Below are 57500 nucleotides of genomic sequence, written 5' to 3'. Positions count from 1 at the left end.
GACCCATCCACCTCTAACTCACCGAACCTACACATCACTAAACACCTTGGGAAATTTAGCATGGCCAATCCACCGACCTTGCACATCTTTTGACTGTGGGAGGAAACTCGAGCACCCGGAGAAAACGCATGCAGGCACATGGAGAATGTGCAAACTCCACACAGAAAGTCATCAAAGGGTGGAATTGAGACAGCGGTGTTAACCAGAGCCACTGTGCTCTATATGATGCGAATTCAGCTGCAAGCATTTTTTTTCAAGAAAGGAAACTTACCATTGTCACAGGATGCGAGTGCTTTCAATTTTCTATCAGCTTTGAAAACTTTATCCATATCTGCCTTCACAAGGGCAAGGTGATGGCAATGGTGTGAGACTGGTTCGTATTCAGCAGCTTGCCATGCAAAAAAAAACGGCACTTTCAAGGCTTTTTTCCCTAGGGGCATAACAGAAAGACAGGAACATGAAAAAATCCTGAAATCTTTCTCCAATTTCAATCTCAGGGGGACCATCCATTCATCAAAATCCATAACCATTTGATTCACTTTAAATCAACTATAACACTAATTTCCAAAGCTTTGAAAACTCAATGTCCTGTTTTTCGAAGATGTCTGCATGTTCCATGTAAAATCATGTATTTTCCACTGCCAACCAGGCTAATCATTCGCACACTATGATCTCTGACTCACTCTCTCGCCCTCTTTGATTTCTGTAATACCCGCCATCCCTACCCTCAGCTACCTGTGCTCATATGCTCGAGGCTTCTCCAATTTTCTGACGTTCCTGCTAATGCTTTAAGATCCTTGCACTGAATGTCAGCAATTTTTTCCAGAAGCCTCAATGACTACTGCCCAGCGGCTCTTCCATCCATATTTATGACTATGAAGTGTTTTGAGAGGTTGGTCATGGGTCACATCAACTCCAGCCTCCCACATTCCCTTGATCCACTGCAATTCACCTGCTAATGCAGCAGAGCCATGGTAGGTGCCCTCTCCTTGGCTTTACACACATCTCTGGAATGTCCAGATAACAAGGGCATTTACGTCAAGCTCCTACTTATTGACCACATCTCCACCTTCAACACCCTAATTCCAAACAAAAACATCTCCAAGATTGAGAGTAGGATTAATTTCTTATATTTTTATGCCAATTATATGGCTGAATTAAGTAAGTCGATTTAATTTTCAAACAAGTCTAGGTTCCTTTTTATTTTATCAGAGTCCAAATGTAAATTTATTCACATTAAAATTATTTGTTTGTTGAAGCCATCCATCTAAGTTCTTATGACACTTACAAAACATGATGAAGCAAGGACACCCAACATGCTCTCTCTATGATAACACGGGGTCGAGCTGAATGAGCACAGCAGGCCGAGCAGCATCAGAGGAGTCAGAAAGCTGACGTTTTTGGTCTTGATCTTTCGTCAGAAAATGGACGCTAAAGAATCTGAGATAAAAGGTGTCGAGCTGGATGATGCTGCTTGGCTTGTTGTGTTCATCCAGCTCTACACTTTGTTATCTCAGATTCCCCAGCATCGGCAGTTCCCGCTATCTATGTGGGCCTCCTCCTATGTGGGCGCTCCAGTTTCCTCCCACAGTCCAAAGATGTGCAGGCTAGGTGGATTGGCCATGCTAAATTGCCCGTAGTTTTCAGGGGTGTGTGGGTTAGAGGGGGATGGGTCTGGCTGGGATGCTTCAACGGGCGGTGTGGACTTACTGGGCTGAAGGGCCTGTTTCCACGCTGTAGGTAATCTCATCTCTGAGCATGTGCCTCTGTCTCAGTTCTGTCACAATTGCATTGAGACTTACCCTTCGTATTGGCCCTCTAATAATGCGGCACTTCCTCAAGACTGACCATACAGAATTGAGTCGCTGCCTCAGCATTGATCGCTTGACAACGAGCCACTGGTTCTGAATAGAGCTGCAATACCTCAGTCCTGACCCTCCATTCATGGGGCATGCCTTGAATTCTGACACCTGCATAATGAGGCACTGCCTCTGACAGCAATGCACTCCCTCAGTTCTGACCCACTCAGCACTGAAGATCTAACAGTGCTTCAAAAAAATCAGTGTTGATCCTATGAGAATGAGGCAGGCAGTCAGTGCTGACTCTCTGATAGAGCTGCATAAAGCTCATTCCTGATGAGTTAAACATGTGCATACCCTCAATTCTGACACTGAGGCACTGCCTCAGAATGGACCATCTGACAATGATGCAATACCTCAGTTCTGACCCTCTGACAGTTCTGCAACACCTCAATCCGCACCCTTCAATCAGTAGGCACTCCCTCAATTATGAGCCCTTTGTGGGGTCGTTCTGTGGCAATACCTCATTGCTGCAGTGTCAGTGCTGAGAGCGGGCCTTTTCATTCACTCATCAGTACCTAAGGCACTGGCTAATTGTCAGCAGCTCAGTTCTGAGGCAACGTCTCTTTGATAGAGTGTCAGCACCAAGGCAGACCCTCACTGTCATGGTGTCAGAATTAAAAGATTGTCATTTAGAGGGTCTCAGAAGTGGTGTTTCAGATCAGTCAGAGGGTCTATACTGAGGCATTTCAGATCAGTCAGAGGGTGCCTCATTTTAATGCAGTAAGACTTGACAGAATGCCTCATTGTCAGAGGGTCAGAACCAAATCAGTGCCTCATTATCAGACACAGTCCAAAGAGAGGGCCTTGATGTCAGTAGATCTGTTATAAGGTGATACCTCATTGAAGGATCATTCTTGAGTGTGTGCCGCATTGTTCGTGGGTCAGTACGGAAGGAGTGCCTCAAAACTGAAGAGAGCCACGTAATTAGAGATTTGGTGCTGAGGTCAGTGCCTCATTGTTACACGGTTAGTTCTGAAGCAGGCTCACATTGCTAGAGGGTTAGTTCTGAGTGAGTATATTAGTTGCACACAGTAAATACTGAGTCAGTACCTCAATGCATTGGGTTCAGAGTTGATGGAGTACAACATGATCAGAAGTTCAGTCCTGAACGATTGCAGCTCTGTCAGAGGGTCAGAACTGAGGGGGCAGTGCTTTACTGTCAGTGGATCAGTTCTGACACAGTACCTCATTGCTGGAGGGTCAGATCTGAATGAGTACCACATTGTCAGAAGGCCAGTACTCAGTCAGTGCCTCAAACAGAGAGTACCCATGCCAATAAACAGTAAATTAAATCTTAAAACACAGAGGATCCTGCAAACAAACGCTAAAACAGAGAGCCTCCTGGAAATAAACTCAAAAACACAGAATGCTCTGCAAATAAACTCAAAAACGCAGATGGCACTGTAAATAAGACACAGAGCTCATTGTTTAAAAAAAACCCTGAAACAAAGATCCAACTGAAACAAAACCATGAAATGAAGATCCTCCTGTAAATAAATGCTAAAGCCCAGAGCTCACTGGAAATAAATCCTAAACTACACTGCTCACTGTAAATAAACCCTAAAGCAGAGAGCCTTCTGTAAATAAACCTTAGAATACAGCCTTTCTATGTAAACCTTAAATCACAGAGCTCTTTGTAAATAACCCGAAAACACAGGCCTCAATGTAAATAAACTCTAAAACAGAGACCCCCCCCCCCCCCCCCCGCCCCCCACCACCCCGCCAATGTCGAAGCACTGCAACACAGAGCCCCCGGTAAATAAGCCATAAAGCACAGATCTACCCTGTAAATTAAGTCAAAAACATACAGGACAGTGTAAAACACAGAGCCCCCTACAATTGTACACTCAAATACTCAGACCCCTTTAAAATGAACTCGAACACACATCCCCCAGGAAGTAGACAGGAAAAGACAGGGCTGAATAAAGCCGAAAACACAGCGCACCTCTTCATGCACCCGAATACTGAGCCGACCTGTAAACTATCTGTAAGGCAGGGCCCTTCACAAATAAACCCTAAAAGACAGAGCTCGCGATAAATAAAGAGCGCCCTGTAAATAAACTCTAAAACACTGAGTAAAAACCCAAAGAACTGCGGATGTTGCAAATCAGAAAACAAATACAAAGTTGCTGCAAAAGCTCAGCAGGTCTGGCAGCATTTGTCAGCGGAAAAACAGAGCTAACCGGTTCCGGTTCGGTGACCCTTCCACAGAACCTCCCTCAGTTCTGCTGGGCTTTTCCAGAAACTTTGTTTTTGTTCCTGATTTGCAGCATCCGCAGTTATTTCAGTTTTCAATTCACCAGGCAGTCAGTAACATCAAATGGTTGTGTATCACATATTTACCAGTCAGACTCAAACACGCCAAACTCGTTCGCTCACGTGGTCTGAGAGAACAAGGTGTTGAGCCGGATGAACACAGCAGGCCAAGCAGCAGGAAGGCTGACGGTTCGGGCCTAGACCCTTCTTCAGAAAAGTGGTCACTTGTTAATCTTGTAATCTTTGCCCCTGAATATCCTGTGGTCTGCCCTGTTTACTCATATCGGTTAGCACTCAACAAGGCTTCCGGAGGCTGGCTGGTGTGTCTTTAGTGATACAGGGCCAATCGCCTTCAAATATCCTTTTGTGTGGTTTTTGTGTGACATTATATCATAAGCCTCTTTACTGTTGCACTGAAGGTCCTCTTGACCGATACACCCACAGCGCTCCATGTGACCACTATCGCGCTCTCATTCATTCATAACTTTACTGGCCACTCACTAGGGTCCTCTGTTTACTGTTAGCGCATTTCATTCATTCATTCATAAAATTGCGATCTTGCCATACTTTTCACTAATAAAGGGAGACTATAAATTAAAATGTTCCTTCCACGCATTACTGCCTTTTCACAGTTTGAACTCGTGTTGCTGACAGTGTCCAAACCTGTGTCTACATCAGAGTCAATCCCTGACTATGTGTTAATTTTCTAATCTATTCAGAACAATATCTTCCCATCCATCGTGTCACCCGAAACTATGAATAATTATAATATTAATCAGCCCTCAACAAACGTCTCCCAGGACTTGAATAGCTGGCGGGACATCAAACAAGTTTCTGCTTTACCTGTTTCTCTGTTAGATACATATTGACTAGGGCCCGCGATCACTTTCAGAAAGTTCCGACTCTCTCTCAAAACAGCTCTTCCGTGAAATTGAGCGAGAAGAATGAGAAGGTCGGCAATAGTGAAATCTCAAGTCCCGGCCGCGGTAATCAGGCCACTGACCTTTCTGCTGTCATCAACTGATTGTCAGCCCAATCACATCACATCGGGTTGATAATCTTTCTGGTGTCGTCTAATTTTTAAAAAATAAAAAGGATCCACACCAGTCATTGCCCTATTTCAAATACCTCAGTCCTGTCCCTGTAATAGCTCTCAATCCTGACCCGATTGGCCGTCAGACAACACTGCACGTCTACGGTACTGACCCTCTGACGATGAGGTACTCTCACAATGAGATGTTATTGTATAACATCCCATTGATTTCGATACTTCTACAAATTAAAGTCTTTCATCTGCCTACGCACAGGGATGCAGGCACTGCCCTGAAGCTTCCTGCCCAGCTAGGAATTCAGTGTAAAACTTTTGTAACTCTTTGTCTTCCCACACATCGGTATGCAGACACTGTCTTAAGCTTCCTGACTGAATACAATTAGAATTAAACTGTGTCAAATAGGGTTCGGTGGGGAACATTTGTAAAGGTGTGAAACTTCTAAAGCATGCAATTTCTGTCGCTGACAAAGGGGCCAGGGCACTGAATTTGTGATTTCAAGTTGCCAGTGTGTCTGGCTGGCTGGAACAATCTGTCCGGATAACTACTTGAAATCGCCTCATGCCATCAGCAGCCACTTCAAGAGCAATCGATACTATATCCTGTGAAAATGGGAACTGCAGATGATGGAGAATCCAAGATAATAAAATGCGAGGCTGGACGAACACAGCAAGTCCAGCAGCATCCGGAGATGTGCTGTGTTCATCCAGCCTCACGTTTTATTATCTTCGGGACTATGTCCTGGTCTTTTATGTTCTTGATATAATAATTGTTTGGTATCCTGTCTTTGTCTGTTGTAGTAATTGTTTTATGTATCATGTCATTGTAAAATGTGTAATTATTTTATGTATCATGTATTTTGTAAAGTTTGAAGAGCGGGTCTGTCCGCTGCTCGGGGAGAACTACCTGCGAGACTCTGCGCTCTGTGCCGGGTTAAGTGCTGTGATTCTCCACAGCTTGTACTTGCTTGGTAATAAAAGGATTCGTGTTTTTCTAAACAGGTCAGTGTCTTGTTATTGCAACAAATCCGTGAGGGTCTCCGAAAACGAACATGACAACAGTACTGATTCTCTGACAGTGAGGTCCTCCATCAGTACTGACCCTCTGACAGTGAGGTTCTCCCTCAGTACTGACCCTCTGACAGTGAGGTTCTCCCTCAGTACTGACCCTCTGACAATGAGGTACTCCCTCAGTACTGATTCTCTGACAGTGAGGTACCCCCTCAGTACTGACCCTCTGACAGTGAGGTGCTCTCTCACTCCAGTACTCTCACAGTGCTGCAATAACCATCATCCAATGGTACTCGCTCAAATCTGACTCTTTGACAAAGAGGCCCTGCCTCAGAACTGACTTGCTGACTGAGGTACTAACTCAATCCGACTAATTCGCAGTGCTGCAGTGGGAGCTGTGTTTTTTCATGTTGATTTACAGTGGGCCTTCTGTTTTAGGCTTTATTAACTGGATGTCCTGTGTTTTGGGGTTTGTTTGCAGTCGCCTCTGCGAGTTTATTTGCAGGAGGCTTAGTTGAAGGGAGGATTTGCTGGGGGCACTGTGTTTCAGGATTTATTTACTTGGAGCTCTATGTTTTACACTTTATTTACAGGGACTCTGGCTTTTATGGTTTCTTTTACATTTTATTTCCTGAATGACCCTTCTTAGGATTTATTTAAAGGGGTGTCTGTGCTTGAGAGCATATTTACAGGGTTAACAAGGTGTAGAGCTGGATAAACACAGCAGGCCAAGCAGCAGCAAAGGAGCAGTAAGGCTGGCGTTTTGGGCGAGACCCTTCTTCAGAAATGGTAGGGGGAGGGGGATCTGAAATAAATAGGGAGAGGGGGGAGGCAGACAGAAAATGGATAGAGGAGAAGATTGTTGGAGAGGAGACAGACAAGCCAAAGAGGCAGGGATGGAGCCAGTAAAGGTGAATGCAGGTGGGAGTTAGGGAGGAGATAGGTCAGTCCAGGGAGGATGGACAGGCCAAGGGGGCAGGATGAGGTTAGTAGGTAGGAGATGGGGCTGGGTTTTGAGGTGGGAGGAATGACAGGTTAGGGACCCTGTACCCCACTGGTGTCAATGTGACTTGACAAACTTCAAAATCTCCCCTCCCCTGACCGCATTCCAAAACCAGCCCAGCTGGTCCCTGCCTCCCTAACCTGTCCTTCCTCCTACCTATCCCGTCCTCCCACTTAATTTCTCCTCTATCTGCCTTCTATCGGCCTCTCCTCTCTCCCTATTTATTTCACAACCCCCTTCCCCTCCCCCATTTCTGAAGAAGGCTCTCGGCCCGAAACGTCAGCTTTCCTGCTCCTCTGGTGCTGCTTTTCCTGCTGCGTTCATCCAGCTCTTCACCTTGTGACCACAGTCACAATGATCTTTAATTGTAAACTAATCTGTCATATAATTTGATCTGTTAAGGTTACAATGGTTCCCGTGCCTCCTATGGAATACACAAATGCTCTCCCTCAGCTCTGTCTCTGGGAATGCAAAGCTGCTTTCTTCCACGCTACCCTCAGAGATAACACCAGCTTGAAACCTAAGCCTAGCCTCAGCCCTAATGTTCACACTTGCATAAACATGAAGCCCAGCCTCAGCCCTAAATCTTATTTACTGGGGGCTGTGCGTTTATGGTTATGTACTTTATGTACTTGAGCTCTGTGCTTTAGGTTTTATCTAATGCGGGTTCCGTGTTTAATAAGAACCTAAAGAACTGTGGATGCTGTAAATCAGGAACAAAAACAAAGTTGCTGGAAAAGCTCAGCAGGTCTGGCAGCATCTGTGGAGGAGAAAAACGAGTTAACTTTTCAGGTCCAGCAACCCTTCCTCAGAATGGAAGGGTACCCAGGCTCGAAAAGTTAACTCATTTTACTCCTCCACAGATGCTGCCAGACCTGCTGAGCTTTTCCAGCAACTTTGTTTCTGTGTTTAATAGTTTATTTACAGAAGGTTCTGTGTTCTAGGTTTTATTTACAGGAGGTTCTGTGTTTTCGGGCTTTTTACAAGGCACTCTGTGTTTTAGGAAAATTTACGAGCGGCTCTTTGTTCTGAGTTTCTTTTTTACAGTGATCTCCGTGTCTTCGGGAATATTTACAGTGAGCTCTGATTGAGAGCTTGTTTACAGAGGGCACTGTGTTTTAGGGTTTATTTACAGCTAGCTTTGTGTTAGGGTTTATTTACAGGGAGCTCTCTGATTGAGGGTTTGTCGGTAGTGAGATCTGTGTTTAGGGTTTATTTACAGAGAGATCTGTGTTTTTAGAGTTTATTCAAAGGGTTTTCTGTATTTCATGGTTTATTTACAGGGTTTTCTGTGTCTTTGGGTTTGTTTACAGTAATCTGTGTTTTAGGGTTTATTTACAGTGAACTCAGCGTTACAGGGCTTATCTTCAGGGCCCTCTCTATTTTGGGCTGATTTACAGGGTACTCTGTGTTTTAGGGCATATTTACCGGAAACTCTGTGTTTTAGGGTGTACATAGATATTCGAGGGTCAGTATGGAGGGAGTGCCAGGCATCAGCCCTCACCCGAACCTCAGCCCAAACCCTAACCTTCACCATCGGCCTAACCCTAACCAGAACAGGAAAGAGCCTAAGGGGCCAAATTGTGGGTACGCACCCTTCAATGGAAGGAGAGGGGCACCTTCTTCCCCCTCTCCCCCAACTCGACCTACACCCCCACCCCCACACCCTATCCCATCCCCCATCCCAAAACCCTATTCACACTCCCCCTCTACTTTTTATTCTAAAGAGGAATCCAAAATTAGCGGTGTGTATCCATAATCCCTATTTCTGGGGGCGCGGGGTGCTAGATAACCCCCAGATTAGGGTTGCGCCAAAATAAATGCAGCCTCTGGCACTCTCTCGCCGTGCCCCCCAACCCCGCAACCTGACCTTTATGATAAGGGGGTGGGTGCCTTCCGCCTTTAAAGGGTTGGTTTGTAGGGAGGGCGGGGATGGGGAACCGATGCTGCCTTTCGGGGACCGAGCCGGCAGATCGCAGCAAAGATGAGCACCACCACGGGCGGGCCGCCAGGGGGCGGCAGTCAGAAGAAACATCGCATGGGCCCAAGCTGTGCCTGCCTTTTTGTAGGTTGCATGGAACAGTCCCTCTTCCGTAGCGACACTGGCCCGAAACCCACCTCTTCCTCCATAACATTAACGACTGTATCGGCGCCGCCTCGTGCTCCCACCAGGAGCTTGAACAGTTCATCCACTTCACCAACACCTTCCACTCCAACCAGAAGTTAGAAGTATTTCTAATACCTGTTCACCTGGACTATTTCTAATACCTGTCTCACCTTCCTGGACCTCTCTGTTTCCAACTCCGGCAACCACCTAGAAACTGATATCTGTTTCACCGACTCCCACAGCTACCTAGAATACATCTCCTCCCACCCACCTTCCTGCAAAAATAACACCCCCTGTTCTCAATTCCTTCACCTCCACCACACCTGCTCCCAGGATGAGGGCATTCCACTCCAATACATCTCAGGTTTCCTAATATTTCAAGGACCGCAAATCCTCCCCCCGACCCCCACAGTGGTCGAGAACGCCCTTGACCGCGTCTCCCACATTTCCCGTAATTCGTGCCCCCTCTCCGCAATAACAACCAAAACACAATCCCCCTCATCCTCACGTACCACGCCACCAACCTCTGGATCTAACGTATCATCCTCCAACCATCATCTGCAACCCGACTCCACCAAAGGCATTTCTCCCTCCCCACCCTTATCTGCTTTCTGGAGGGACCACTGTCTCTGTGACTGCCTTGTCTGCTCCGCACTCCCCTCCAGCCCCAATACACCTGGCACATTGTTCCCTGCAACTGCAAGAAGTGCTACACCTGCCCCTACACCACTCCCCTCACTCCCCATCCCAGGCCCTAAGAACACTTTCCACCTCAAGCAGATGTTCACCTGCACATCTGCCAATGTGGTATACTGCATCCACTGCTCGCATTGTGGCATCCTCTACATTGGGGAAACCAAGTGAAGGCTTGGGGACCGCTTTGCAGAATACCTACACTTGGTTCGTACTCAACAACTGCGCCTCCCAGTTGCGAACTGTTTCAACTCCCCCTCCCATTCCTCAGACGACATGTCCATCTTGAGCCTCCTGCAGTGCCACAACGATGTCACCCGAAGGTTGCAGGAACAGCATCTCATATTCCGCTTGGGAACCCTGCGGCCCAATGGTGTCAATGTGGGCTTCATAAGCTTCAAAATCTCTCCTCCCGCTACCGCATCCCAAAACCAGCCCAGCTCACCCTTGCCTCCCTACCCTTGTCCTTCCTCCTACCTCAAGCCCCAACCTCCGTCTCCTACCTACTAACCTCATCCCGCTCCCTTGACCTGTCCATCCTCCCTGGACTGACCCAGCTCCATCCTACATCCCCATCTACACTCACCTTTACTGGCTCCATCCCCACCTCTTTGACCTGTCTGTCTCCTCTCCACCTACCTTCTCCTCTATGCATCTTCTATCCGTCTCCCCCTCTCTCCCTCGTTATCTCAGAACCTCCTTCCCCTTCCCAATTTCTGAAGAAGCATCTAGGCCTGAAACATCAATCTTCCTGCTCCTCTGATGCTTGACCTGCTGTGTTCATCCACCTCTACACGTTGTTATCTCAGATTCTCCAGCATCTGCTGTTCCTACTATCTCTGCTAATGCAGAAAACTTGTTTGATATCCTGCAAGCTGTTCAAGTCCTGGGAGACGGTTGCTGAGGGCTGATTAATATTATGCTTCTTCAAACGATGACACGATGGTATTGTTCTGAATAGGTTAGAAAATTAACATGTACTCAGGGATAGACACTGATGTAGACCCACGTTTTGCAGCTGTCAGCAAAATAAAGCCGTGAGGATTAAAACTGTGAAAGGGCTGTAAATGGGGTGGAAGGAGCATTTTAATTCAGTCTCCCTTTCATAGTGAAAGAGTAGGGGTAAATGGGTGTTTATCTGGCTGGCGGTCAGTGGCTAGTAGTGTGTCTCAGGGATCAGTGTTGGGACTGCAATTGTTTACAATTGATACAGATGATTTATAGTCGGGGATGAAGTGTGGTGTGTCAACATTGGCAGATGACACTAAGATGAGCAGTAGAGCAAAGTGTGCAGAAGAACTGAAGGCCTGCAGATGGTCATACAGTCTAAGTGAGTGGGCAATGGTCTGGCAGATGGAGTTCAATGTCAATAAATGTGAGGTCATCCATTTTGATAGGAATAACAACAAAGTAGGCTATGGTTCAAATGGTAAAAAAATTGCAGCATGTTACTGTGCAAAGTGACTTGGGTGTCGTTGTGCAGGAATCGCTCAAAGTAATATTGTAGCAGGTAATTATAAAGGCAAATAGAATTTTGTCTGTCATTGCGAGAAGGATGGAGTTTAAAAACAGGGAGGCTATGCTGCAGCTGTATAGGGTCCTGATGAAGCCTCACCTGGACTACTGTGTGCAGTTTTGGTCTCCTGACTTGAGAAGGGATATACTCTCACTGGAGGGGGCACAGAGGAGACTGACTTGGTTGATTCTAGACTTGAGAGGGTTGGAATATGAGGAGAGACTGAGTTGGTTGGGATGATACTCATTGGAATTCAGAAGACTGAGGGGAGACCTTATAGAAACATACAAGATTATGAAGGGAATAGATAAGGTGGAGACAGGGAGGTTGTTTCCACTGGCAGGTGAAACGAGGAGGAGGCGGGTATAGCTCAAAATAAAAGGAAGCAGATGTCAGACTGAGGACAGGAGGAACTTCTTCACCCAAACGGTTGTGAATCTGTGGAATACCCTGCCCAGTGAAGCAGTTGAAACTACCTCGCTGAATGTGTTGAAGGCAAGACCAGATCACGTTATGAACATGAAAGGAATTTAGGTTTATGGTGAGCGAGTGGGTGAGTGGAGCTGAGTCTCAAAAAGATCAGCCAGGATCTTATTGAACAGCGGGGCAGTCTCGAGGGGCCGGATGGCCTACTCCTGCTTAGTTCTGATGTTTTTCTATTATAATGTTATAGAGCCTCACAGAAAAAGGATATTTTAAAGCAATTGACCCTGCATGACCGAAGACGCGCCAGCCAGAGGTTCTGAGGAAGGATCACCTGACCCAAAACGTTAACTCTTTCTTTTCCCTCACAGATGCTGTCAGACTTGCTGAGCTTTTCCAGCAACTTTGGATATTTTCCCTGATTTGCAGCATCCGCAGTTCTTCCGGTTTTTACTGTGTGTTTTGGTATTTATTTACAAGGGGCTCTTTACTTACAGCCAGCTCTGTCTTTTAGGGTTTATTTGTAAGGGGCCCTGTTTTACGGATAATATACAGGTCGGCTCGATGTTGGGGTGTATTGACAGGTGCTCTGTGCCTTCGGCTTTGTTGAGAAGGAGCCCGGTGTTTCACCTTTTACTTCCTGGGGGATATGTGTTCGTGTTCGTCTAAAGGGGTCTCTGTATTTGAGCGTATAATTACAGGGGGTGAAGTTGATATTGTAGAAGTTTATTTAAACAGGACTCTGTGTTTTGGGGTTATTTACAGTGAAGCCCGCTTTTTACGGATTATAGAAAGGTGTTTGAGGGCCTCTGTGCAGGCGGCTCCGTGTGTGAGGGCGAGGAGTGCGGCTGAAGCTTGGTTTAGTTTGGACCTAAGGTTCTGGTGAGTGCCGGATTGGGCGAGCGTGAGGTCTGAGCTTTTCCAGCAATTTTGTTTTTGTTCCTGATTTTACTGTATCCACAGTTCCTTTTAGTTTTTACTTTTTTTTGTGTTTATCTACAGGGGGCTCTGAATGTCAGGGTTTATACACTGGGGTTCCTGTGTTTTAGGCTTTATTTCACGGGTGCTGTTTGTTTTAGGAGGCTCTATTGTTTAGTGTTCATTTACAGGGGCATCTGTGTTTGGGGTTTATTCACAGTGAGCTTCGTGTTTTAGGGGTAATTTAGTGGGTTCTGTGTGTTCGGACTTAGATACGGGGGCTCTGTTTCGGGTTTAGTTAAAGGGGCCTTTTTTTTAGGAGTTATTTACAGGGCGCTCTATGTTTTAGGGTTGGACATCAGCGACCATCTCACAATGATCACTCCCACAGATCTGACCCGCCGACAGTCCTACAATCTGTTAGTCTTGAGCATCTCATCATGTAGCACTCCCATCAATTCTGACCCTCTGATAAAGAGGCACTTTCTCAGACCAACACAGTGACAATGCCACAATTCCTCACTACTGACAAAGTACTAACTTCTCACAGAGGTAATTCCTCAGTATTGAGCCTCCAATAGAAATGCAATACTTCCGTACTGACCTTCTGAATGGGTTGCTCACCATTAGTTCTGAACCCGTTCCAATGATGCTCCTCCTCTGTGTTCAGTCTCTCATAATAATGCACTCTGGCTGTTCTGATCCTCTGACAATGCTGCAATTATGTATGAATTATTATCTTGTATTATCAGTACAGGACTCCCTCAATGCTTCCTCCATTACACTGAGGTCTATCGTTTCCATAGGCTCCAACAAACCTGCTCATATTTAACGGGCCAGGCATTGCTTCACTTGTACAGATTTTGTCAAGTCCTGCTGATGTTTCTGGGAGGACTTTTTCTGACACCTCAGAATTGACCCCTGACAATGTTGCACTCCCCCCTCACTTATGACCGCACCTGAGCTGCAATACCTCGGGGCTCACCTCCTAATTATGTAGCACCCATGAATTCTAAGTCCCTAAAATGAGATACTGCCTCAGTATTGACCCTCTGTTACTAATGCACTCAGTCAGAACAACCCTCCAGCAATGTGACCCTGCCTCAGAACTGACACTGAGAATGAGGCACTCCTTCAGCACTGCATCTCTAATCATACATTACATTGAGACATTCCTTGTGTACTGACCCTTTGAACAATCAGGCATTCCCTCAGTCCTGACAGTCTGACGATTGTGCACTCCCTCAGTACTGGACCTCTGATAATGAGGCACTCTCGTAGTACTGACCTCTCATAGACCTGTAACACCTCAGCCCTTATGCTCTGACAGTGTTTCAATACCTCAGTACTGACCCTCTGACAACGGGTCAGTGCCTCAGAACTGCCCCCCTGACAATAAGGGAAACCGTCATACTGACCCACTGCTTCTGAGGCCCTCCCTCCACACTGACCTCCCAGTGCAAAACTATTTCAGTACTGGCCCTTGAAATGTGAACAACTTCCTTCATTCTGTCCCCCTTAAATGGCAGCACTCCCTCACCACTGGCCCTTTGACAATAACGCACTCCCACATTTTTGACCCTGTGACAATGAGGCACTCCCTCACCCCTGATGCTCAGACAGCGCTTCAATATCTCAGTACTGATACTGTCACTGCCTCAGCACGGACCACTTGACAACGAGACACTGGTTAAGAACTGACCTGCTCACAGAGCTGCAAGACCTCAGTACTGACCCTCTCATCAAGGGACACTATCTGAATTCTGACACCTGCATAATGAGGCACTGCCTCAGCGTTCACCCTCTGACAAACTCCTGACGACCCCCTGTAAAGACTGACAGTCTCCCTGGACGTCCTATAAATCCTGACAGTCTCTCCTGGACTCACAATGAACACTGACACACTCCCCAGGGACTCTTTGTAAATACCCACACACACACACACACACACACACAGGGGCACCCTGTAAATATTGACACACACACAGGGACACCCTGTAAATATTGACACACGACCTGGCAATTCCCTGTCAAGACCAACAGAGTCCCCGGGGACACACTGTGAATATTGACACATCTGTGTGACCCCCTGGAAATACTGACAAAGCCCCTGAAATCACCTGTAAAACTGACACACTCCGTGGGACCCCCTGTAAATATTGACACAGTCCCAGCAAATCCTGAAAATACTGACAGTCCCTGGGACCCTCTGCAAAGACTGACGCATTTCCCGGGGCCCCCTTTAAATACTGAAAAATTCCCGCGACCTACAGGGGTTCAGGGACTGCGTCAGTATTGACAGGGGCTCTTGGTGAGAGTGTCAGTATTTACAGGGTGTTCCGGGGAATTTGTAATTATTTACAGGTGCTCCCGGGAGTGTGTCAGTAGTTACAGGCGGTCCCATGGAGGGTCAGTATTTACAGGGCGTCTCAGGGATTGTGTCAGGATTGACAGGGAGACTTGGGGAGAGCGTCAGTAGTTACAGGGGTGCCCGTGGACTTTGTTTTTTCAGCGGGTGTTAGGGAGAGCTACAGTATTTCAAGGTGGTCCCAGGGAGTGTGCCAGTGTTTACAGGGATTCCAGGGGAGTGTGTCAGTATGCACCGAGCCCCTATAAATTCTGACACGCTCCGCAGGACTCCCTGTAAATACTGACATAGTACCTGAGAATCCCTGAAAATGCCACCACACTCCCAGGGACCCTCTGTAAACGCTGACACATTTCCCAGGGCCCGCTTTATACACTGAAAAATTCCCTCGGCCTCCTCTGTATACTGACACACATCCCCGGACCCTTGTACGTATAGACACACTCGACACAACTAACCACAAATACTGGGATATCCCGTAAATACCGACACAGACCTCACGACACACTGTAACTACTGTCACATTCCCTGGAATCCGCTGTAAATACTGAGAAACTCCCTGGGGCTGCATGTAAATACGGACACATTTCCCAGGGACCCCTCTAAACACGAACACATTCCCTGGGACTTCACCTAAACACTGACACATTCCACGGAACCCCCGTAAACACTGATAAACTCCCAGGACCCACTGGAAATAATTACACATTCCCCATTCCCCCTGTAAATACCGATACACACGCCGGAACTCCCGTAAACACTGACACATTCCACCCCCGGATACCGATACTCTCCCTGGGACACCCTGCAAATACTGATGCAATCACCGGGACCGCTGTAAATTCTGTCACACTCCTCGGGAAGCCCTCTAAATACTGACATATTCCCTCGACACCCTTTAAATACTGGCAAAGTCCCAGAGAACCCCTGAAAATACTGCCACACTCCCCAGGACCCTTTGTAAATACTGATATATTCCCCGGGACCAGCTGCAAATATTGACACATTCCCTGTCCCCGCTATAAGTACTGAGAAACTCCCTGGGACTCCCTGTATACAATGACACATTTCCCAGGGTCCCCTCGAAACACTGACACATTCCCCAGGAGCTCCTCCAAATACTGACACACAGCCCCCCACCCCTGTACAGACAAACTCCCTGCGACCCACTGTAAATCTTGACATACTCCCTGAGACCCCCTGGAAATACCGACACACCACCCCTCCCGGGAACCCCTGGAAATACCAAAACACTGTAGGGATTCTCTGATTCTATTCTATGATGCCCTTGTCCTGTGAATGAATAAATAAAGAAACCTGGTGAAGCCGCCAAACAGCATAGCCAGCAAGTGATAGACACAGCAAAGTGATCCCACCATCACTGGATCAAATCTGAGCTCTGCAGTCCTGCCACATCTCGTCATTTACTGTGGTGCACAATTAAACAACTGATTGGACGTGAAGACTCCACACATATCCCCATCCTCAATGATGGAAGAGCCCAGCACATCAGTGCAAAAGATAAGGCTGAAGTATTCATAGCAATCTTCAGCCAGAAGGACCAAGTGGATGATTCATCTCGGGCTCCGCCAGCATCACAGATACCGGTCTTCAGTAAATTCAATTCACCCCACGTGATGTCAGGAAACACTTGCAGACACTGGATACTGCAAAGGTCACAGGCCCTGACAATATTCTGGCAATAATACTGAAGACTTGAGCTCCAGAACGTGCCGCTCCCCGTGCCAAGCTGTTGCAGTGCAGTTTCAACACTGGTATCTACCCGACACAGTGGAAAATTGCCCACGTATGTGCTGGATTGCAAACATAGGACAAATCCAACCTGGCCATATACTGCCCCATCAGGCTGTACTCAATCATCAGGAAAGTGATAGAAGGTGTCAGTAACATTGTTATCAAGCAGCACCTGCTCAGCGACGGCCAGTTTGGGTTGTCAGGGCAGCTCAGCTCCTGACCTCATTACAGCCTTGGTTCAAACATGGACAACACAGCTGCATTCCAGAGGGGAAGTGAGAGCTCCAGCCCTTTACAACAAGACTACATTTGACCAAGTGTGGCATCAAGAAGCCCGAGCAAAACTGGACTCAATGGGTATAAGGGGACAAATTCTCCACTTGCTGGAGTCATACCTGGCACGCAGGAAAATGAATGATCTTATTGGAGGTCAGATATCTTAGCTCCAGGGGATCCCTGCAGGAGTTTCTCGGGGCAGTGTCCGAGATATAACCATCTTCAGCTGCTTCATCAATGAACTTGCATTCTTCATAAGGCCAGAAGTTGGGATGTTCCTGATGATTGCACAATGTTCAGCATCATTCATGATTCCTCAGATCCTAAAGCAGTCCTTGTCCAAATGCAACTGGATCTGGGCAATACCCAGGCTTGGTCAGACAAGTGGAAGTTACATTCACACCACAGAAATACCAGGCAATGACCGTCACCAACAAGAGACAACCCCGCCCCCCTCCCGACAAACAATTTGTTACATTCACTGCATCCCACACTGTCACCGTCGTGGGGGTGAGCTTTGAACAAAAACTGAACCAGACTCACCACATAAACACAGTGACTACAAGAGCAGGTCAGAGGTGAGGAATGCTGCGGCGACTAACCCACCTCCTGATTCCCCAGAACGTGTCCACTGTCTACAAGGCATAAGTCAGGACTGTGATGGAACGCTCCCCATTTACCAGGATGGCTGCAGCTGTAACAACATGCAAGAAGCTTGACTCCATCCAGGACAAAGCAGCCCAGTTGACTGACACGATATCGACAATCATCCACTCCCTCCACCACCAATGATGAGCGGCCTCAGCAGCACTGTGTACGATCTACAAGATGCATGGCAGAAATTCGCCAAAGCTCCTCATGCAGTACCTTCCAAACCCATGACAGCTTCCATCTCGAACGACAAGGGCATCAAGTACATGGGAACACCTCCTTCAATCCCACTCCAAGCCACTCGTGATTCTGATTTAGAAATATATCCGGAATCCTTCACTGCGACTGTTCAAAAGATGGGAATTCCCTCCCTCATGGCACTGTGGGGGCAACCCACAGCAGGCGAACTGCAGCGGTTCGAGAAGGCAGCTCACCACCAACATCTCCAGGGCAATTAGGGATGGGCAATAAATGCTGGACCAGTCAGTGACACACACATCCAACAAATAATTGAAGAAACAAACTATTATTAATTAGTGATTTTTCACAGTCTCACAGCCAGCCATGCCTCATATACACACATCTTAGTGACAATGTGGTGACCGTAACCAGACCCACAGTGAGCCTGGGCTCATCCACACTCCTCCCAGTCACATTTCTGATTTGAAAAATACACCTTTTTCACAAGAAATCTCTTTGTATATGTACAATGTCACAACTGCAGTTGCGTTCTGTCCAGCTGCATATCAAATAAACAAATAAAGCATTGGACTTTGGCTCCACCCAATGAACCAAAGACCTCTCTGAGACATACAACAAAAATATTTACATACATGTGAGACACGGGGAGGGTCCGATAACTGAGTGGACCCTCATTTACCTTCAGCAGGAAAACCTCAGACAGTGGTCCTTCCCGACTGTGCCTCGGCAGCAGCAGCCCCATCGTCCCAGTTATGCCCCAAGCTTTTAGTGCATCCCAGTTATGCCTCGTGGACACACCACCTGGCTACTGACAGGGAGCCTGGCAGCATCTACACGCTTCCGCGTCATGATGCGGTGACTGTAAATGGTCTCACAGTGGCCCTGGCCTCATTCGCACAACTCACAGGAAGTCCTACCTGACTGTAAACGGTCTGACAATTGCCCTCACCTCATTGACACACCTCCAGTAATTATACAGGGACACAAAACAGTCTCACACCGAGCATGGCCTTATTTACACTCCTCCCAGAAACTAAACAGTGATTGTAAACAGTATCACAGTGGGCCTGGCCTCATCTCCATGCTTCCGACTTACTATACGGTGACTGTGAACAGTCTCACAGCAAGTCTGTCCTCATCCGTGCACCTCCCAATAACTTTTTGCTGAAGGTAAACATTGAGCCTGGCCTCATCCACACACTCCCTGTAACTATACGGTAACTGTAAAAGGTCTCACACTGAGCCGAGAGAGAGTAGGAACTGCTCATGCTGGAGTCTGCGATAACTAGGTGTGGGCTGGATGAACACAGCACGACAGGCAGCATCAGAGCAGCAGGAAAGCTGATGTTTCGGGTTTCACCCACAGCCACTTCCAGGGCAGTGTACTGTGGCACAGGCCAACAAGGTGCACATAAACAATCTGACAGGTCGTGCCCTTCTCACCACCCGCCAATCTATGTTTTGTGGTTTGTTGGAAAGTTCTGATGATGACACATTGTACCAAATGACTTTGTCAGTCTGCTCTGGGAACTACACGACAGGATCCAGCCTCTCCTTTTCCCACAGGGTCTCGAGCACGCTGCGTGCTGACCACTACCTGATGGACTGGCGGTCAGAGGTTTGTTTCTTTGCAAATTTCACAACAAAGGACATATGTTATAGAACGGTCCAAATACTTGGAGCTTTCCGTGGCAGAGAGGCCAGTCCCTTCGTTCGCAACACTGGGATCAGGTCGCACCTCAGTACCTAGTGACACTTGGTCTTTGCGTACTGAGAGTCTACACACAGCTTAATGCACAACAAGGTGGACATCAGGATGAGGGTGACATTGGGTACGTTCTTCCCCGACTTAGTCAGAGCTTAGTACATGGAGTTGTTGCAGACACGGTCTATCTTCGGCTTCCAGTAGGAATGGAAGATGGCTCGGATGAGGGAAACAGTGCAGTGTGGGTGATGGGCCAGAACTGTGCCATGAACAACAACAGAGAGAGTGCCTCACACCTGATGACCAGGATTTTACCCACAATGTGCACCTCCCAAGGCTTTCTGCACGCCCCAGGCTCTCTGAACTGTGTGCCCAGCACTTTTGGGTAATCTGCCCTGACGGTGAAGGGAATGAAGGATCATTCAGGCCAGATCCCAAATAACATGGCCTCAATCTTGTCTCGATTTACCGTGGCTCCCGAGGCCAGTTTGAAAGGGTCACAGATGCTCATGAACCTGCGCACTGACACTGGGGCTGAGCAGAGATTGGTGACATCGTTATCGTACAGGGACGCTTTGACCTGTAGGCCCGCTCTACCTGGAATAATCACACTTCTCAGGCTCACATCCTTACTGATGGACTCAGCAAAGGGCTCGATAGAGTGGGCAGCCCTGCCAGACCCTGGATCTGATGGGTAAGCTCTGTGATTCCCATACGCAGATTGAGACTGCGCTGATGATGTCGGTGTAGATCTGTCAGGCCCAATTGCAGATTCTCTCCCCAAAGCCCATTTTATAAAGCACATCCCACATGTTGGTATGCAATATCCTGCCAAAGGCCTTCTCTTGGTCCAGGCTGATGAGACAGGTATCCACCCCTCTGTTCTGCCTGCCGGTGATCGTATCCCTAGGAGCACGAGGCTCTCAGAAATCGTCCTGTCCGCTGCAGCACAGGTTTGGTCAGGGTCAGTCACCAATCGCAGAGCAGACCTGACCCAGTTACAAATGACTGAGACAGGATTTTGTAGGCTACATTCGCCAATTATATTGGTCGCTGCTTTCTAACTTCCTCCCTCAATCCCTTCCACTTGCAGGTCAGGGTGATGATACCATTCCTCATGGATTTGTGCATAGCACCTGACAGAAGCATGCTGTCGTACAGCTCCAGCAGGCCCTGGCCAATCAACTCCCAAAGAGCTGAATACAACTCGGCTGGAAAGGCATCACTTCCCAGAGTTTTATTCTTTTCTAAGGACTCGAAGGCCTTCTCCAGCTCATCCAGAGATAATGGTCGGTCCAGGCTCTCCTGCTTGGTGTTGTCTTGGAACCCCAGGATCGAGGACAGGAATGTCTGGGTGTCATTGCGCTGGCTGTGGTCAGAGTGTCATACGGACTGGCTTAAAAGGATTTGCTGAGCTTCAGGATGTCAGATTGAGACAAACTTATCGAGCTATGTTCATCCTTCAGGCTGCTGAGCACAGAGCTCTCCTTTAGCATCTTCAAGAAGACGGAATGTGAACACATCTCATTCGGTCACATGCAGCTTTAAAGGGCACTGATTTGGCCTCCATTGGAATACTGTATCTAATTCCAGTCTCCCTGCTGTGGGAAGGATGTTGTGAAACCGGAAAGGGTTCAGAAAAGATTTACAAGGATGGTGACTGGGTTGGAGGGTTAAAGCTCAAGGACAAGGCTGAACAGACTGGGTCTATTTTCCCTGGAGCATCAAAGGCTGAGGGATGACCTGATAGAGATTAGTAACAGCCTGAGAGGCATGGATAGGGTTTATAGACATTGTCTGTTCCCTGGGGTGGGAGAGTCCATAACTGGAGGGCAGAGGTTTAAAGTAACAGGGGAAAGATCTAAAAGGGATTTAAGGTACATTATTTTCATGCAGAGGGTGGTGTATGTATGAAATGAGCTGCTAGAGAGAGGATTGGAAGCTGGTCCAATTTCAACATTTAAAAGCCATCTGGATGGGAAAATGAATAGGAAGAGTTTAGAGGGATATGGGCCAAATGCTGGCAAATGGGACTACATTTATTTAGGATATCGAGTCAGCATGAACAAGTTGGACCAAACGGTCTGTTTCAGTGCTGTCTGTCTCTGACTGTTATTCTCTCTTGCTCCACAGTGCAGACCCTGAACCGCAAGATTATCTTGGAGGCCTCCAAGGCAGAGAGTGGGGCTTCCTGCCTCCACACCTCCTGGGGCTCCTTCGTGACATTGACCAGATTGTCTGTAGTAAGAGTAGGTTTTGCACGGGTTTCTGGAGTTTGAACAGTTTTGCCCAACTCTCTCTCACCTTCTGAACACTTTTCAGGACAAAGAACTTCTTGGTGTTCGCTTTGACTGCCTCCCACCAAGTGCAAAAAGGGTCTTCATCGTTCTCCAACCCGTGTGCTCTCTTTTGAGCTACTAAATGTTTTTCTGGGGTCAGCTTCCATGTTCCCTTGCCAGCCCGCTGGTCATCCTGTAGGTGACAGTCAGCCAGCAGGAGGCAGTAGTCAGAGAAGAACACCGGCTTGACTTCAATGGATGTGATCGAGGACGTGTGGGCGCAAACAGGAAATCTATCCAATGGGTGTATAGACCCGTCTGGCTATGACCAGGCGTTTCTACTCTATGCTCAGTCTGCAGGGGTGCTGAAGATGTTATGCAGCTTGGCAACTTTAACCGTTTCCATCAGAAATCTGGACATCGAGTCCAGTTCACTGTCATACCCTCCATATTGTTCATTCGTGCCGATGATGCAGCTGAAGTCTCTGGCCAGAATGACTGGCCTGGACATCACCAGCAGCAGTGGAAGCAGGACGGCCAACCCCTCACTCTTTCCCAGTGGGGTCTCCATGTTAATTACTCCGGGAAGCGTTTCTATATGAGCCTGGCCTGATCTGCACAGCTCCCACAAACTATATGGTAACTGTAAACAGTCTTAAAGTGAGCCCGATTGATTCACCCTCCTATCAGTAACTTGCCAATGATTACTGCCTGTTTCACAGTCAGTCTCGTCTGATCTTCTCTTCCTCTGAGTGAATCCTTTCTGTCCTCTTCCCTTCAGCCCGTGCCTTTGAGACTACAGCCAGATTCCCCTTTCATTGCATTTCATTCTCCTCACTGTCTCGGTGCTGCCACATACATCACCTGTCTCTGCATTTCCTTCTGTGATAGTGCTTGTGAAACCCATCCCCCTTCCTGCCCCACCTTCCAGCTGCAATGTTGGAAGATCACCACATTGGGCATTGCCATTAGTGCTCCAGCTCATTCATATTTCTTCACCAAACAGAAACACAACTCATCAACAAGAGTAAGTGGCAGGCAAATGAGATACATCAGACATCTAAAAGCAGTTTGTTGTTCAAAAGTGGAACTAACTTTAATTTGTATGCGTACAATAGAATCAGGAAGAATAATACATATATAGCATTAAACTCATTTCACTGAACACATTTGTGCAAATAAATAATATCTCTGCAGTTCAACCAATTCCAACAGCATAACAATAGAGACAGAACATTTGGAAATGATACAGAAATTTCAGATACTAATGATTTAAAGAGGAGTACAGATGAAGATCGGGGAAACTGAACATGGTGTATACACAAAAATCCATTTCGCAATTGGAATGCCTCATTCAGGCAATTACATCTCTCTCCCTCAGTCTCAAATGGTCTTCTTCCCATTCGATTTTCTTTTACTCTCTGGGCCACCCCCAATTAGCAGTTCCCTTCCCTCCCCAGTTTAGCCTCATGCCTTCCTTTACACTGGTATGGAATGGTATCTTTCTGGTACGTTTGATTTTCGATGAACACACGGCGCTGGTTTGTGACCAGGTCGGCCAGTTGAACCTCACAGAATATGAGTTGCCCGATTGTTCCATATTAACAGCCCAAATCAGGGAGCCCTGGCTGACAGATAAGAAGTGTGAGCATCAGAGATGCTGACACCCTGGCAACTGTCTCTGAATGAGGCAGTGCTAAAGTTGAAGACAGTTCATTTGTAAATAAAAGTTGAATTGGAGATCGACACTGGCCTCCGTGTATTTAAAATACATCTCCAGCACTAGGTTTGAATATTATTGTTATCCTTTTGTTATCAAACATCTCTGTGTGCAGTGATCAGCAGGGTTATAACATGGAGATGTGGGAACAGGTTTGTTTAGATTCCCGACAGTGTGGATACAGGCCCTTTGGCCCAACAAGTGCACACCAAACCTTGGAGCATCCCACCCAGACCCACGCCCCTGAACACTACGGGCAATTTAGCATGGCCAATCCACCTAGCGTGCACATCTTTGGACTGTGGGAGGAGACCGGAGCACCTGGTGGAAACCCATGCAGACACAGGGACAAGGTGCAAATTCCACACAGATAGTTGCCTGAGGCTGGAATTGAACCTGGGTCCCCAGTGCTGTGAGGCTGCAGTGCTAACCGCTGATCCACCGTGCCGCCCCATATCGTGTTGCTTTTGCACAAACTTTGATGAAGAGAAAAATGCCACTGATAATGGGAACTGCAGAAGCTGGAGAATCCAAGATAACAAAGTGTGGAGCTGGATGAACACAGCAGGCCAAGCAGCATCTCAGGAGCACAAAAGCTGACATTTTGGGCCTAGACCCTTCATCAGAGAGGGGGATGGGAGAGGGAACTGGAATAAATAGGGAGGGGGGGGGATGCGGACCGAAGATGGAGAGAAAACAAGATAGGTAGGGAGGAGAGTACAGGTGAGGAGGTAGGGAGGGCATAGGTCAGTCCAGGGAAGACAGGCAGGTCAAGGAGGCAGGATGAGGCGTGGCTTGAGGTGGGAGGAAGGGATGGGTGAGAGGAACAACATGTTAGGGAGGCGGAGACAGGCTGGGCTGGTTTTGGGATGCAGTCGGGGGAAGGGAACAGCTGGGCTGGTTGTGTGATGCAGTAGGGGGAGGGGAAGAACTGGGCTGGTTTTGGGATGCAGTTGGGGAAGGGGAGATTTTGAAGCTGGTGAAGTCCACATGGATACCATTGGGTTGCAGGGTCCCCAAGTGGATTATGAGTTGCTGTTCTTGCAACCTTCGGGTGGCATTATTGTGGCACTGCAGGAGGCCCATGATGGACATGTCGTCTAAGGAATGGGAGTGGGAGTTAAAATGGTTCGCGACTGGGAAGTGCTTTTGTTTGTTGCGAACCGAGTGGAGGTGTTCTGCAAAGCGGTCCCCAAGCCTCTGCTTGGTTTCCTCAATGTAGACCGGGTCAGGAGTGAGGGGGCAGGTCACTGTGAGGGGGTCAGGACTGCAGGGGCAAGTCACTGTGAGCGGGTAAGGACGGAGAGGGCAAGTCCTTGTGATTGGGACAGGACTGAAGGGGCGAGTCGCTGTGAGCGGGTCAGGTCTGCAGAGAGAAGTCGCTGTGAGCAGGTCAGGACTGCAGGGGCAAGTCGCTGTGAGCGGGTCAGGATGGAGGGGGCAATTCGCTGTGAGCATTTCACTCAGTCACTGCATCCCATTTCACTCAGTCACTGCATCCCATTTCACTCAGTCACTGCATCCATGCTGCATGGCCCATGCTATGTATAAATGTGGCATAAAATCCTTACTTGTATGTTCATTTCTTCTTGAAATAACATGTGGCATCAGTAGCATCCTTAATCACTTGCATTTAATCAGAAAGCCTGGTACAAACACCAGATAACATGACAGTCCGAACAGAACGCTTTTTCCAATGCTTTCAACATATAGTCATGTGTGTCTCAGTGAATAAAAATCCTCCTCATTTTACCGCAATTAAATCTCATAATAAAGGGAGTATGTCTGAAAGTCGTCTCATCCGAAGGAAAACAGATTTGCTCCAGGAAAGCTGCTAAAATATATCAAGAAAAATATATATGAAATGATTCTAGAAATTTCTGCAACACAAAGATCAAAGGAAACAATAGTTTGATGAACACACTGTTAAGTGTTGCACTTACAAATCACATTTTGGAAAACGAACCACACTGATTTTCTACTTTATAAAAAAAAATTGTTCCAAGTCTTCATTATGCAGCAGAGAACTGAAAAGGTGTAGACTTTTAACCTGCATAGAAAGTATGTGCGGAAGTTAAAACAAACAAAAAAAGCCACTTCTGTCCTTAAAAGACAATATTATATTACAAAAAGGCAGGGAAGTTGGAGAATGCAGCCTCATGCTTCCTGCAGAGATCAAGTTTTGTCTGTGTCGTAAAAAACAAAAGAACTGTGGGCACTGTAAATCAGCAACAAAAGCAGAAGTTGCTGGAAAAGCTCAGCAGGTCTGGCAGCATCAGTGAAGAGTGAGATCTGAGGAAGGGTCACAGGACGCGAAACATTAACTCTGACATTGTCTACGTCATAGTGAGTTATGTCTATTGCTTCAGCAAAATCCAACCAACTCTGAATGAAAATCAATGCTTAAGAAATATCCAAAACATCCGCTGTCCCCGTTGTGGCTTGCTCTACATTGGGGAAACGATGCAGAGGCTTGGGGACCGCTTTTCAGAACACCTACGCTCAGTTTGCAATCAACAACCGCACCTCCCAGTCACTAACCATTTCAACTCCCCCTCCCATTCCGGAGAGGACATGTCCAACCTGGGCCTCCTGCAGTGCCATAATGACGCCACCCCAAGGTTGCAGGAACAGCAAATCATATTCTGCTTGGGAACCCTGCAGCCCAATGCTATCAGTGTGGATTTCACAAGCTTCCAAATCTCCTTTCCTGCCACTGCATCCCAAAACCAGCCCAGCTCGTCTCCGCCTCCCTAACCTATTCTTCCTCTCACCCATCGCCCCTCCCACCTCATACCGCACCCCTATTTCCCCTCATCCCGCTCCCTTGACCTGTCCGGCCTCCCCAGACTGACCTATCCCCTCCCTGCCTCCCTACCCATACTCTCCTCTCCACCTATCTTCTCCTCCATCCATCTTCCATCCGCCTCCCCCTCTCTCCCTATTTATTTCAGAACCCGCACCCCCTCCCCATTTTCTGAAGAAGGTTCTCGGCCCGAAACGTCAGCTTTTGTGCTCCTCAGATGCTGCTTGGCCTGCTGTCTTCATCCAGCTCCACACGTTGTTATCTCGCATTCTCCAGCATCTGCAGTTCCCATTATCTCTCCAAAACAAAGACTGCTGTCTTTCAAAACCCAATCTCAGATTTTGAAGATAGTCCTGACCCTGAAAAAAATACCAAATATGTATAAAGAGGAAAATTGGAGGTGAAACCATTCAAAAAATTTTCATTGGCACAACAAATGTTCCAACTGTAAAAGCAGGTTAAGCACCTGTATATAAGGAAACTGTACTCAAACTTTAAACAGACACTTACAGCCAACAAATGTGAGAAATATCCATTTCTTGCTGGATTACCAATTTTGCTGTTGGGAAAATAGGCCTAGGCTTAGCAATGTACATTCAAACAAGAGAGCACCCTCTCAGAACTCAACACTCACAGTTGTAGAGTTCTGTTTTCACAGGTTGGAGTATCATAGCATCAAGCACAATACACCAAATCTTCTTTGGTGCCTTTTCCTTCCATAAAACTGCTTTTAGTAGATGTGCACAGAATTCATTTTATACACATTGAACAGTTGCTAAGTTCAAGACGCCAGTTCCAGCACTTGGACTTGCATCTGCTTCATCATCAAAACAGAACAAAATAAAGACCCACTCCTTGCAAGTCACGTTTTCCATTTTTAGTGACAAGGTGAAGTGCGAGAACTGCTCACTTGATGTTAAAATCTCTTAAGTATGTACCTATATATTTCAATTCTGTGAAATATGTGGAATGAGTTCGAGAGAAGGATTAATTTTGTTGCGCTGGGAGAGAGCTGGGACAGTTAAAATAGGTTGAATGGCCTCCTCCCATGCTAAAAATGTCCATAACTGTTCTTGGCCCTGCTAAATTCAAGTGGCCATCCTTTCATTGTGACTGTGAGACGCAGCATGTTACGATAGATGGCATAATGAAGAAATCCTTTGTTATTAATGAACTTTTCAGCACTCGGCATTCTTCCGAAGTCAAATGTTCGATATGTACCTGTTGCACTGACTTGGTACCAAACAGTTATAATGTGGAGGTGCTGGTGTTGGACTAGGATAGACAAAGTCAGAAGTCACATGACATCAGGTTATAATCTGACACGTTTATTTGAAATCACACAAGCTTTGGGAGTGCAGTCCCTTCATCAGGTGCGGTCAGGGAGGAAAACACACAGTCACACAATTCATAAGCAGACAGATCAAAACATCATACAACTGGTGTGAGTGGAGTGTCAGATAATAAGTCTTCATCCAGGATGTTTGTTGGTTTGCAGATATTTTGTTGAAGAAACACACAACTTGTAGTTACAGTCAGTGTGGTATCTTATAAATTCTTGCTTTTGAAATAAAGGTTAAAACTCTAAGACAGATTCTGAACACAAGCCTCGAAACTACAAGTCAGAGTCTGACCTGAGATGTCACCTTTTGTACATTCCTGTTGCGTTGCCTGATTATCATGACAACACAGCACTGACATTGACTTTATAAACGCATAATGAGAGGCATAGATAGACTTGATAGCCAGAGACTATTTCCCAGGGTAGAAATGGCTAGCACGAGGGGTCATAGTTGTAAGCTGGTTGGTGGAAAGTATAGAGGGAATGTCAGAGGCAGGTTCTTTCCGCAGAGAGTTGTGAGAGCATGGAATGCGTTGCCAGCAGCAGGTGTGGAAGCAAGGTCATTGGGGTCATTTAAGAGACTGCTGGACATGTATATGGTCACAGAAATTTGAGGGTGCATACATGAGGATCAATGGTCGGCACAACATTGTGGGCTGAAGGGCCTGTTCTGTGCTGTACTGTTCTATGTTCTATGTTCTATGTTTACTTGCCTCGAACACTCTTGGTCAAGATAACAAAGTGTGCAGCTGGATGAACACAGCAGGCCAAGCAGCATCTGAGGAGCACAAAAGCTGACACATTGGGCCTAGGCCTTTCATCAGAAAAGGGGGAGGGGGAGAGAGTTCTGAAATAAATAGTGAGAAGGGGGGAGGCGGATCAAAGATGCATAGAGGAGAAGATAGGTGGAGAGGAGACAGACAAGTTAAAGAGGTGGGGATGGAGCCAGCAGAGCTGAGGGAGGGGAGAGGCCAGTCCGGGGAGGACGAACAGGTCTCCGGGGCGGGAAGAGGTTAGGAGGTAGGAAATGGGGGTGGGGTTTGAGGTGGCAGGATGGGATAGGTGGGCTGGTTTTGGGATGCGGGAGGGCGAGGGGTGATTTTGAAGCTTGTGAAGTCCACATTGATACCATGGAGTGCAGGGTTCCCAAGCGCAATATGAGGTGCTGCTCCTGCAACCTTCAGGTGGCATCGTTGTGGCACTGCAGGAGGCCCAGGATGGACATGTTACCTGAGGATTGGTAGGGAGAGTCGAAACAGTTCGCGACTGGGAGGTGCAGTTCTTTAGTGCAAACTGAGAACAGGTGAAGCGGTCCCCAAACCTCTGTTTGGTTTCCCCGATGTAGAGGGGGCCACAATGGCAACAGTGGATACAGTCTACCACATTAGCAGATGTGCAGGTAAACATCTGTTTGATGAGGAAATTCTTCCTGGGGCCTGGGATGGGGGTGAGGGGGGAGGTATCGGGACCAGTGAATTTTAAACGTTGTGATGACAACATTTATGGATATGCAGGGAAAAGTGCTGGGTGTAGGGAGTGCTAGAGGGGAGCGTGGAGCGGATAAGGGGGTCACCTAAGGGTGGTGGGAAAAATGTCTTTGGTGGTGGGGTCGGATTGCAGCTGGCAGAAGGGTCGGAGGACGACGCATTGAATCCGGATGTCGGTGGGGTGGTACGTGAGGGCGAGGACGACACTGTTTTGGTAGTTATTATGGGGTGCGGGTGTGAGGGATGAGTTGTGGGAAACGCGGGTGACACGGTCGAGGGCGTTTTTGACCACTGAGGAGGGGCAAGTTCCGGTCCATGAACAACCCTCAACAGTTTCTCTTTCAATTCCTCCCACTTCCTACAGACAAAGGGGGTGGCCAGGGTAGCCAAATGGGCCCAAGCTATGCCTGCCTCTTTGTAGGTTACATGGAACGCTCCCTCTTCTGTACCTACACTGGCCCTCAACCCCACCTCTTCCTCCGTTACATTGATGACTGTATCGGCACCGCCTCGTGTTCCCACAAGGGGCTCTAACAGTTCATCCGCTTCACCAACACCTTCCTCCCGAACTCGAAGTTAACCTGGACAATCTCTGATACCTCTCTCTCCTACCTGGACCACTCTATTTCCAACCACTGAGAAACAAATATCCATTTCAACTCCACCAATTCCCACAGCTGCCAAGATTACACCTCCTCCCACCATATTCCTGCAACAATTCATCCCCTATTCCCCATTCCTTTGCCTCTGCATCTGCACTCCCAGGATGAGGTATTCTATTCCCGTATATCTCAGATGTCCTCATTTTTCAAGGACCACAACTTGCCCCGCTCTGTGGTTGATAACGCCCTCGACCGTGTCTCCAGCATTTCCTGCAACAAATCCCTCTCACCCCACCCCGCAACAACAACCAAAACAAAGTCTCCCTCGTCCTAACGTACCACCCCACCAACCTCCGGATACAACGCAGCATCCTTCGAAACTTTCAGATTCTCTGGGAGGCTACCGAGGAGGTGGCGGAGCCTTTGGCCTTGATCTTTGAATCCTCATTGTCTACAGGTTTAGTACCAGAAGGCTGGAGGGTTGCAAATGTTGTGCCCTTGTTCAAAGAGGGCAGTAGAGATGACCCAGGTAATTATAAACCCAGTGAGCCTTCCGTCTGTTGCAGGAAAAGTTTTGGAAAGGATTATAAGAGATAGGATTTATAATCATCGAGCAAGCACCAATTTGATGAAAGTCAACATGGATTTGTCAAGGGCAGGTCGTATCTCACAAGCCTCTGACTAATTTTGGAAGGTGACCAAGCACGTGGATGAGGGTCGGGCAGTTGACGTGGTGGACATGGACTTCAGTAAAGCCTTCGATAAGGTTCCACATGGTAGGCTATTGGAGAAAACATGGAGACATGGGATTGAGGGAGATTTAGCAGGTTGGATTAGAAACTGGCTTTGGCGAAGGAGGCAACCAGTGGTGGTTGATAGAAAATATTCAGCCTGGAGTCTGGTTACTACTGATTTGTCTCAAGGATCTGTTTTGGGACCACTGCTGTTTGTCATTTTTATAAATGACTTGGACGGAGGCATTGGTAGATCGGTTAGTAAGTTTGCAGATGACACTCAAGTCGGTGTAGTGGTGGACAATGTGGAAGAATGTTGCAGGTGACAGGGAGACTTGGATAAACTGCAGAATTGGGCGGAAAGGTGGCAGATGGAGTTCAATGCGGATAAATGTGAGGTGATTCACTTTGGGATGAATAATAGGAAGGCAGAATATTGGGTCAATGGAAAGATTCTTGGTAGTGTTGCTGTGCTGAGGGTGTCCAAATATGTCGATCCCTGAAAATTGCCATCCAGGTTGATAGTGCTGTGAAGAAGGCTTGCGGTGTTTTAGGTTTTATTGGCAGTGGGATTGAGATCCAGAGCAACTGTCCAAAAAGCTGGTGCGGTCTCATTTGGAATATTGCGTACAGTTCTGGTCGCCCCATCACAGGAAGGACGTGGAAGCATTGGAAAAGGTGCAGAGGAGATGTTGCCTGGTCCGGAGCGAAGGTCTTCTGAAGAAAGGTTGAGGGACTTGGGTCTGTACTCATTGGAGAGAAGGTGGTTCAGAGGGGATTTAATAGAGACATACAAGATGATCAGTGGATGAGACAGGGTGGACAGTGTGGGTCTTTTTCCGAGGATGATGACGTCAGCTTGTATGAGGGGGCACAGCGAAACAGTGAGGGATGATAGATTTGAGATAGATATCAGAGGCCGGTTCTTTACTCAGAGAGTGGTAAGGATGTGGAACCCTCTGCCTGCCAATGCAGTTAGCTCAGCCACATTAGGGGCATTTCAACAGTCCTTGGATAAGCATATGGATGATCATGGGATCGTGTAGGGGGATGGGCTTAGATTAGTTCACTGGTCATTCCACATCATCGCAATGAGCAAAAAAGCACACCGTTGTCTCTACTTCCCAGGAGGCTAAGGCAATTCCGTGTGCCCACAAGGGCAACTTTCATTGATGTACCACAGAAAGCATCCTATCTGGATGCATATCACAGCACGGTTCCTCTCGGAAAACAATCCCTAATTATTATGGCTCCTGCCTTTCTTCTTCCAGGCAGAATTGGTTCTGCTTTGTCATAACTAATTTGGGAGAAAATCCACGCTCAGTCTAAGTTAATTCTTCCAACAATTCAGATACCATGGAATACTGAGCAATGAGTTGGTGTGTGAGAAAAAGAGAGAGAGAGAGAGAGACAAAGCCAGAGAGGTTGGGGGGGGTGGGGGAGGGAGACAGAGACAGAGAGAGAGAGCGTGAGAGACAGAGAGAGAGAGCGCGCGAGAGAGAGAGCGCGCGAGAGAGAGAGCGCGCGAGAGAGAGAGCGCGCGAGAGAGAGAGCGCGCGAGAGAGAGAGCGCGCGAGAGAGAGAGCGCGCGAGAGAGAGAGCGCGAGAGAGAGAGCGCGCGAGAGAGAGAGCGCGCGACAGAGAGAGAGCGCGCGACAGAGAGAGAGCGCGCGACAGAGAGAGAGCGCGCGACAGAGAGAGAGCGCGCGACAGAGAGAGAGCGCGAGAGAGAGAGAGAGACAGCGAGAGAGAGAGAGAGAGAGAGAGAGAGAGAGAGAGAGAGAGAGAGACAGCGAGAGAGAGAGAGAGAGCTGGGCGATGAGGGAGAGAGGGAGAGACAGACAGACAGAATAGGTGACAGAATGTGAGTGTGTGAGCGCCTGCATCAGACAGTGAGAGAGATGTTGCTGAGGTGGAGATAGTTGAGAGTGTCGATCACCAACAATCTCTCCTGGTCCACCCAGATCATCGCAATGGGCAAAAAAGCACACCAAATGTCTCTATTTCCCCAGCAGGCTAAGGTAATTTGGAGTGTCCGCAAGGTCAACTTTCATTCATGTACCAGAGAAAGCATCCTATCTGGATGCATGTCACAGCATGGTTTGGCAACAGCTCTTCCTCAGACCACAAGAAACTACAGAGTCATGAACACAGCATAGTCCATCATGCAGACCAGCCTTCCATTCGTTGATTCCACCTCTACTTCCCGCTGCCTCGGGAAAGAAACTGACATAATCAAAGGCCCTTCTCACCCCACAATTACACTCTCTTCTCCCTTTTTCGGAAGGGAAGATGTAAAAAAAGTTTGTATACATGCGTGAAAAGATTCAAGAACAGCTTCTTCACCGCTGTTCTTGGACATCTGAATAGGACACTGAAAAGCTTAAATCTAATTTTGATCTTGCTCTCTGTGCATCTTCTCTGTAGCTGTCACTATGTTCCGTTTCACTAATGCGCCTTGTATGATATGACCTGTCTATACTGCATGCAGAAGAAAACTTTTCACTGTACCTGGGCACATGTGACAATTATGACTCAAATCAAGATAATAAAATGTGAGGCTGGATGAACACAGCAGGCCAAGCAGCATCACAGGAGCACAAAAGCTGACGTTTCGGGCCAAGACCCTTCATCAGAGATGCTGCTTGGCCTGCTGTGTTCATCCAGCCTCACATTTTCTTATCTTGGATTCTCCAGCATCTGCAGCTCCCATTATCTCTGACTCAAATCAAATTGACTGTGTGCAAGAGAGAGGTGAGCATATGATTGTGCTCAAGAGTGCAAAGACAGTGCATGAAAGTGTGTGTGCGCGCATGACAGAATGTGTGTGCCAGTGACTGTGCTTGAGAGTGTGTGAAAGGGAGTTCGCACAAGAAGGGAGTGTTACAGCATGCATGAGGGAGTGAGTGTGTCTGGAAGTGTGAGTGAGCTTGACAGCAAGTGAATTTGCAAACCTAAGTGTGTGAGGGAGAGATTTGTGGTAGTGTGTGTGTACTTGAGACTAAGAGCATTGGCAAAAGATCCTGCGACAGTGCATGCAAGTGTGCCACAGAATGTGTGCAAGACCGTGTACGACTGTGTGACGGTATGGAGTTTGAATGAGTGAGAATGTGACAGAGTGTGTTCGTGAGAGACTGTGTTCCTGACTTTTTTTTTGTGTGTGTGTAGTGTGTTTGTGCATGAGGGACAGAATATGCATGTGCAACATAGTGTGACTGTGAACCTCTGTTGGTGCCTGTGAGTGAAGTGATGGGGGAGAACAGGGAGAGGAGAGATAAAGACTGAGAGAGAGACAGAGAGAGAGAGACAGAGAGAGAGAGACACAGAGAGAGAGAGAGACAGAGAGAGAGAGAGAGAGAGACACAGAGAGAGAGAGACACAGAGACAGAGAGACACAGAGACAGAGAGACACAGAGAGAGAGAGACAGAGAGAGAGAGACAGACAGAGAGAGACAGAGAGAGAGAGACAGACAGAGAGAGACAGACAGAGAGAGACAGACAGAGAGAGAGACAGAGAGAGCGCATGAGAGAGAGATGAGATGAGGAATTAGAAATGATGAGTGGTCAATACCTGGAGGAAAAAAAGAACAGTGTGTGAGTGTTAAGAGAAGCCGCTGGATGTAATATGGAGGCTATTGTTTTATTGATTGTACTAAATGAAAAGCAAGTGTCACCTCTCAGTGTTAGGGGACAGGAGATGTGCATTAGAGCAGGAGATATAGTCAGCCTTGTCAGAGACAGCAGACAAGTTGCAAATGCATAGAAACTGACATTAAAGCTTTCTTGTCAATGTGTAAAGAGGTGAGACAAATATGACGAGTCAATATTGTACCTTTGCACTCAGTAAAATCATAGAATCATGAATCAAAGAACCCTTACAGTGTGGAAACAGGTCCGTCAGCCCAACACGTCCACGCTGCCCCTCACAGCATCCCACCCAGACCCATCCACCTATAACTCACCTAACCTACACATCACTGAACACCTTGGGAAATTTTGCATGGCCAATCCACCGACCTTGCACATCTTTTGACTGTGGGAGCAAACTCGAGCACCCGGACAAAACCCATGCAGGGACATGGAGAATGTGCAAACTCCACACAGAAAGTCACCAAAGGGTGGAATTGAGACAGTGGTGTTAACCAGAGCCACTGTGCTCTATATTATGCGAATTCAGCTGCAAGCATTTTTTTTTCAAGAAGGGAAACTTACCATCGTCACAGGATTAGAGTGGTTTCAATCTTCTGTCAGCTTTGAGAACCTTATCCATATCTGCCTTCACAAGGGCAAGGTGTTGGTAATGGTGTGAGACCGGTTAGTATGCAGCAGCTCGCCATGCAAAAAATTAACGGCACTTGCATTGCTTTTTTCCTAGGGGCATAACAGAAAGACAAGAACATAAAAAAATCCTGAAATCTTTCTCCAATTTCAATCTCAAAGGGACCATCCGTTCCTCAAAAGTCATAACCAAACTGAACATGGGCCTCCTGCAGTGCCACAAATGATGCCACCCCAAAGTTGCAGGAACAGCAACTCATATTCCGCTTGGGAACCCTGCAGCACAATGGACATGGCTGACAGCTCTGTCAACCACGAATGCAAGGAATGCTCAGTTGAGGAAGAATGCAGACATTTCGGAATCCCTCCAGCAGAAGATGATATCATTAGAACAAATGGATCTGTCTGGACAGTCCTGTTTGTAGATTTTGGGAAGTAAGACTCTATTGTTTGTCATCAAGGATATGGTTGAGTGATCATATTCAGACTGAAGAGACCAAGAATGTGAGGCTGGAGAATGGGTGCAGAACCATGCCTCTCGGAATTCCTGTGCGTAGAGGCGTGATTCTCCACCCATAATGCAACCAACAAACAGATACAATTGGACCCCCACACACAAACCCATACAGATCAAAACCGGAAATGACAGTACTCATGCTAACAGACCGGACAGTGTCAATTCCAGACAGAGTAGAATAACATCGTTTCATTGGAGGCTGTACTGATGATGTCACCGATCATGGTGACGAAACGTCTGAATGAGAAGAAGCCAGCTCGGCGAGCAAGTCCACAACCTCAATCAGAGAACTGGCTGTTTTGAACTACCTTGTTCAAGAGTTTCAGTTTTGATTTTGAATGTTAAATCTCGCTCCCACATCGGGATGGAGGATTACTGTTAACAGCTGCATTCTAACTAATTCATATCGAATCATTATTGTTTTGACCAGTCTTCGGGTCAGGCTCCCTCGGTGACTGAGTCTCCCAAATTGTTAAGTTCCCTCGTGAAAGACTCCCCTTCTTTACACACCCAACTAGATCCACCTCAGTTGGTACGAATTAAGCTGATTAAAAAGGATCTTTGTCTTGTGGATACCTTCCTATGTTTCAGAAGGAGTCAAGATAACTCAGGGTGACACGGTGACTCAGTAGTTAGTAACGCTACCTCACAGCACCAGGGACCCCAGTTCCATTCCAGCCTCGGATGACTGTCTGTGTGGAGTTTGCACATTCTCCCCTTGTCTGTGTGGGTTTCTGCTGGGTGCTCTGGTTTCCTCCCACAGTCCAGAGATGTGCAGGTTAGGTGGATTGGCAATGCTGAATTACCCACAGTGCCCACGGATGTGTAGGTTAGGTACATTAGCCATGGGAAATGCAGGCTGACAGGGATAGAGTAGGGGAATGGGGATGGGTCTAGGTGGAATGCTCTTTGGAGGGTTGCTGTGGGCTTGTTGAACTGAGTGGCCTGTTTCCACACTGGGGATTCTATAAAACTGGCTTCTCCTGAACTCGTGAGAGAGTGAGTTTATCAATTGCTAAATGCAAGAAGTCATAAGGCACCACAAATATGCACAAGTTAGAAACAAGAAATTAGCTCAAAAACCATAAAAGTTAAGAGGGATACGGATACTTCAGCCTTTGGATTGTTTGTGAAGAATAGAAAGTGGGATGTTGTGGCCACTAAGTTGGGCGATCCCCGTAATGTTGATATGAATTCAGCAGTTAATTTTGAGATTCTTGTTGAAATTCTTTTGACCCTGTTTCCCTTTTGACATTGCCCTGGTTTGCAGAGCTCAGAGCAAGAGATTTTCTTTTCTTCTTACCTGCAGCACAGGGCGATGAAACGGCTGTCCCAGAGCCGTGACCTCCACAACTCCTGAGACCACACGAGCACATTCGCCCAGGAATACACACGGACTGAGACGAAAGAACTATCGGGATAACAATACTCAGCGTGGTACTGGAAAAGACAGCATGTACAAACAGAAAACAGCTGTAAATAGTGACAAGAGGTGAAATCAAGTGATAAAGCTAAATTCATGGCTCTTTGCTTGCGTGCTCATTGTATTCAGAACAAAATCAACAAATTAATAGCACATTTCTAGGTTGACGGGCATGATTTTCTAGCTATTCCAAAGACATGGTTACAAGGAGATCAACACTGGAGCTAAGTGCGCAGGGCTATACGACATTCCAAAAAGACAGGCAGGAGGGAAAGTGACTGTTCGCAAAGAAGTTAGTATGAGAGCAAGAAACGATCTTGGATCGGAAGATGTAGAATCCAATTTTATTTATTTGTTCATGGGAGGAGGACATCCCCAGCTACGCAGTGTTTATTGTCCATCCCTAATTGCCCAGGGGACAGTTCAAAGTCAATCATATTGCTGTGGGTCTGCAGTCACATGTGGGCCAGATCATGTAAGGGTGGCAGTTTCCTTCCCTAAAGCACATCAGTGAACCAGGTGAGTTTTTCTGACATTTGGCAATGAATTCATGGTCATCATTATATTCTTAATTCATGATTTTCTTTTATATTGAATTCAAATTCCACCATCTGCTGTGCTGGGATTTGAACACAGGTCCCCAGAATGTTATCTCAGTCTCTTAATTAACAGTCCAGCAATAATACCACTAGGCCATTTCCTCCCCCATCGTGGAACAAGAAAGCCTGTAGCTGATTCCCACTTGGGAAAAACAGTGAACCAGGAGCTTCTTAAATGGGCGATCGCATCTCCTTACATTTTAAGACAGCCATGGATAATCAGGACCTTGTGGGAAGGGACGAAATTGGGGGAGGGAAAATTACATCAGTGTTAGGTAGGAGCTGAGCAGTATTAATTGGGAGGAGCTTTTATTGAACAAGTCAACATTTGATAGGTGGGAGTTATTCAAAGACCTACTCTTCAGTTCAGAACTGGCCTATTCCAGGGAAGGAGGAATGACAAGGATGGCAATCTAAGGACGTACGGACATAAGAAATAAAACAGGAGTAGGCCATCTGTCTCTTCCAGCTCGTTCCGCTGATCTTTTTTGTGGACTCAGCTCCACTTACCCTCCCATTCACCATAACCCTCAATTCCTTTCCTGTTCAAAGATCTATCTGTTTTGCCTTTCAAAACATTCAACAAGAGAACCTCAACTGTTTCAGTGGGCAGAGAATTCCACAGATTCACAACCCTTTGGATGAAGAAGCTCATCCTCAACTCAGTTTTAAATCTGTTCACACTTATTTTGAGGCTGTGCCCCCGAGTTGGAATTTCGCCCATCAGTGGAAACAATTTCCGATCCATTTGTTGCATAATTTTAAAAGTTTCTATTAGATCACCCCTCATTCTTCTAAATTCCAGTGACTGCAATCCTAGTCTACCGCATCTCTCCCCACACAGCAACATTTTTAATTCTGGAATCAACCTCGTGAACCTCCTTTGCACCCCCTCCAGTGCCAGTTCATCCTTTCTCAAGTGAGGAGACTAAAACTGTACAAACTACTCCACACCAAGCCTCACCAGCACCCAAAACAACTGTAGCATACCCTCCCGATTTTTAAACTGCATCACTCTCGCAATGAAGGACACTATTCCATTTGCTGTCTCAATTACCAGCCGCATCTGCAAACTACCTGATTCAGACACAAGGCTGCCCAGCTCCCTCTCGGAGCAGCATGCTACAATTTTTCACCATTTCAGCAAGACTCCATTTTTCCATAATTGCTACCAAAATGGATACCCTCACATCTACCATCATTGGACTCCATCTGCTAGGCCCTTGTCCATTCACTTAAACTTTCTGCATCCTTCCGCAGATTTTCATCGTCCTCTTCAGACTTTACTCTCTCACTCATTTTAGTGTCATCTGCGAACATAGAAAAATACAGTGCAGAACAGGTCCTTCGGCCCTCCATGTTGCACCAACCTGCGAACTAATCTAAGCCCGTTCCCTCACACTATCCCATCATCATCTATATGCTTATCCAAGGACTGTTCAAATGCCCTGAATGTGGCTGAGTTAACTGCATTGGCAGGCAGGGCATTCCACGCCCTTACCACTCTCTGGGTAAAGAACCTGCCTCTGACATCTGTCTTCAATCCATCACCCCTCAATTTGTAGCTGAGCCCCCTCGTACAAGCCAACATCATCATCCTAGGAAAAAGACTCTCACCGTCCACCCTGACTCATCTTTCTCTGATCGTCTTGTATGTTTCTATTTAAGGCCCTCTTAGCCTTCTTCTCTCTAATGAGGACAGACTCGAGTCGCTCAGCCTTCTCTCATAAGACCTTCACTCCAGACCAGGCAACATCCTGGTAAATCTCCTCTGCTCCTTTTCCAATGCTTCCGAATTCGTCCCGCAATGGAGCGACCAGAACAGGTCGCACGAGCGTTTTGTGCAGTTGCAGCATGACATCACGGCTCTGGAACTCAATCCCTCTACCAATAAAGTCTAACACACCGTATGCCTTCTTCACAGCACTATCAACATGGGTGGCAACTTTCAGAGATCTATGCACATGGACGCCAAGGTCCCTCTGCACATCCGCACTACCAAGAATCTTTCCATTGGCCCAGTATTGTACCTTCCTATTATTCCTCCCAAAGCGAATCACCTCACATTGAACTCCATTTGCCACCTTTCCGCCCAATTTTGCACTTGATCCAAGTCTCCCTGCAACATGCGACATTCTTCCACATTGTCCACCACTCCACCGACTTTAGTGTCATTTGCAAACTTACTAACCCATCCACCTATGGCTGCGTCCAAGTCATTTATAAAAATGACAAACAGCAGTGGGCCAAAAACAGATCCTTGAGGCACACCACGAGAAACCGGACTCCAGGCTGAATATTTTCCATCAAACACCACTGGTTGCCTTTTTACCGAAAGCCAGTTTCTAATCCAAACTGCTAAATCTCCCTCAATCACATGGCTCCGTATTTTCTCCAATAGCCTACCATGTGGAACCTTATCAAAGGCTTTACTGAAGTCCACGTACACTACGTCAACTGGCCTTCTCTCATCCACATGCTTGGTCACCTCCTCAAAATCTCCATGAGGTTTGTGAGACACGACCTGCCCTTGACAAATCCATGTTGACTATCTCCAATCAAATTGTTGCTTCCGAGATGATTATAAACCCGATCTCTTATAACCCTTTCCAAAACTTGTCCTGCAACAGACGTAAGGCTCACTGGCTGTAATTGCCTGGCTCATCTCTACTGCCCTTCTTGAACAAGGGCACAACATTTGCAATCCTCCAGTCCTCTGGTGTTAAACCTGCAGACAAATGAGGACTCAAAGATCAAAGCCAAGGGCTCCGCCACCTCCTCCCGAGCTTTCCAGAGAATTCTCGGAAAAATCCTCTCAGGCCCAGGGGATTTATCTAGCTTCACACCTTCGAGAATTGATAACATCTCCTCCTTACTAACCTGAATCCTTTCAAGTCTAATAGCACGTATCTCAGTCGTCTCCTCGACGATATTCTCCTCTTCCTCAGTGAAAACAGATGAGAAATATTCATTTCGCACCTCTCCGATCTCTACCCGGTCCACACACAACTTCCCACTTCTGTCTTTGATTGGCCCTATTCCTACCCCAGTCATCCTTATATTCCTCACATACCTTGAGAAAACTTTACGCTTCTCCTCTATTCTACCTGCGAATGACTGCTCAGGACCCCTCCGTGCTCTTCTTAACTCTCTCTTTAAATCCTTTCTTGCTCATCTGTAATTCTCCATCGCATCAACTGATCCATCTCATCTCAACATCACATAAACCTCGCTCTTCTGCTTTACACGAGATACAATTTCTTTAGTAAACCACGGTTCCCCTACCTTATCACTGACCCCTGCCTGACAGGGACGTACCTATCAAGGACACGCAATATCTGTTACTTAAACCAGCTCCCCATTTCGATTGTCCCCATCCCCTGCATTTTGCTACCCCATTCTTTGCCTCCTAAGTCTTGCCCAATTATAATTGCCTTCCCCCATCTGTAAGTCTTGCCCTGTGGCATGTTCCTCTCCCACTCCATCGCTAAACTAAACGTAACCGAATTATGGTCACTCTCTCCAAAGTGCTCATCTACCACTAAATCAAACACCTGGCCTGGTTCACTGTCAAGTACCAGATCCAGTGTGGCCTCCCCTCTTGTCGGCCCTTCGACGTACCGTGTCGGGAAACGCTCCTGCGTGCATTGGACGAAAACTCATCCATCCGACGTACGAGACTTACAGCATTTCCAGTCAATGCTTAGGAAGTTAAAGTCTCCCATAATGACCACCCTGTTCCTTTCACTCCTGCCCAGAATCGTTTTGCCAATCCTCTCCTTCAGATCCCTAGAACTTTGCAGAGGCCTATTAAAAAACTCCCAGCAGCATGGCCTCTCCTCTCCTGTTTCTGACATCAGCCCATACCACCTCAGTAGACCAGTCCTCCTCAAAAGTTTTTTCAGCCTCCGTTATACTGTCCTCGACAAACAAAGCCACACCTCCCCCTTTTTTCCCACCTTACCTGATCTGACTCAAAGATCTGAACCCTGGAACCTGCAACATCCATTCCTGACCCTGCTCTATCCATGTCTCCGTAATGGCCACAACATCGAAGCCCCAGGTACCTATCCATGCTGCAAGCTCACCTCGCTTATTCCGGATACTCCTGGCAGTCAAGTAGACACACTTCAATTCAGCTTGCTGTTTGCCAGCACACTCCTGTGACACTGAGATCCTGTCCATGTCCTCTCTATTCTCTTTCTCCTGTGTACTGAAACTACACCACAGTTTTCCATCCCCTTGCTTAGCTAGTTTAAATCCACCCGAACAGCACTAGCAAATTTCCCGCCCAGGATATTAGTGCCCCTCTGGTTCAAGTGGAGACCGTCCTGTTTGTGCAGGTCCCACCTTCCCCAGAATGAGCCCCAATTGTCCATGTACCTGAAGCCCTCCCACCTGCAGCATCCCTGCAGCCACGTGTTCAGCTGAAATCTCTCCCTGTTCTTTGCCTCGCTATCACTTGGCACGGGTAACAAACCAGAGATAACCACTCCGTTTGTTTGAGCTCTCAGCTTCCAGCGGAGCTCCCTGAAATCTTGCCTGACATCCCTATCCCTCTTTCTACCTATGTCGTTGGTACCTATGTGGACCATGGCTTGGGGCTGGTCACCCTCTCCCTTCAGGACCCCAAAGACACTATCCGAGATAACACGGACCCTAGCACCTGGAGGCAACGCACCAATCGTGAGTCTCTTCGGTTCCAAACAAGCCTTCTATCTGTCCCTCTAACTATTCAGTCCCCAATGACTAACACTCTCCTCCTATACGCCCTTCCCTTCGTTGCAAGAGCGACAGACTCTGTGCCAGAGACCTGCACCCCAGTCAGTATTGAGGTAATGCCTCAGCGTAAGGAGGTCAGAATTGACCGAGTGGCAGATATTTAGAGGGTCAGTACTGAGGCAGTGCACAACCGTCAGAGGGTCAGTACTTCAGGAGAACCCCATTATCAGAAGGTCAACACGAATGGAGAGTCACATCGTCAATGGTTCAATCCTGAGGAACACTTCATTATCAGAGGGTCAGTCCTGAGGCAGTGCTTCATTGTCAGAGGGTCAGTATTAAGGTTTAGAATTGAGGGAGTGCTATCTGATTATGTCACTCTGACAATGAGGCACTGCCTCAGGAATGAGCCTCTGACAATGAGGCACTTGCTCACTTCTGAATCTCTGACAAGGAAGCATTCCCTCAGTGCAAACCCTCTGTATGGACCCGATGTCAATGAGGCACTCGCTGAGTACTGACCCTCTGACAAAGTTCCAATAGCTTACTACTGACCTTCTAATCATGTGCCCCCTACCCCATTTCTAAATCTGTTACATTGAGGGCACTGCCTCAGAACTGACACACTGGCTATAAGGCAGTCCGTAAAGACCGACCCGCTGATCATGAGGCTGTCCCTCAGTTAATGACCCTCTAAATATGAGGCACTCCCGTAATTCTGACCGTCAGGAGCTACCTCAATGTTGACTCACTGATATAGAGGCACTGCCTCAGAATTGACATGCTGACTATGGGGCACTTGCTCAGGACAGACCCTCTAAGAGAGCTGCAGGTTTGATATTAGAGCAGTGATGCACCGCGAGCAGGTCAGTATTAAGGGAGTGCCACACAGTCAGTGGACCAATATTACGGGAGTGCCACACTGTCAGAGGATCACTCTTAATGGAGTGCTGCACTTGTGGTGAGTGAGTACTGAGGCAGTGCGGCACTGCAAAGGGTCAGTAATGAGAGGAAGCTCCATTTTCAGAGGGTTAGCACAGAGGAAGTGCTTAATCAGAGAGTTATTTCAGAGAGAGTGCTGTATTGTCAGAGTTTCGCACTGAGGGAGTATCACACAATCAGAGGTCCAATATTAAGGAAACACTGCACTGTTGGAGGGTTGATATAAAGGGAGGGCTGCACTGTCAGAGGGTTAATGATGTGGGAGTGCTGAAATATCACAGAATCAGTCCTGAGAAGTGCTGCACATTCAGAGAGTTAGTGCTGAGGGAGTGGTCTAATGTGAAAAGATTGATATCAAGGGGCACTGCCGAAGGATCAGTAGTGCAATACTGTCAGAAAAACAATATTGAGGGAGTTCTGCTGTGTCAGTGGGTCAATATTACAGGATTGCGACACGATCCACGTATCAATGTCAGACGGTCAGTCCTGAGGGAGTGCTGCACTGTTGGAGGGCCAATATTGAGTGTGTGCGACACTCAAGAGGATCATTTTGTTGGACTTGTGCACTGTCAGAAGTTCAATTGTAAGCAAGTGCCACACTGGTAGCGGGTTAATATTATGGGAGTGCTGCACTGTCAGACGGTTAAAGATGAGGGAAAGCTCATCATCTGACAGGGCATCACTCCCTTCAGACGAACCCTCAGGCGGTGCAGCACTCCAACAAGTTAGTTTCAGAGGCATGTTGTCCCATCAAATTGACCCTCTGAGACAGGAGCATGCACTAAATGCCGACCCTCTCACAATGCTGCACTGCCTTAATATAGGCCCTCTGGCAGGGCGGCTCCCTTTCAGTACACACCTTCCAACAGCACAGCACTCTCCCATCATTGACCCTCTGACAGTGCAGTACTCTCTTAATACTCAATGTGTCACACTGCTCGACACTGTTGGAAGGTCAATACTAAGAGTGTGCTGCACTGTTAGACAGTCAATGATGAGCTAGTGATGCATGTGCGACATTCCCTCAATTCTTATCCCATTACAATGAGGCACTGCATTAGTATGGCCCTCTGACAAAGTAGCACAGCTTTAGAACTGACCCACTGATCATGAAGCTTTCCCTCAGTACTGGACCTCAGAGTGCTCCTCAGCCACAACACTGACTCTCTAATCCTGCAGTACTGTCTCAATTCTGACCTCAGTCCCGACCCTGTTACATTGACATTGCAGTTCTTCCTTACCATGGACACTCTGGCCATGGGACACCACTGTTGGCCCTGTTGCAGTGCAGAATTCACTGACACTCACCCTCTCCCATACCTTCAATACTGAATGTCTGATAGGACTGCGGGCAGCTGACTCTGACAGTGCAGCATTCTCTCAGTATCGACCCTCTGACAGTAATTAGGGGACTGCTGCATTGTCAGAGAGTCAGGACTGAGGAAGGGCTGCACTATCAGAGGGCAAATATTAATGGACTTGTGCACTGTCACAAATTCAATATTAACAGAGGGCTACACTGTCAGAGAATCAATGATGACGGGGCAGTGCGTTGTGAAAAGACCTGTAATAAAAGGCATGCGGCCTGTCAGAGGGACTAAACGGAGAGCTTCACTGTGAGAGGGCCAACATTAGTAAATGCTCCAGTCTCAGAGGGTCAATGTGATGGGAGTACATCTCTCTGACATTATCTTGTTGGCGGGTCAGCGCTGACGTAGTGCTGCACCGTCCGAGGGGTCGGAGAAAGGGAGTGATGCACGACCTGGTCATCAGGGAGTGCTGAAGTGAGGGGGTCGTCAGTGATAAGTGGGTGAGCTCTGAGGGAGTGCAGCACAGTGTGGGGTCAGCACTGCGGGAGTGCTGTTCTGAGGGGTATCAGGACTGAAGGGGGTCAGCACTGAAGCAGGTCAGCGTTGAGGGAGTGCTGCACTGAGGGGTTCAGAATAAAGGGTATGCTACACTGAATGGGTCAGAAATGAGAGGGGGGTCAGCACTGAGGGAGAGCAGCACTTTAAGATGTTCAATATTACTGTGTCCTGCACTGTGAAAGGGTCAGTATGAAGGCAGCACTGCAATATCAGAGAGGCAATGATGAGTGTGTGCTGCACTGCTGAAGGGTTAAATTTGAAGTGGTGTCCCACGGCCAGAGTGTCAATGGTAAGGGAGCATGGCATTCTCAGAGTGTTATTGCTGAGAGAATACCAGTATGACGGAGGGTTAATACTGTGGCAGAGATGCACCGTCAGAGAATCAGTCATCAGAGAGTAGGCAGTGTTGGAGGGTCAGTACTGAGGGAGTGTTTCACAATCAGAGCGTCAGTTGTCTGGCAGTGCTGGAAAAGCTCAGCAGGTCTGGCAGCATCTGTGGAGGCAAAAACAGAGCTAACATTTCGGGTCCAGTGACCCTTCCTCAGGACTATTCTGAGGAAGATCCCCAGTTCTGAGGAAGGGTCAATGGACTCGAAACGTTGAATCTGTTTTCTCCTGCACAGATGCTGCCAGGCCTGCTGAGATTTTCCGGCAACTTTCTTTTTGTTGCCAACTTACAGCATCCGCAGTTCTTTTGTTTTTTATGTCTGGCAGTGCTTGTTTGCTTGTGACCTTCTGAAAGCACAGCACACCCATAATCTTGGCCCTGTGACAGGCCAGCACTCCCTCAGTACTGATCCTCCAACAATGGAGCATTCCTTCAATACCGACCACCAGCGCAGCACTTTATTTCTGAGAGTAGTCTGAAAGAAACTACCTTTGCTTACCCAGAGACACAGGGAGAGCAAGTGCGTATTCTGTAGGTGACTCAGGATGTATTGTAACCTTAACAAGTCAAACAGTATTTCAGATTAGTTTATAATTAAAGATTATTCTAACTGTCTTCCTGGAAAAGTACAGTCCCTACAACATGGGGCTGATACTAATACACTCACTCAGAAGTGACCCTCCAGCAAAGCAGCCCTGCCTCAGAACTGACCCTGTGACAATGAGCGACTCCATCAGCAGTGAATCTGGAATCACGTGGCACTCCCTCAATTCTGAAAACATTACACTGAGGCACTCCTACAAAGGCCTCTGCATTTTAGGGGTTATTTACAGTGATCCCTGTGTTTTACAGGTTATTGAAAGGGGTCACTATTTTCAGGTTTATTTTCACCCTCCAATCTTGCAGCACTCCCTCAATTCAGGCGTGTAGCAGTCATGTCTCCAGACTGAATCTCGAGAAGTGTTGCAAACCCTCAATTCTGATCTGCTCAAAATGAGCCACTGACTGAGTATTGGCCTTCTGACAAAAAGTCACTTATTCAGAACTGGCCTTCTGACAATGTGACACTCGTCCACATCTGACCCTCCAGCAATGAGGTACTGCCTCAGAACTGATCCGCCGACAGTAAAGCACTGCCCCCTCAGTTCTGACCCTCTGACAGAGCTGCAATACTTCAGGACTGAACTTCTAATCATCTTGTACTCCATCAACTCTGAATCCAATGCACTGAGCTACTGACTCAGTATTTACAGTCTGCTCCTCATACACCCTCAGAATTGACCCTAAGGCAATGTGACCCTGCCTCAGAACTAACTCTGTGACAATGAGGCACTTACTCAGTGCTGAATCTCTAATTGTGTAGCACTCCCTCAGTTTTTAGGCACTCCTTCCAGACTGGCACACTCTCAAGGCTGATCCTGCAGCAATGAGGAATTGCCTTACAACACAGCCACGAACAACAAGGCCCTCTTTCGGACAGTGTCTGATAACGAGGCACTCACTTGGTTCTGAGCCTCTGACAATGAAGCACTTGCTCAAGTCTGACCACATTAAAATGGGGCACCCTCAAACTGATCTGAAACACCTCAGTTTCGACCTTCTGATGGCTCTGAAATGCCTCAGTTTATATCCTCTGACCGGTCTTTTAATTCTGACACAATTACAGTGAAGGTCAGCCTCCGTGCTGACACTCAGAGTACATCACTCCCTCTGACAGTATTGCACACCCTGAGCATCACTGACAGTTTCAGCGTTCCCTTAATATGGACCAACTCACAATGCAGCACTCCCCTAACATTATTATTTATATTGACGATCTGACAGTATAGCCCACCCCAGTGCTGACCCTCCGACAGCGCAGCATTCCCTCATTACTCACCCTTTGATACTGTAGCCCACCTTTGGTAATGACACTCTGACAGTGTCACACTCCCTTACTATCGGCCCTTCAACAGTGCAGCACTCCCTCAACGATGACACCGTAACGATGCAGGATTCCCTCAGTCCTGGCTCTGCAACAGTCAAGCATTCAATCAACACTGACCCTCTGTTAGTGCAGCACACCCCTCATATTGATCCTGTGACAGTGCAGCACTCCCTTAATATTGGCCTTCCGACAGAGTGGCACTTTCTTGACGAAGACACTCTGACAATACAGTTTTCCCTCATTGCTGATCCTCTGGCAGTGCAGCATTCTGTCATCATTGGCACCTTGCCAGTGGAGCTACATGCTTCTTATTGACCCTCCACAGTGCAGCACTGCCTCTCTACTGACTCCACAACATTAATATTGATCCCCGAACGGGAGGTTCTCTTTCATACCCACCCCAACAAAGAGAAGCCCTCCCTCATCTTTAACCCTCTGACAGTGCAGCACTCCCTTAATATTAACCCGCTGCCAGTGTGGCACTCCGTTACAGTGCAGAACTCCAACAAAGTGATCATCTGAGTGTCGCGCACACACTCAATATTGACCCTCCAACAGCGTAGCCCTCCCTCAGAACTGACCGTCTGACATCCAGACACTGATAGTGTCGCAATTCTGTAATATCGACCCCCACCGACGCAGCAGAACTCTCTCAATATTGGCCTTCGGACAGGACTGCGCAACTGATCCTTCGGCGGTGCCCCTTGATATCAATCCTCTGACATTATAGCACTCCCTCAGTACTAACTCTCTGAACGTGCAGCACTCTCTCAGGTCTGATTCTGCGCTATTTCAGCACTCCCACGTCATTAACCCTCTGACAGTGCAGCACTCCCTTTATATTATATTTATCAACTCTCCAACAGTGCACTATTTCCTTAATATTGGACCTCTGATTGGACAAGCTGACAGCATCTCATGTTCTTTATCGACAGAGAATCAGTTCTGTGGTAGTACCTCATTGGAATGGGTCAGAGTGGGTCTAATCAGTCCAACCCCAAACCTAACCGCGGCTTCAGGCCTAAGCCTAGCCTCAGGCCTAAGACTCACCCTCAACCTAAGCAGAAGCCTCAGCCCCAAACCTAAATGTGGTCTGAGCTCTAACCCTAACCATAGACTCAGCCCTAAGCCTAACCTCAGCCTTAACCCAAAACCTCTCCCGAGCCCTACCCCGAACTCCAAACTTAACCTCATTAGTAACCCTAACACAAGTCTCATCCCTCGCCCTCACTCTACCCTCATCCAAAACCTAGTCCAATCCTCACACCTAACCCCTAGCCTTGGTCCTAACCCAAACCCTAACCCTCGCCACCCTCTCACGCTAACCCTCATTGAATTAGTGAGTACTGAGGTATAGCAGCACTGTCAGAGCATCAGAATAGTGGGAGTGAACTGTTGTCAGACTGTCGATACTGAGGTAGTGTCTCATTATAGAAGGGTCAGAATTGAAGCAGTGCCACACTAACAGAGACTCAGTACTGAGGTACTGCAACAGCGTCATAGAATCTGAACTGTGGGCGTGCATTATTGTCAGAGGGTCATGATCTGAGGCAGTGTCTCCTTGTGAGAGGGTCAGTACTGACAGAGAGCCTTCCTTGCCTGACGGTCAGTACTGAGGCACTGCTTCTTTGTCAGGGGGTCTGGAGGGACAGTGTCTCATTGTTGGTCAGTCCAGTGTGAGGCAGTAGCTCATTGGTGGAGGGTCAGTCCTCAGGGTGGGCGGATGATGTGGAGGTGCTGGTGTTGGACTTGGGCGGACAAGGCTGAGTCTTGACACTCTGCTACAAATGCACTCTCTAGTTCTGACCCTCTGATAAAGGCAAACTCCCTAATTGCTGACACTCTGCCAAGTAGGCACTGGCTCAAACAGACCCTCTGACAATAGGCCACTGACCCTCTGATAGAGCTGCAGTACCTCAGTGAGGCAGTGGCACTCCTTGAATTCTGATCCCATTACAATCAGGCACTGCGTCAGTACTGACTCTCTGCCGAAGAGGTACTGCCTGAAAACTGATCCAATGACAATGAGGCACTCCATCAGGACTGACCTCTGACAGTGCTACATTACCTCAGTACTGACCTTCTAAAATGGGTGGCACTCCTTCAATTCTGACCCCCTTACAACATAGCCCTGCTGCAGTGCCGACCCTCTGACAACAAGGCATTCTCTGAAGCCTGATCCCCTCAAGATGAGGTCATACTTCAGTATTAACACTGACAGAGAGTCACTTCCTCTATATTGACCCTCTCATCGTGCGGCACACCCTCAGTTCTGATCTTACGACAATGGGGCACTTTTGACCAGCTGACAATGATGCTCTCCCTCAGTTCTGACACCTCCACAGTTCTGCACTACCTCTGTACTGACTCTCAGTACTGACCCTATTCTGATCCATTGCAATGAGGCGCTGCCTCACTTGTGGCTGTATAACAATGATGCACTCCATCGATTCTGCGCCGCACACAGTGCTGTAATACTTCCGTACTGCCCTGTAATTGTGTGGCACTCACTTAATTTTGACCCCCTTACACTGAGGCTGTGCCTCAGTATTCACCTCTGAAAATAATGCGCTCCTACAGATCTGGCCCTCTGATGCTACTGCAATAACTTAGTCACGTGGTTAGCTTCAATGCTGATGCCATTACACGCAGGCAGTTTCTCAGAACTGACCTTCTAACAATGGCACTCCCTTCGGACGGTCAGATACAGCCACACTACCTCCGTTTTGACCCTCTCATCACGTGGCAGTCCCTCAATTCTGAACTCCTCACAATGAGGCGCTAACTCAGTATTGACCCTCTGACAAAGAGGCACTCCCTTAGGGCTGACCTTGCACCAATCAGATACTGCCTCACACCAAACCCTCTCGAATAATGAGGCACTGCTTCAGTACAGACCCTCTGACAAAGACGCACTGCCTCAGAACTGACTCTCCAGCTATGGCGACCGGCCACAAAACGGACCTGCTGACAATGAGGTCCTTCCTACCATCTCGAATCATGCGGCATATCTCTAATCCTGTGGCCCTCTCTCAGTTCTGTCGCCATTGCATTGAGGCATTCCCTCTTCGTTGATCCTCTGAACTCCCTCAAGACTGACCATCCACCGTTGATGCACTACCTCAGATCTGACCCACTGACAGTCCTACAATCTGTCACCATTCCATGTAGCATTCCAGCAATTCTGACCCCATTTCAATGAGACGCTGTTTCAGATGGTCACTCTGAAAACGAAGCGCATTCTCGGGACTAAATCTCTGAAACTAAAGCACTTCATCAGTACTAACTCTCTGGCAGGCAAGTATTGGGGGTTAGGTTAGGGCTGAGGTTAGACTTGGAGCTTAGGCGAGGGTTGGGGTTGAGGCTAAGCGTTAATTGGGGCTGTGTGTTACGGTTCATTTTAGGGCTGAGGCCATAGCTAGTGGTAGGGCTGAGGCTCACTTTAGGGCTGAGACTAGATGTTTGGTCTGAGGATCAGCATTAGGGCTGAGGGTAGGGAGGGTTTACGCTGAGGATAGGGTTAGGGTTAGGGTTAGGGTTAATGCTGAGGTGAGGGTTAGCCTGAGGCGAGCGTTTGTATGGGTTTAGGGCTGAGGCTGGGTTTAGAGTCAGGGTTCGGGCAAAGAGACGCTGCCTCAGAACTGACCTGCTGACAATTAGCCAGTACCTTAGGTACTGATGAGCTAATAAAAAGGCCCGCTCTCAGCACTGACACTGCAGCAATGAAGTCTTGCCTCACAACTAACTCACAAAGGGCTCATAATTGAGCAAGTGCCGAATGATGAAAGGGTGCGGACTGAGGTGTTGCACAACTGTCAGAGGGTCAGAACTGAGGTATTGCATCATTATCAGATGGTCAATACTGCAGCAGTGGCCCACTGTAATAGGGTCAGAAAGGTCATACTGAGGTCTTGCAAGATAGGGTCAGAACTGTTGGAGTGATTCATTATCAGAGGGTGGGCACTGAGGCATTGAAGCATTGACAGAGGGTCAACACACTGTCTGTATTGAACATGTGGCAATAATGTTCTGACTCCATAACATCAAGGCACTGCCTCAAAACTGACCCTTAATCCTGACCCTCGCACAGTGCTGCATTGCCTCAGTCGTGATGCTGCATTCGTGTGGTACTAGCAGTTCCAACCCCATGAATAGGATGGGCTGAAGGGTAACATTTCTTGATATTTGAGAAATGGTTGACTTTGAATGAGTCCTGTCAGCATTCCTGTTTTACAGTTAATTTTATTTCTGTAACTGGTTTTTTTCTTTGCCAAGTCGTTTGTTACACCGGAGCAGAGGGAGCATTTTGTTCCTCGGCACTGGACGTCATCTCGGAATGAGACCGCGAACGGTGCCAGGAACAACCTCAGCCTCCAGGCCAGCCATTGATCGAGGGGTCCCTCACGGCCACAAGAACATGAGGCTTATTCTTTTTTACTCTCTTCTTGTTATTCTTTTTAATTCCTCTTTCTCCATCTTTTATTTCCTCAATAAATGTTCATCTTTCAGAAAATTGGCAAGCATTCCTTTAACTGCACTTGATAGAATCACAAAAGAACCACCTCGATGCACGCTGTCATCAAAAACACACCATTATTCTGAGGCACTGCCTCAGCATTGATCCTCTGACAATATCGCACTCCCACAGATTTGACCCTTTGACAACAAAGCAAGGCCTCGGTATTGAAGCTCTGACAATGCTTCAATCCCTCAGTTCTGACCATCTGACAAGGAGGCACCTTTATTTCTGACCCTCTCACAGTACCAATATCTCAGGACTGACCTTCTATTTGTATGGCATTGCCTCACCTTAGAATGAGGTGTTGCCTCAGTCTTGACCTTCTGACAATAATGCACTCCCACAGTTCGGACCGTCTCATATTGCTGCATTTCCTCAATACTGACACTAAAAATGTGTGGCAGATCTTTAGTGCTGATCCTTTTACAAGGAAGCATTGTCTCAGTATTGACCATCTGACAATGATGTACTCTCACAGGGGTCAGGACTGAACCCCTGTCAATGAGGCACTTCTTCAGTGCCCGCACTCATTATTCGCCTTCTGACAAAGCTTCAATACCTCAGTACTGACCCTCTCACAGGGCCGATCTTCTGTCAAATCTAGAGAATTAATACAGAGGAGGTGTCTCTTATTAGAGGGTCTGCCTGAACTCTTGGTTGAAGTGTTCAATAAATTGCTACAACCTGAAAGAAGTAATTCTTCCCTGAATTAATGGGCAACCAATTTGAAAATGTGGCCTCTGGTCGTAAAATCTTTCACAAATGGGAGTAATCTCTACGGATATACACTATCAAGCCTCTTAAGAATCTTAAATGGCGAAAACATAAGATTTTTTTCAATCTTATAAACTCCAATGAATGTCACCCAACTTTCCTAAGCATAGCAATCCCCTCCGCCATTTCCGAAATCAACCCAGTCAACATGAGGTGTCCGGCCTCCGCAGCACTCGCTCTGTGGCTGTACGTGACTTGTAAGTTACCATCCTGCTGCTACGACTCTACTTCTATTTACGATGCAGTCCTCCGTCCATCCGAACATACTACCCTTGAACACACGGGCTCTTTTCTTTTGAGACACCTTATGAGCTGTACCTTATCAAATGCTTTGTTGAAATCTCAATGTACTACATCAACTGGTGGTCCTTCGTCAGTAATGTTTGTTTCCTTCTCAAAGCACTGTCGCAAGTTTGTCAAGTATTATTTCCCCTTTATGAAAGGATGTTAACTCTGTAGGATGTGAAAGCACACTCAGTACCCTGTTATTTCATCTTTCATTGCCGGCATGAACATCTACCCAGGTTGACCTAAATTGGCAATATTTGCTTACTATTTTGTCCAACTATCTTTGGAACAATGGTGTTATGTTCACAATCTTTCAACCTTCTGAGAATTTTCCACAATCTAAGGATTCTTGGAAGATTATCATCAGTGCCTCCATTGTATCTGCAGCTGCGTTCTTCAACATGAGAGGATACAACTCATCACACCCCTTGGATATTTTCTGCACTGATTGGAGTTATGTTTGGAATTCTGTGCAGTGACATTCACTTTTAACAGTTGGCTAAATACTACCAGGAACAGAAATTGTCATCCAGCTGCAACTAAACTAAAGCTTTCAGCACAGAAGGAAGTCTTTCAATTCATTATGAACCTATTAACTCCTGAAAAGGGCAATACGATTTGCTTCAGTCCATAAATGTTCTTCCTCCAACATCCTGAGATGCATTATCCGTATTTCTTCAAATTTACCACAGAATCTGTTTCACTCACCCTTTCAGCAATACGCATGACAACAAATCGGCATTTTTAGTCCCCTGATAGCCTCCGTTGCACACGTGCATTGTTAGATGATTATTTATTTGTGTGCCTGCTTTTTTGCTCGAATGGATAAAGGTAAATTTCTGTTCTTTTGTCATCAGAACTATTGCCTCCTCACTCTCATCTTCCTTGTTTTATCCTGTGCTGGAATATTTAATTTGTTGACATATCTGAAATATGTTGTTGAATGGATCGGGTTTTGTAACATTGCATTCCCCATAGACCATCTACCGATGCTGTTGCTTGTTCTCACAGTTATTATCTCGCAGAGTGGAAAATGCAGTTTGAAAGCAATGGAACGTTATCGATGAAGAAGTTGATGCATAAATTGCTGCGATCTTCTAAACTACAAACTCACCTTCAATTCTTTCTCGGTCAGAGCATTATGCCGGCACAAACGAATCGTGTTCTCAATGGGACTTCCAAAACCATGGAATTGAATTTGCACATTGATTCTTCTTCCGTCTTCAGAAATGCAAAGTAGTATCGTGATGAAGCTTCCAAGGCGATGATTGTGTCCTTCAATGAACGGAAAAGTGACTCTTAGATTCATGGAAATATTTCACTACTTCTATAGACATGAAAGGCAAACATTCGCCCTGCAAATGACCCAGTCTCATTTTATCGTATCTTTCTGATTTTACACGCCATGGGATAATCATTGCAGTGTAACAGAAATGATGATCATAGAAATTTATCACTGTTTTCATAAATAATGGCAAATTTTCCACATCTTGCAATTGTATGAAGGCTCAGTCTCATCACACCTCGCCTGCTGCACAAAGACATTCTTACACTGCTTTGAATGTAAGGGCTCAAACAAAACACAAACATGACACAAATGCATCAACACACCACTTTCAATAGGATCTGATATCCTTGCCAGGCACTGGAGGGGTTGCGGAGACTGGTGAGTGGACAAAGTCGTTCCTCTGTTCAAGCAGGAAAACAGGGACTTTCCAGGAAACTACAGACTGGTGAGTGTCTCATGTCTCAAAAGTATGGGCTAATAAGGGACAGCCAGCATGGCATTATGCGGTGCAGGTTATGTCTTACCAAGTCAGTTGAAGTTTTCAAGGAGGTGACAAGGGTGATCAATTCGGGTAGAACAGTTGATAACATATACATGGATTTTACGAACGTTTTTAACAAGGTTCCTCATGGTATGCTCATCCAGAAGATTAGGATCCATGAGATCCATGGTGACTTGGCCTGCCCATATAAGGCAGACGGGAGCGGTGGAAGGCCAACAAAGATAACACAGTGTAGGGCTGGAGGAACACAGCCGGCCAGGCAGAATCAACAATGTCAGCTTTCCTGTTCCTCTGATGCTGCCTGACCTGCTGCGTTCCTCCAGCTCCACACTTGGTTAACTCTGATTCCAGCATCTACAGTTCTTGCCGTCTCAGTGGTGGAAAGCTGTTTTTCTGGCTGCAGCTCAGTGACGAGTGGTGTTCCGCATCGATGTGACTTCTGCTGTTTGTGATATATGTAAATGTCTTGGTGGCAAATGTAGACGGGGGATGAGTAAGTTTGCAGATGATATAAGGACCAATGGACTTGTGGACAGCATGGAAGGTTGTCAAAGGACACAGCAAGATACAGACCAATTGCAAACTCGAGCGGAGAAATGGCCGATGGAATTTAATCTGGGCAGGCATGAGGTGTTGCATTTTAGGAGAACAAGTGTTAAGGAAAGGGATACACAGTTAATGGCAGGACCCCAAACAGCAGTGAAGTCCAGAGGGATCTTGGGGTCCTCGATCGTAACTCCCTGACAGTAGCCACACAAGTAGACAGGGTGGTCAAGAAGGCAGATCGCATGCTTGCCTTTATGCTGAGGGAAACTCAGTGCAAGAGTCAGGATGTCACATTGCAGCTTTACAAGACTTTGTTGAGACCACACAGAGGATTGCATTCAATTCTGGCCGCCACATTACACTAAGGATGTGCAGGCTTTGGACAGGGTGCATTAGAGATTTACCAGCATGCTGACTGGAATAGAGGGTGTGAACGAGGAGGAGGAGCTGGAAAAACTCTTCGTTTTCTCTGGGGCAGGAGAAGCTGAGGGCAGGCTTGATAGAAGTCTATAAAATTAGGAGATACATAAATACAGCTAACGGTCAGAAAATTTCTCCCCCGGAGTTGAAGTGTCCACTATTAGGGGGCATGCATTTAAGCTGACAGGGGGGCAAGTTCAAAAGAGATGTGAGGGGCAAATATTTCACACTGAGCATGTTAAAAGTGTGGAATACATTGCCCGGGGTGGTCGTGGATGCAAATACGATGAAAGCATTTAAAAAGGGTCTTTCAGTTAAGTGCACGAATATGCAAGGAATGGAGGACGATGGATCAAGGACAGGCAGAAAGGATTATTTCATTTGTTGTCATGTTTGGCCCAACACGGTGGGCCAAAGGGCACATTCCTGTTGCTGTCGTGTTCCAAGTTTTATGCTCACTTGTATCATGATTACAAAAAGTCGGATTGGGAAGAATTTTTGAGAAGCGTTTGAGAACATTATTTCATGTCAGGACAAACGGGATAAGGATTAGGTGACACAGCACAAACGGATTTTGGAGCCCATGATGAATCATGGGGACCTCACAAGCACCAATGATCAGAGGGATCTCAGGATCTTCATGTGTATGCCTGTTGATCCCCCAATGCAATGGACGAGGTCGTTCAAGTGGTTTGGAAGGCACATTGGATACTTGTCTTTATTAGACTTAATATTAAGTGATAGAGTTTCAGAATAGGCAGGGTATGTACAAAATGTTGGTTAGACCCAACAGTGAAGTCAACGATGAGAAAATACAGTGAGACTTGGACAACGATCAGGCTTGGCCTGATAAAGGATAAGTTACATTTGCACCATAGAAGTGCGAAGCAGCAATCAGCTCCAACAACAGAGAATATGACCAGATCAAAAAAATTCCATGTCCTTACACTCACTTCATCCTTACATTTATTTTTTTTTTAAATGTGCAAGTGCTATGCAAGCCATGCAAGGCTACGGGCCAGGTGTTGGAAATCAGGTTAGAACAATTCAGTGCTTGTCCTTGACTGTCACAGAATCCGTGAGCTTAAGAATGTATTTCTCCTGTATTGTAGACTACTGAGGTGCTCGGCTATCCACTAAACCAAGGTTAACACTGATCTAAAACTAAATTGGGTCAGTTATAGAACCAGCAGTAGCCAGGTCCATGGTACAAACCACCCTGCTGTGGGACAGGGTCAGGTAAATCCAAGTGAGCGAGCGTGGTTGGAGACTCATTCCTTGGGGGCATAGATTCTGTCGCCACATTTGAGACACCAGGGCTGTGTGTTGCTTCCCTGGTGCCAAGGTCAAGGACATCTCTGAGTGGTTGCAACAAATTCTTAAGGTGGAGGGTGAGCAGCCAAAGGCCACCGTGCACGTTGGTACCAATGACATAGGCAGAAAGAGGGAAGACATCCTGCGGACTATGGACAAGGAGTTAGCAAACAGGCTGAAAAGCAGGACCCAGAGGGTAATAATTTATGGGTTGCCACGAGTGCCACATGTTAGAGAGTTGTCATAGAAAGACAGGTGAGATGAATGCATGGTTCAGGAGCTGGCACGGGGGCAGGGTTTCCGGCTCATGGATAATTGGGACCGTTTCTGAGCAAGGGGTGACCTGTGCAAGAGGGATGGGAAGCAAGACGCTGTGAGCGGGACAGGACAGAGGGACAAGTCGTTGAGAGCGGGTTACGACA

The 57500-nt window shown here is 47.2% G+C and overlaps 1 long non-coding RNA gene across 3 annotated transcripts; it reads right to left on the bottom strand.

Annotated features, from left to right (window-relative positions):
• Nucleotides 1-23142: 23142 nt before the first annotated feature.
• LOC132207713 (uncharacterized) lies at nt 23143-54279 on the bottom strand. Of its 3 annotated transcripts, none has more exons than XR_009443730.1 (5): nt 54123-54279; nt 47380-47512; nt 36862-36998; nt 34976-35134; nt 23143-26957 (listed from the first exon to the last, which is right to left on the bottom strand). It is a non-coding gene; the product is annotated as an uncharacterized LOC132207713 (long non-coding RNA). The 3 variants fall into 3 exon arrangements; XR_009443731.1 differs by having other exon boundaries at nt 47400-47512; XR_009443729.1 differs by lacking the exon at nt 47380-47512.
• Nucleotides 54280-57500: the final 3221 nt, after the last annotated feature.

Source organism: Stegostoma tigrinum, unplaced genomic scaffold (genome assembly GCF_030684315.1).
Source record: "Stegostoma tigrinum isolate sSteTig4 unplaced genomic scaffold, sSteTig4.hap1 scaffold_130, whole genome shotgun sequence".
Lineage (NCBI taxonomy): Eukaryota > Metazoa > Chordata > Chondrichthyes > Orectolobiformes > Stegostomatidae > Stegostoma > Stegostoma tigrinum.
This window is presented reverse-complemented; position numbering and strand designations above follow the sequence as displayed.